The 72089-nt window shown below is 38.1% G+C and overlaps 1 long non-coding RNA gene across 3 annotated transcripts; it reads right to left on the reverse strand.

Moving 5' to 3' along the window:
- Window positions 1-482: 482 nt before the first annotated feature.
- LOC103349818 (uncharacterized) lies at window positions 483-45413 on the reverse strand. Of its 3 annotated transcripts, none has more exons than XR_007922885.2 (6): window positions 45201-45413; window positions 41894-42056; window positions 11007-11178; window positions 8785-8933; window positions 6219-6308; window positions 483-3639 (listed from the first exon to the last, which is right to left on the reverse strand). It is a non-coding gene; the product is annotated as an uncharacterized lncRNA (long non-coding RNA). The 3 variants fall into 3 exon arrangements; XR_007922884.2 differs by lacking the exon at window positions 483-3639 and adding an exon at window positions 3646-5336; XR_011388967.1 differs by lacking the exons at window positions 483-3639; window positions 11007-11178 and adding an exon at window positions 3646-5336.
- Between the last annotated feature and the right edge of the window lie 26676 nt (window positions 45414-72089).

The following is a 72089-nucleotide window of genomic DNA, read 5'->3' on the forward strand; positions in this document are numbered from 1 at the left end:
TGTTTAATTGCTACTCATCTAAACCTTAATTCTATATTTATTGTTCTTTATTTATGTAGCCTTAGAATCTGTTAAAAAGCCTAGAATTTGATTGGTGAGGGGACTCTTCTCATTGCGTGATATTCTTCTGAAAATGACTCAATAATACTTTCATCACTTCCTTATTTGGATATTTTTGTAGCAATATGAGTGTATCAAAAAGTTTATGGGGAAATGGAATTACAGTTCATTTTGGTGCAAAAAATGACATCCATGTTTAGTTTCTTCATAATGTGCATTTTCCATGAATTTTTGAAAACTCATGTCTGCATAAATACATAAATGTATACATTTAAATTTGCATTAAACCTTATACTTAATTTTAAATATATTTTAATATTCTATTATATACCATATTAGTAGCTTACATATAGTTAGACACCATGGACTCATATTAGTTTTTTTTTAAAGATTTATTTATTTATTTGAAAGTCAGAGTTACACAGAGAGGAGAAGCAGAGAGAGAGAGAGACATCTTCCATCCGATGGTTCACTCCCCAAATGACCGCAGCAGCCAGAGCTGAGCTGCGCTGATCTGAAGCCAGGAGCTTCTTCTGGGTCTCCCACGTGGGTGCAGGGGCCCAAGGACTTGGGCCATCTTCTACTGCTTTCCTGGGCCATAGCAGAGAGCTGGACAGGAAGTGGAGCAGCCGGGTCTCAAACTGGCGCCCATATGGGATGCCAGTACTTCAGGCCTGGTCATTAACCCACTTTGCCACAGCTCCGGCCCCCATATTAGTTTTATGTATGAATACTGATCAGGCACATTCTCTGTTGCAGATGCCAGCATGACAGAGAATATTAACGTTTTCCAGAAAAACAAAATCAGTAGAATAAAAACACCTACACACACGTATCTCCAATAGGATGTGAATATAATTTGTATAAAATCAATAGTGTATAAAATATTATCTACTATCAAAAATTAGCTCACATGGCTAAACAGACTGGGAAGTCCTATTATCTGCTGTCTATAAGTAGAAGACCTAGAAAAACTGATGGTATATTTTGCAGACTTGAAAACTAGAGATCCGGGAGAGAAGATGTGAGCCTGGTCTTTATTTTGTTCACCAACTCATCCAGTAATCTGTTCAAATGTCCTCACAGACATCTAGAAATAATGTTAGTTCAGATATTTGGGTTTTCCATGGCCTAGTCAAGCAGGCACACAAAATGAACCATCACACAGGATAGCCATTGTTCTTTCCCTACCTATCTCTCAGGTCCAAGAATGAACACAACCATTTGAATAGATGTCCTGGTGCTGTGGGGTGCCAACTTGTCACAGAGACGCTGGCCAAAAGAATAAAAAAGTATGTAAGAATGTGATCATTCAGGCCTCAGACAAGAAGGAACAACAGCATTTATAGGTTCAGTCAATTAATTTTATCAAGCACCTCCTATCTGACAAACAAATTTTGATGTTGGCATTAGGTATTGCAATCTTTCAGATCAGTGAAGGTTACTGTGGCTTTCAACAGGAAAAGTCATGGGGTAATAAAAAAAAATAGAGTATTTTCAAAGTATATGAGTAGAACATCATTCTCAGAGTATTGAGTAAATGCATGCAAAAAACCCAGGAGTGTAGAAAATTTGGTATAGGTTGGTTAAGCTATGAGGTACTTGCATACTGGATTAAGGCATTTTGGCCTTAATCCTGAAGTAATTGGAAGATTTCAACGATTTTAGCAGACAATATTTTTGCCCATCTCTGGTCATTTGAAAAAGGTGCTCTTCTTCATAGCTTGGGCAGAGGTCCCAGAACAATCAACTATGAGGAATACTGGGGCCCCTGGCATTTGTTGGCTTCCTTGATTGCTAAACCCATGCTTTTTCGCCATATTCCTTGGCTCCACGCCATGGTGCTGTACATATTGAGAGCACTGTGTGGCCCTCCTCTGTGCTGAAGATCCTCATCCTGGCTCACTGCCTGTGGCATGCTTGTTCAGCTCCACTTGGTGTATTCCTGTGCTGCCAGTGGCTTCAGCAAAGCAACCAAAGTATCACTTTCTCTATGTCTGAGATCTGTGAAGTCCTAACAAATGGCTGGATTTCCCACCAGCTTTTAAAGAAAAAATGTATGTCTTAAAGGTAGAGCTCCCTGTTCTCAGGGTCTCTTGCCTATTCCTTGTGCTAGGGAAATGGTTGAAATAGGATTCATTTCCTGGGCTCTTTGCTAGGCAAGATGATTGAAGCATTGGATAAGAACACACAACCATACATCCAGTTGGATATTAAGCTCCATAGGGATAAGGACAGAATTGATGAGCTTGTATTTGCACCTGTCCTGGGAAGAATACATAAATTCAAACAGTGCCGCTTTGACCTTTTTGAAGAGTCAACAGATTTTAGACTAGAGGGAAGAGGTTAGGCAGTGGCGATAATCACTCCTTCTTCTCTGGGTTAGGGTCTCTCTAGGCTAAAATAATAGAAGAGGGATTTTGAAATGTGGCCCAGGTTCAGAAAAGGAGACTTAATTTAAGTAATGCCCAAAGGTAAGCTAGCAGGGAATAAAACCTGGCAATTTAAGAAGACTGTTCTTAGCATCTTCTTTTCATTCTTCTTTTAGATGTTTCACCTCAGATCTGACCACCTCTCTTTCCAGCAATAAAAATGCATGTGTCGGAGGAGCTTTGATTGAAGAGAAGGTAATTTTAGTTTCAGATAAAGGTTAAAGGAGGTATTTAGGGTCTAGAACTTGACACCATTTTCAATCACGGCAAACCATGGCAGGTAAAACAAAAACCCAAAAGCATTTGGTCTGATGAGGGATTGAGGTGGTGGGTCTCTCATAGATGCATATAAGAGCTATTATCTGGATTCTATATTTATCTTGAAATGAGACTCAATTTTATATGATTCATAGCTGTGTGTGTGTCGGGGTAGAGGTCTCAGTACATGAGTTCTAGTAAGGACAGAAACTAAAGTCCCCCACTTTCTGATGACTACTGTTTCAATTCCTTCATGATTAGTGTCAGATAGAGCTATCCTAAACCCTTGGCTGTGTAAGAAAGCCCTACTTATGCGTATTGTTCTGGAATGTCTAACAGCATGTCATCCTTTCTCAAAGGTATCACAATTGGCTGTTAAATTGTAAGGTCAGCTTAGTATTAAGGAATAAGTAATTCCACATGGAATCAAAGGCTGGCTGCAATTGTAGGTTGATCCTAGCTTAATATTCAGTTATTCTTCCCATCTAAGTAAGTGACATGGAGTCAGTTTCTCAGTTTGCCACTGTCTTCTGCTTATCAGGAAATCTGTGTAGTTCGTCACCTCTCTGTTACAGCTAACCTGCCTGAAGGCGGCACTCTGGAATGAAGTATTTTTCTCCACTGCCTCAGGGGAAGGGACCACCAATTTCTTTGTGTCACCAGAACATGGTATCAGATGCCAGAAAATCATGTGATATGTATGAGAAATGCCTTTCTCTTTTTATTCCACAACAAGCCTTTGGACTTGCCTCCTTGTTCAGTAGCTGTGGTAGAAATTGGAGTAACCCGGTCTGAAGTCCAGGAACAACTTGACAAGCAGGTTTTTGAAGATTGGGTGCAAGCCACAGGTTTGTTCGATAAGTCAGGGAGGGTCATGCTCATATCTGTCCTGTAATAATTGCACATATTTATGGAATGCAGTGTAATATTTTAATAGATGTATACAACATCTATTAAATGGTCACTAAGGTATTCCCATCACCTCAAAAAGGATTTATGATTTCTTCGTGTTGGGAGCATCCCAAATCCTTTCAACTAGTTACTTTAAAATACACAATATTTTCGTGTGTATGCAACTACTGCCACCCTTACCACGCTATAGATCATTGGAAGTGATTCTTCCTATCCAAGTGTGCCCCACACCTCCTCACCGCACCCTCTTCATTCCCCACCTGCATCCTTCCCTTTTCTAGTTTCTGGTAACCACTATCTAGTGCTCCCATCTATGTCTCATTGGGCAGGTAGGAATCTAACTGTGCTAAGTACTATGCTGAAGTGAGCTGATGGAAAGTGTCCCTGGAGGATATTAGGGGGGTTCGGGATCAACATGATTAGACCATTCTCTTTGCTAATTTGTGTTTATCAAAGTTAGGCTCCTTTACAATACAGATGTTGCAGGAGGCATTATTTTTTGAAATGATTGCATTTCAAACAGATAGTTCCCAGGCCTGGATTTTAACATGTAATTTTATGATTTTAACATGTAATGTAAATTTACATGTTAAAAGCATTGAGAAAAGTAAATAAAAGCTCTAAGAATAGGGAGTGCAATGCAGGCCCTGGGGTGAGGCTGCCGCCTGCAGTGCCGGCATCCCACATGGGTGCTGGTTCATGTCTCAGTTGCGCCAATTCCGATTCCACAGCTCTCTGCTGTGGCCTGGGAAAGCAGTAGAGAATAATCCATGTCCTGGGGTCCCTGCACCCACATGGAAGACCCAGAAGAAGCTCCTGGCTCCTGGCTTCTGGCCTTGGATTGGCGCAGCTTCGGCTGTTACAGCCCTCTGGGGAGTGAACCAGTGGTTGGAAGACCTCTCTCTATCTCTGCTTCTCCTTCTCTCTCTGTCTAACTCTGATTTCAGATAAATAAATACATCTGAAAAAAACAGAATAGAGAGTGGGGGCTCGTGCTGTGGTGAAACAAGTTAAACCTCTACTTGCTGCACCAGCATCCCTTATGGCTGCTGGTGTGAGTCCTGGCTGCTCTACTTCCAATCCAGCTTTGTGTTTAATGTGCCTGGGAAAGCAGTTGGAAATGGCCCAAGTGCTTGGGCCCCTGCACCCATGTGAGAGATCCGAAAGAAGCTCCTGGTTTCTGGTTTCGACTGGGCCAGCTCTGGCTGTTGTGGCCATTTGTGGAATGAACTAACGACTAGAAGATCTCTCTCTCTCTCTTGGCGTGTGAGTGTGTGTGTGTGTGTGTGTGTGTGTCTCCCAACCCATCCTGTAACTCTGCCTTTCAAGTAAATAAATAATTTTTTAAAAAAAGAAAGAATAAGGAGGTCAGTGATCTGTAGGCAGAAAGAAATACTTCAATAAATTTAGTTAAATTGAGAGGAACATAAAGGAAGTCTTGAATATTGTCCTATTCTCTGATCAAATGCATCAGTGTTCAAGGTTGAGGAACTTGAGGGGATAGATTTGCAAAGAACACCAAGATTCAAGTTCAGTTGAAGGTAGAGGTGCTCTGGAACACTGATATTGAGTAGTCCTTGGAAGAAAACAGTTTCCATGGATTTATTTCTACCTTAGTGATGATTTTGAATTCCTGTTCTTCATATTCTTCGATGGAAAAAGAAAGATCCTCATCTGTGTTGTGCAAAGGAAGAGTTACAATGACTGTACACAAGAATGGGCTATGTGGGTAGGAATGCATCAGTCTCAGCAAAACTTTGGCAAGAACAGAAGTGTTATCAAGGATCTAGTCAAGGTAGATCCCTCAGAAGCGATTTGCTTACCAGCATTGTTTGCTTACAAGTGTCTCTGACCCTTTTCCAGAGCCAGCAGCATCAGCAGCAACTGGGAATTTGTCTGCCTTGGCCAAATCTCACATAAGCTGAATCAGACATTTTGGAGTTGAGACCAGCAAATCTGTGTTTTAACACTGCAGGTGATTACAATGCATTTTCATGTTTGAAAAACTGTACCTAGACAGCCAGTTTAATGACAGGAGGTCCAGGTTAAGGGTTTGATATATTTTTGATCATTGATTATGCAGAAAAGATAAGACTTCATATATATTAGGAGCTGTTGTTGAAACCAATTATTATGTATGAGAAACTCCAACAGAGCAACCTTTGAGAGAGTGATTGATAACAATTAACTTTAAGCACCAGTGATTAATCTTAAGTAGACTAGGTTGCTCCCCGAGGAGCCACAGATTTCTTAGAGCCCAAGAAGAGATTGTAGCGATTTAGCATGTAGATTACTCCAAGCACAAACATTTTTCTATTTCTAAGATTCTGTTGCAACTCCCTGTTGCTTTTTCCTTTTCAGAGGAAGTACAGAGTAAGTACATAGGAAAATACTCCAGGCTGTATCCTTACCTAAGTGTTTGGCACTTTACATATATCCAGGTTGACTCTCATGTTGAGAAATAAGACCCAGACAGAAGTACAGGTGTAAAATTTTGTCTTGCTTCCATCTTACGCCAACTGTTGGGGGATATAATAAGATGAAAAGCCTACCCACCTCACAGCAAAATAATTATTCCAGATGATTCTGTGGGAAAGAAGCCTTTGTTGAATCAATGAACCTGTAGTATCTCACAACTCCATTCCCCTAGTAAAATAAAATAACACAATAAAACAAAAAAATTCCTTATACTGAATCATCCCTATATGTCAAGTATTGTACTAAATATTTAACACATAAAATGTCAGTGAAGGAGGCAGGCATTTGACCTATTGGTTAAGAGGCCACTTGGGATAACTGTGTCCCAAATCAGAGTGCCTGGGGTTGGGTCCCTGTCGCACATCCAATTTCAGTTCCCTGCTAATGTACACCCTGAGAGACAGAAGCTATGGCTTGAGTGGTTGGGTCCCTGCTCCTGTGTGGAAGACACAGATTGGGTCTTCTGGCTTCTGCCTGGCATAGCCTAGATATTCTTGGAATTTAGGGAATGAAACACCAGATAAGAACACACTCTCTTTCTCAAATAAATACATTATGCATAAAAATTATAAAATGTCAATTGATCTTCATAACACACATACTGAACTTCTAATGCCTCATTCCTGTAGCTACAGTCTTACTGCAGAGAACAGAAAGCAATGGCATCAACCAGGGCTGCTCATAATCCTGAAAAACACAATCATGAATGTGAAATCCCAAAGGACCAAAATGCCCAAACTCACAATCTCAAAAAAGTGAAAATTCTGAAAATCTAAACGCCCTAAACGGCAGTTCCAGGACTTTGGGAAAAAGGGAAGGTCACATGGGAGGCACAGGCAGTTGTATTCTGGGGAAGAAATTGGTTTGATTTCTTTTTTGTGCTCAGGACGGTTGCATCCTGCAAGAAGGTGCATTCTGTTGGATGTGTCTGTGCAGGGGGTGCCCGAGATTAATACGTGAACCTGAGCAGATTGAGTGGGGAAGACCACCAGGTAGACAACAAATGTGGCTTAATTCTCTGAGGAGAGCCATATCAGCCCTTCACTCCATCAAAGCAGCCCCTCTTAAGCACCACCTCTGGGTACAATTGATCATAATCTATCCCTAAGATGTGCTGTTTAAACACAATTTTTGCATTTTACTTTTTTCTATTATTGGTTTTCCCCTACAAGTATACGTTGTCAGCATTTTTTGAGAAACAGAGAATGAGCTCTTACCTACTAGCTACCCCTTAAATGCCTGTAGTGCCCCTGCTGGGGTCAGAAGCTGGGAGCTCAATCCTGATCTCCCAAGTGGGAGGCAGGAATCCAATTACGGGAGCCATCACTTCTGCCTCCCAGGATCTGCATTAGCAGGAGGCTGGAATTAGTAGTGGAGTTGGCTTCACATCCAGACCTTCTGTTATGGAATGCAGGCATCTTAATTGCTACACTAAACTCCTGCCTGTCAGCATTATGTTTTATAATTTGCTATGCTCTCCATTTCATCTTTGCATTCTTTTTAATACTTAAAATATAAATTCTGTAAAGATCTTTAGAGAGTTCTAATTCACTTTATGTATTTTTTACATATTTGACACCAGGAAAGTGCATTGTCATAATGTCAACTTCTTATGTAAGCATATGCATATATGTAAAAGCATTGACATTTCTTCAATAAATGAAGAGATATTATTTTTGTTATATTTTCTTCTTGTGTAAAATAAAATTTCTCAAGACCTCAGCTATTTGGGCAATTGCACATGCAATCATGACCCATTGCAGTTTTTTATCAATCATGTTAAAAAGTTAAGGTTGTCTGTCACAGTATTTCAGATGATGGCAGCTATGAAGCTGGCTGCACATAACAACTACAGTGATATGTGTTTGTGCATTTCACTTTTTAACCTATTTCTTTCAAGGTATGGTTCATCTGCTCATAACCATTAGTAGACCCAAGTGTTTATGCTTGCAAAAAAGTTATTATTGCCTATTTTGTTGTATACTATGGGCTTTGAAGTGTTTTGCTATTCCTAAACATTTCTTGTTCTCTCTTAAATATGCAAATAATGTATGTTAAGAATTTCTAACATTATTTTTCCAGATAATAATTTTGAGATTTTCATCTTTCCGGATTATCTAGACTTAGAGATTTTGATGTTATGAGATTTCAAAATTTCAATCTTAACAGTGTTTAAGTCTGTGTCTTCTGGTATTATGGCCCAAACCTTTATCCTTTGTCTTGTAACATACTATTTTGGGAGCTGGGATGCAATCTGCATATCCTGACTCATGAATCATGTGCTTAACATTGGTAGTACCTTGTTCCTGAGATTTTTTTTTGCAGCTCTCATGACCCTTCATAGCTGCAGTTTTGCAGAATTGACCATGCCAAAGGCTGCCTGGAGAACTAACTCTTTAGGGTTTGTTTCTTAGAAATTCCAGTGCTGCGTTCAAGAAATGCTTCTCTTTTGTGGTGCTTCATATCACCTAGAAGCTTTTTCCTTTCATAAAGTGGTGCTGCTTGTGACCACTGGATACAAAACAGAAATTCCTCTTTACTCCAGGTTCTACTCTGTAACATTGGTATCATCACGTTTGGTAGCAACTAGTGGATTCACACTTTGGATTAGCATCATCCATACATAAATTTTCTACACACTTACCTTTCTCTCCCTTTAGGTGCATTCCTTTTTTCCTAGAAAGGGATCAATGAGTGGTCCTCATAATTGGATGGCTGAGAGATATTTAGTTAGTCCAGAAACAGCAATCACATCTCACACATCTGATTAGTTCCCAATTCATGTATTAATGCCTAAAGAGAAAATGCCCATGAGTATTCTAATGAGAAAAGGCACTTGAATATTTTGCCTTCTAGTGTCTATAGGGGATGATCCCACATCAGAAGCTCAGGCTCTAGGGAAAAGATACATGGATTTCCTCTCATGATTTCAAGGAAGCTTAGTTTCATTTTTCTTCAGCAAAAAATGTCCTTTTGTCATTATTAGAGGAGGCAGGAGTACTTGGCTGAGTAGATGAGAAAAGATAGGATTGGATGGGTTTGCCCATAGCTGTTAGAGATAATGGAAATATTGGCTGTCAGAACAAAACCTCATTGAATCCATGGAGGTGTGGAGAGAAGATACCCAGAGCCATGATTTAGTATTAGCCATTTCAGGGAAAATGCCATTTTGATACTGGTATTAATGGAAAAGAATGTAGAATTAAGGTATTATTGCAACTAGTTTGTTTTGAAATCACCCACAATTACTTAGTTCTATAATGTTTCAAATAAATGTGTACTATGCTTTCTCATAACCATCTCTCTTTACAACATAATTATACATGAAAAGTATGTTATTTGAAATTTGGTGGACTATTTAAAGGTGGTGGGATCAGGACTGGTTATTATGGAGGTATTATAACCAGAGGCAAAGCAATAGGTAAGTAAGATCAGTTGGCATAATGGTCAAAGGTATGCATGTATATAATTTTGATTTCAGTCTTAATATGTGTGTCAGTAAGCACATATCCATATGAATAAATTGTTCTTTCAATGACAAAGAACCTTAGCTTCAAATGCTGTCATATTGAACAGATACTACTCAAAAATAATTTATTTTTGTTAGCTTTTTAATTATATCTAAGAAGATACATGAAAACTATGACTACAGGATCTAAGGATACTATGCTCACTAAAAGTTTAAGAACACTATGATAGCCTAGTGGCTAAGATGCTGGAGTAAGATGCCTTCATCCCATAATAGAGTATCTATGTTCAACTCCTGGCTCCAGTTTGTGATTTTGTATTCTTGTTTATGCATATGATGAGAGGCAGCAGTGATAGCTCAGGGGATTGGGTCCTAGCCATCCGTGTTGAAGGCATGGAGTGAGGTTCTGGCTCTGGGCTTTGGCTGGCCCAATCCTGACCTTTGTAGATATTTGCAGAATGAGTAGAGATCTCACTACCTACTTTTCTTTCTGTCTCTGTCTCTAGGTTTCTCTAATAGATTACCAAAGAAAAAAAATAAAGCCCTAGCTTAGTTACTAACTGAAAAGGTAATCTTTGACTTAAAATAACTGAAAATTTAGCATAATACAAATTAATTAATTTATTTTAATATTGTATTTCAAAATTTGAAAATGATACGTCCAAATATGAAAGACTGCCAACAGGTAAAATGGGGATATAGCTTATGATTACTGCCTGCTACACTGTGGCCTGCAGATCCTAAGACTTGCCTGTACTGTCAAGTGTACCTCCTCAACAAACTTAGGAAACCTGAGCTGGAGGTTGCCCAGGGCTCTGCCATAGCTTAGGTGTATACATAGAGTATCATACATTGCCAAGTTTAAAGGTCTCAAGGCTTGTGAGGTGTCTTCTTATCAAAGGTACTCCCAAATGGAGAGTTTTTCCATCTAGAAAGGATTCGGATTGAATTTGAAATCTAATTTCTGGCGATGTTTGTATTGAGCTGATTATACAATTGCATCTTTGTTCTACTGTGGTTCCCACTGCTGTAAACAAATGGGACCTCCGGGACACCCACTGTCACCTAAACATTAATTCACATTAAATGGAATTTTAAGGTATTGTTATGCACGTTATAATAAACATAAGCGCTCCTTATCCAATAATCCAACCACCAGTGATCAGTCTATCTTCAAACAGATGGTGTAGTGACAAATTAGACAAAATGTAGGAGTCATGGCAAGATCCTGGGAAATGCAAACAGATGTTTACAGTACAATGATCGTGATCATGTTCCACTTACACATTCATAGAGAGCTGATGCCTTCTGCTGCAAAGGGATATTTATTTTGTGAAAGGAGTTTTAATGTCTACATGGGTGTAATCAACAGTTCCCTCAACATTAGAAGCACTCACTTGTTGCCAATTGGAGCATCTCACATACCATAAACGTGTGTGTCTACAGAGACAGATATAGCACATATTCACTGCTCAGTCCTTATTCATACATGTCATATAATTTAGGCTTCACATTTCCTCAAATGAATTTCCTATTAGCCAAATCAAAGGGTAGAAATTGTCATAGAACCTGAAGAAACCAAAAGTAAAATTGTGTCAATGTTTTTTTTGTTAGATTTCTGAGAGTTGTATAAGAAATTGCCACTAAGTGGAAAGATTAGAATGAAGGAAATCTGATGTCTCATGAAGGTCAGTCTGAAATAAAGGTGTTAGCAGAGCCAGGCTCATTCTGCAAACTCAAGCAGAGAATCTCTTTCTTGTCTTTCCAGCTTCTGGTGGCAAAAGGCATTCCTTGGCTTGTGGCCACATCACTTCTCTCTTGTCCTCTGTGGTCACGATGACCTCTCTTTCCCAGCCTCCTCAGTATGTCTGTTTCAAGCTCCCTGCCCCCCTTTAATGGGATGAAATGTGTTTGCATTAAGAGCCCACTTAGATAATCTGGGATAAACTCTTTGTTTAATTTAATCACATTTTTTGCCATGTAAACTCCAGGGATTAGGACATGGATATATCTTTGTGGGGTCCACTCTTCACCCCACTATGTCTTGTTAATTCAGCTGTCCTGATGGAAAGGGCACACATTCCGTCAGACTATATATTGGCAGTCCTGATTATACTAAAGTAATTTCCACACAGTCATTTTTAAATCTATCATTTATTTCACATTCAGCATGCTGCTTATTAAACTTATATCATGGATGTTACTTTTTAAGTTTTTCCTCTTTCTCTCTGATTCTAGAAGGACCATTTTGACCTCTAAGTTGGCAAATCGGAACCATCTGAGAGTGATAGCCACATGAGTTCTGAATGGTCAGGCAGGACTGACCTTAAAGAGAATTAAGGCAGCAGCAAAGTCACATACAAATAGAGGAGCTGACAGTTCAAAATCAGAGATTAAAAGAGAGCAAGAAATTCAGATAAAGAATACCTTAGGGGAAACCAAATGTTTAAATGTACAGGTTTATTCTAGTGAGTGAATGGCATTGCACCACTTGAAACTGCTCACCCAGATTGCTTCCTTCTCAGCTTTGCACATACTCACTTGGCAGCATTTGAGTCTCTTACTGTGTTCCATTCCTCATTGGTGTTTTCTGGGGCTGTGGTATCAGTAATTGCTATCTCTTCCCCATTGCAAGCTGGAGGAAAGAAACTTTCTTTCATTTATGACTATATCTCAACATGATGGTTGATATGTCAACTTGTCCAACTGGTATATCTTTTCTTTGTAGCCATGATACACAGGGAGCCAGAAGCACATTCTGTGCTTTGAGGACCTCCCAAAGGCAATCAGACATACAAAATGCTTTAATCCACATTTCATGACCACATAACAGAGGTGTGGAAGGGAAAGCATCTGGAAGAGGAAAAATCAAGGGACCCTAAACCCATCATACATTTATCATGACACATGAAACAAAAGGAATTTGTTTAGAGCATGTGCAAGAATCACATATTTGCACACAACACTATGGGTATGCAAATTAAATAGGCCAGGGCAAATTTATCCATCTTGAAACAATCTCTTGGTCCTGCCCTCCTTAGCATCCTTCCTGTTTATCTCATTACATTTGCTGAAAAACCTCCGGAATCAGTTATTTACTCATTCTCTTGACATTTCCTATTTATTCACTCTTTATCTTATTCTCAGTAATCTGGTTCCCATTCTAAAGCCCACTGAAACAGTTTTAATAACCATGCATTTATTCATTCAACAACTATCTCATGCCAGACACTACGCTAAGTACTGAGCAAAATAGTTGATCTCCAGACTCATAGAACTTAGAGTGTAGGGCAGATATTCAAAAGTTGATGACCCGAAAGGACTTTTATGTGAATGACATCTAACAGTAGTTATTGAACTCAAGATTAAAACATATTTAAATATTCACCTAGAACTATATCTAAGAAATAAAGTAATATCCCTGTTACAAATTAACATATGATTCTTAAAACAAATAACTATATTTTCAAATGATTCACTCAATAGTTGAAGTTAGGGAAATCCCTTCAATGGCTGATAGAACAAAAATGCTGAATTCTAACATCTGCTTCTGTACTCAGTATGATGTCATATGCCAAGATAGCTTTGGAAAATAGATAAATATGCTGATAGTTAAAAATCACAGGAGATATCTATCACCTATATAGTGTGGTTCACTATAAAGTCATGAGAAAGTGAGAGTGAAAAAGTATAAGATTTTAGGACAAAATATTTTTAACCTCATGGAATACGAAGAGTAACTAAGGATCCCTAAGAAGCTACAGATTGTGATAATTGTTATTTTGTTGGAAAATAAGGAGTTAAATAGATTACTACATAGCTTTGGAAAATAGATAAATATGCTGATAGTTAAAAATCACAGGAGATATCTATCACCTATATAGTGTGGTTCACTATAAAGTCATTGTGGGGAGCAACTCGGACTAGCCTAAGTTACTGGAATTAAGACTTATTCTATGCATCTGCTCTCCCACAATATGGCGCTGGGAGAGGAGGAAACAGCTTCTACGCAGCTGCCTCTTGCCAACTTGAGTGATGACCTCCAGGAGCTGATCCTGCTCCTGATTGGAGGAGAGCAGCGTACTCGGCGTGTGGGCAGCCGAGTTGGGATTGGCGGAAGAGGACTATAAAGGAGGAGAGAGACAACATGCACCAGGAACATCTAAGGGGAACATCTATCTGAAGGAACACCTGTGCAGCCCCCGAGAGAGCCGGCCGGCGGTGTGCCGCTCCCCCGCGGAAGTGGGGAAAGTGGCCAGGGGGAACCGCCCTTCCATGGAGGTGGAAGGGACAGTAGCCAACCCGGGAAGAACCAGCAGCAAACCCGGGGAGGGCCGAGCAGACAAAAGAACAGCGCAGGGTCCTGTGTCGTTCCTCCACGAAGACGGGGAGCGACAGTCATGAGAAAGTGAGAGTGAAAAAGTATATAAGATTTTAGGACAAAATATTTTTAACCTCATGGAATACGAAGAGTAACTAAGGATCCCTAAGAAGCTACAGATTGTGATAATCGTTATTTTGTTGGAAAATAAGGAGTTAAATAGATTACTACATAAGTTACCCTCCAGATACAAATTGGATGCATCACCATGACTAAGACAGTGAGAAAATTTCAAGGTGAGGCTAGGGAAGAGAATAAGGCTCTGAAGTCAAAGGATGGGGAGATTTTCTTCTAAATGTGATGGGAAAACATTGATGGGCTTCATTTCAGATAGATAAAAAGATTCTTTTGACAGTTTTGGGGACAATGAACTGGAGGGTTATGAGTGCAGACAGAAGAACCACTTAAGAAGTAATTTTGTGAAAAATATGATAGTTGCTTAGATTAAGGTAATAGCAGAAATGGAAAGAAGAGTTTTAAAATACATCTAGAACATAGAGTCTTTATGATGGTTTATTAATGCCCCCCAGCTGGCATTAATAACTGAATAAGTAGATGTACTTTATGCTGAGATATAAATATAGGGGTAGTAACAAGTTTGGGAGGAAATTAGTCTTATTTTGGATATGCTAAGTTTGAGACAGGGCCTGAAGTTGCAGAGAAGCAAATGGAATAGAGGAATCCAAATCTCTTGCCTAGAAAATTCACAGAGCTGGAGGGAAGCTTACGGGTCAAGTGATATGTGTCTATATGTAAATCAAGCTGACACTGCTAAAGATAACACATTCTCTCATACTACCTTGACAAATATGCCTTCATAATGACAAAATATAAGTGCATAAGCATAACTTTTAAATTAATGAGAGTTAGTAGAGATATCAAAGATAGCTGAAAGTTGGAACAACATACCAAATGACTGAATTTCATTATTGTGGTGTATATCTTAGTATACTACTGAAGATCCAACAACTTTTAAATTCACAGTATAATAAAAGTATATAAAGTTACTAAATTAATATAAATATATCCCATTAAATATTTTTGGCAATAATAGTAATTATGTTGTTCTAATGTCTTACAAGTTTGTATTTTTTTAAGATTTTATTTCTTTGAGAGGTAGAGTTACAGAAGAGAGAGAAGGAGAGACAGAGAGAAAGATTTTCCATCCACTGGTTTACTCCCCAAATGGCTGCAATGGCCAGAACTGAGCTGATCTGAAGCCAGGAGCCAGGAGCTTCTTTGGGGTATCCCACACAGTTGCAGGGGCTCAAGCGCTTCGGCCATCTTCTACTGTTTTCCCAGGCCATATCAGAGAACTGGATTGGAAAAGGAACAGGTAGGACACACACTGGCACCCATGTGGGATGCCGGTGCCATTGGCAGAGGCTTAGACTACTATGCCACAGCGCTGGCCCCCATATAACATACTTTAAACTCAAAGGAACAGTCTTCTTCTTAAACAATTGTTCTAATTTTAGGAGCTTTTTCTGGGTATCCCACATAGGTGAAGGGGCCAAAGCCTTTGGGCCATCTTCCGCTGCTTTCTCAGGCCATAGCACAGAGATGGATAGAAAGAAGAGCAGCTGGGACTTGAACAGGCACCCACAGGGGTTGTCAGCACAACAGGCAACAGCTTTACCTGCTACACCAAGTGCCAGCCCCACAAGTTTTATTCTAATGCTCAATTAGACTGTTTTTTTTTGTCGTAGTAGTTTGTAATTTTTTCCTTAAAATCACAGTTAAGAACTAATCAGTTTTTATTCTGGAAATTGTTACAACTGGAATTCAGAAATAAACCATTAATTTTGTGTATTCTAACAAAATTAATAGCACAGAAATTATGCAAATGTATTGATTGTTGTTAGGACAGGTGTTTGGCCTAGAGGTTAGGCTGGAACTCATATCAGAGTCCCTGGATTTGTGTCAGACCAAGTATGGAGTCTTGGCTCTGCATACAATCCAGTTTCCTTCTAGTATGCATGCTGAGGGGGGAGCAGGTGGTGGTTCTTACAGTTTTGTCCTTGCCACCCTTGTGGGAGACTGGGATTGAATTCCGAAATCCTGGATGCAGCCTGATCCAGCCTCAGCTCCTGGAGGCATTTCGGGAATAAACTCTATGGAGATCTTTGTCTCTGTGTTTCTCTCTCTGCCTTTCAAGTAAATAAATAAATAAATACAAATGAAAATACATCATTGTTATGTATGGTGTCACCACTTTTTAATATAGCATCTAGTTCCTTATACTTTTCTTAAAACATTATATTAATTATTAATATCATTTTCAGCCTTCTAATACTTGCATTTTTTTTTATTTGACAGGTAGAGTTATAGACAGTGTGAGACAGAGAGAGACAGAGAGAAAGGTTTTCCTTCTGTTGGTTCACTCCCCAAATGGCCACTAAGGCCGGTGGTGCGCCGATCCAAGCCAGGAGCCAGGTTCTTCCTCCTGGTCTCCCATGCAGGTGCAGGGCCCAAGCATTTGGGCCATCCTCCACTGCACTCCTGGGCCACACCAGAGAGCTGGTCTGGAAGAGGAGCAACAGGGACTAGAACACAGCATCTGTCGCTCCCCGTCTTCGTGGGGGAACGACACAAGAGCCTGCGCTGTTCTTTCATCTGCTCGGCCCTCCCCGGGTTTGCTGCTGGTTCTTCCCGGGTTGGCTGCTGGTCCTTCCCGGGTTGGCTGCTGGTCCTTCCCGGGTTGGCTACCGTCCCTTCCACCTCCGTGGAAGGGCGGTTCCCCCTGCCATATTCCCCACTTCTGCGGGGGAGCGGCACACCGCCGGCCGGCTCTCTCGGGGGCTGCACAGGTGTTCCCTCAGATGTTCCCCTTAGATGTTCCTGGTGCATGCCGTCTCTCTCCTCCTTTATAGTCCTCTTCCACCAATCCCAACTCTGCTACCCACATGCCGAGTACGCTGCTCTCCTCCAATCAGGAGCAGGTCCCAAAGTTTATTGGTTGAACTGGAGGCAGCTGTGTAGAAGCTGTTTCCCTTCTCAGCGCCATATTGTGGGAAAGCAGATGCATAGAATAAGTCTTAATTCCAGTAACTTAGTCTAGTCCGAGTTGCTCCCAGTTGCTCCCCACAAGCATCCATATGGGATGCCAACACAGCAGGCAGAAGATTAACCTAATGAGCCATAGCATCGGCCCAACTGACTGAACACCAAAAAGGAAACCTGTTGAAGTGAAATGGACACTATGAGAAACGGTGACTTGATCAGCATAGCCCTGACTGTTAATGAACAACTTAATACATTATCCCTCTTAGTATTTCTTTTTGTCTGTTCTACTTAATATGACTGGTTTAATTCTGTAATTAATACACAGTTATGCTTAAGTGTTGAAATTTAACTGAAATGTGATCCCTGTTAAACATAAGAGTGGGAATAAGAGAGGGAAGAGATGTACAATTTGGGACATGCTCAAGCTGACTTGCCCCAAATGGTAGACTTAGAAACATACCAGGGGACTCCAATTCAATCCCATCAAGGTGGCATGTACCAATGCCATCTCACTAGTCCAAGTGATCAATTTCTGTTCACAATTGATCATAATGAAAGGACTAAGGGTCAAAGGGATCACAAAAACAAGTCTAGTACCTGCTAATACTAACCGATAGAATAAATAAAGGGGAGAGTAATCCAACATGGAAAGCGAGATACACAGCAGTCTCATGGAATGGCAGATGTCCTAAACAGCACTCTGGCCTCAGAATCAGCCCTAAAGGCATTCGGATCTGGCTGAAAAGCCCATGAGAGAATTTCAGGCATGGAAAGCCAAGACACTCTGGCAAAAGATCTCTGTGAGTGAGATCCCAGTGGAAAGAACAGGTCTTCAAAGAAGGAGGTACCTTTCTCTGAAGGGAGGAGAGAACCTCCACTTTGACTATGGCCTTGTCTAAATATGATCAGAGTCAGTGAACTCAGGGGGCTTCCATAGCCTTGGCAGCTCATGACAAGAGCCTAGGGTGATTACTGATGCCATAAACAAGAGTGTCAGTTTGTAAAGTCAACAACAGGAGTCACTGTGCACTTACTCCTCATGTAGGATCTTTGTCTTTAATGTGTTGTACATTGAGATTTAATGCTATAACGAGTACTCAAACAGTATATTTCACTTTGTGTTTCTATGGGGGTGCAAACTGTTGAAATCTTTACTTAATGTATACTAAACTGATCTTCTGTTAAAAAAAAAAAAAGAAGAAATTATCAATTCCCAACTTGACTCTCACTGGGATTAAACATGACAATAGGTATGATTTCATCATCATTTAAAAAATCATCTATTATTTTTCATTTTATGTTTCTGTGTGGGAGCAAACTGTTGAAATCTTTACTTAATGTATGCTAAACTGATCATCTGTATATAAAGAGAATCGAAAATGAATCTTGATGTGAATGGAAGGGGAGAGAGAATGGGAAAGGGGAGGGTTGCGGGTGGGAGGGACGGTATGGGGGGGGAAGCCATTGTAATCCATAAGCTGTACTTTGGAAATTTATATTCATTAAATAAAAGTTAAAAAAAAAGAAAGCAAAAATTTTATTGGTTTATTGGGCTTACATAATGGCTCATTGAGTTCAAATATTTATTCAATCATTTTTAAGTGTTATCAGAAAGGGGTAGAAAATATTCCTATGGAAATAGTTGCAGACTTATTTGTGAACCCTTCTTCATAGTTATGCAAAAGTTTTTAGTCTCTGGTTATAGCTCCCATATATTTTATTTCCACTTATATTATCTATTTTACACCTACTTTGTCTCAATTTTGAGAAGAAATCAAAAATCTTAATTCTTTTCAAAGTGAAGTAATCACTGTTCCTAACATCACTTTTCCAAATCTTTGTTAGTACTGTCAATGGCAAGCATCAGTTCACAGCCCAAACTCTAGCTTGTTGACATAAATTCAAAATTACTTTTGTGAATCCTCACAAAGACTCTTGAGTTGCCAGTTATGGCAGGAACCTCTCTGTCTTCTCCTAATGCATCAAATGGCTTGGCTGTACTATACCTAACAGCTTCAGTGCATTGGATCAACACGCCTAATCAGATGACCATGAGTAGTTGTTAGATTAAATTTAGTGTGTGTTTTAGCAACACTCTCCATCCTTTGTTAGATCCTGACCATTCTTTTTTTTTTTTTTTTTTTTTTTGACAGGCAGAGTGGACAGTGAGAGAGACAGAGAGAAAGGTCTTCCTTTGCCGTTGGTTCACCCTCCAATGGCTGCCGCGGTGGGCGCACCGCGCTGATCCGATGGCAGGAGCCAGGTGCTTATCCTGGTCTCCCATGGGGTGCAGGGCCCAAGTACCTGGGCCATCCTCCACTGCACTCCCTGGCCACAGCAGAGAGCTGGCCTGGAAGAGGGGCAACCGGGACAGAATCCGGCGCCCCAACCGGGACTAGAACCCGTTGTGCTGGCGCCGCTAGGCGGAGGATTAGCCTAGTGAGCCGCGGCGCCGGCCTAGAGCCTGACAATTCTTCCAAAGTAATTATCTCTTTGGCACAGCTGAAGCCTGTTCTTTTAGTAAAAAATACAAGCTATGCTCCATACTTGGCATAAAGAATCCTTAAAGAATTTCACCAAAACACAGCTTCTTTCACTTAATCAATTATGTGTTTTCAACATAAGCTTGTCCTTGACAAAAGCTTAAATTATATAAATAAAGCTATTTCTTAAAATGAATTGAAGAATATTAAATATTTTATAAATTGTTAATCCTCTGTATATATAAATTCCACATCCATGGATTCAATTGACTATGCATGAAATATATTTCAAAGAAAATTGTATCTATATTGAACAGGTACAGATTTTCTGTATTGGTGATTATTTCCTAAATAATGAAGAACAATTATTTGCATAGCATTTTATTGAATTAGGTATTATAAGTAATGTAGAGATGGTTTAAACTATTTAGGAAGGGACATCCATTTTGTCCTTTTTTTATGCTTATTATCTCAGTATCCTCAACAGTGAAACTGAAGATAGAGGAGTGATGTATTAGAAGTTCAGTCTGAGTCCTGGCTGTTCCAATTCCTCGTTCCAGCTTCTTGCTAATGCACCTAGGAAAGCAGTGAATGGTGGCCCAAATACTTGGGCCCCTATTACCCATGAGGGAGAACTAGCCTGGCCTAGCCCTGGCTATTGAAAATGTTTGGGAAGTGAATCAGTGGATGGAAGATACCTTTCTCCCTCCCTACTCCCTTTCTATTTCTTGCTCTCTTGCTCTGCCTCGCTTTGTCTCTAACACTCTTTCAAATACATAAATATATGTTCTTTTGAAAAGAATTCCCCTTTTGAGATGGTGGCTGTTTGGTACAGTGGTTAAGATGTCACTAATGACAACCACATGTCATCATAGTGGGATCAAGTTCTGGCTCAACTTCCCATTCTAGCCTCCTGCTAATGTGTACCCTGGTAAGCAGCAGGTGATTATGCAAGAAGCTGGGTCCCTGATGCCCATAAGCAAGACCCAGACTGAGTTCTGGGCTCCTTGGCTTTAGCATAACCCTGTTGATGAAAGAATTTGGGGTATGAACTAGCAGGTAGTACATTTCTCTCTCTCTCTCTCTCTCTTCAAGTAGATGAAAATAAATAATTTTCTTATTGCTTTTTAACTTAAAATTTCAGAATAGTTTTGAATTTACAAAGAAAAAAATCTAGAGTTGTGCAGAGATCACACATATTGCGTACTCAGATTTCCTTTTTATGAATATCTTATAATAGTATATTTGTCATAATCCATAAACTGACTACAGCTTTACCTTTTCTTAAAATCCAGTCCTGCATTATCCATTTCATTACTTGCAGCCTCTAGTAATCAACATCCTATGTTATTACTCAGTTTCATTTTTTAGCTTCCATATGTGAAGGAGAACATGTAGTATTTGTCTTTCTGTGTCTGATCTATTTCATTTAAATAATCTCCCACAGTTCCATCCATTTTGCTGCAAATGACAGATGTTATTCTTTTTCTGGCTGAATGATAGCAAATAAAAATAGAAAAACAGAAATTTAAAAATTTTAAATAAAAACAGCATCAGAGACTAATAAATTCTATGGACACTGCCTAAATCAAGGATTCTGCTAGATTTAAACACAGGTCCAAAGTGTCCCATCTCTAAAAATAAATAAATAAAATACAGGAATATATATAGGTTAAATGTGAATATTATGCTATTTTATGTAGAAGACTTGAGCATCTGTGGATTATAATATGTACATGGGTCCTGGAACCAATATTCCATGGATACCAATGGAGAACTAAATCATTCTTTGTTGAACATGTTTTCAAAGATCATAGTTTCTAATAATTTTATTCTTAACATTTCTATCCTCTGTTACTTAAATACTGATGTCAGAACCACATCTTAACTTTCACAAGTCTTCATAATTTTATAGGTCTTGCTTCCTACTTTTTATCTTTGATATTGGGCATACCACTAGACTAAATGACTACAATTGTTCTTTCTAATTCCAAAATGATATAATTACATCTCTACACAATGAAATTGAGAATAAGGATGTATGGCAAGAGAATTATTGAAGCTTTAGCTACTGTTTATAGCTTAGTATTACTGTGTGTGAAAGGTTTCATCTTAGGTACTAAGATGCTTATACTAACAATATCAAGCTGCAACCTCACCCTCTGAGGGACACTGGAAACCTGTAAGGTTTGGGTTATCCGAGTATTGAAAAGTTGCAAATGGGGCAGTTGCTCAAAATTGCAAAAAAAAAAAAAAAAAAAAAAAAAAGAGAGAGAAGAGTTTGTATTTATTCTTTTTAAATACTCAGAAAAAGTAATTTACCAATGTTTTGGGAACATTTGATAAAATAGAAATACTGCCAGAAATCATTAAAGATTCAATATGGACAAGTATGTCAGACTAGGATTCATTATGTTTTTATATTTGTTAAAATTATTCATTTGATAGATTTCCCTAGTTTTTCTGAGAACAATCACATATTCCCATATTTATTACAAAACAAAACACCTTTTCTAAAATTTAATCTGGATGAGGTCACTTTGTTATTTAACAACAAAGTTGTAGTTAGAAGCTGCCTTGAGTCTACTGATGTCCTTAGTGTGTTTATCATTGTACTTGGATACTGTGGTTGTTTTATGGATGTTCAAAACATCTTTGAGATTCTTCTCATTAAAAGATGAGAAATAGGAAACACACTTAAGGAATAGGATGATCCAGCTAAGAGTATTTCCAGGTATAGTATGCCAAATGAAGCCCAGTTTCTTCTATTTGTTTAATAGTAACATATGAGAGGGTACAGAAAATCTAAAGAGAAAAGGGTTAAAAATAAGGGGACTTGGGCTTTCTGGGTTAAAAATAAAATGGTTTCTTATTGTTATCCTCTCCAGATTGCAAAGATGCTATAATTAAGTAACAGCTTCCAGGCAAGGATCAAATCTAGGGCACGCTCAGAAAAACAAGGTCTAAAGATAAAACCAAGGATGTAACTGTAAAACCTTTGTTGGGACCTCAGAAATCTTTAAAGGGGTGTCTGACAGACCTTTTTAACAGACAAAAGGCTGTCTAAGAATCTTGAGAGAATTGTCCCCACCGTAGTATTTTGGGGAACACAGTTGTATTCCTGGAGTAGGACTTGAGTTGTTTTTTTTTTTTTTTTGAGGGGATAACATTTGTTAAAGGATGTCATTTTTTTAAAAAAAATTATTAACTTTAATTAAAAATGGCATAGACTTTGCAAAATTAAAAGAGTCCTCTGAACTCCCAAACGATTAGGAGAAGTAAAAAGTCTAAGAAAAAATAGATACAAACATGGCCGGCATTTCACATGAAAGGAAGCCAAGATGCTAGAAAATGTAGCCAAGATCCTAGAGAACAGAATCGATAGCTCTGGAGAACTACTCCCAGAAATTAAGACTGGCAACATATGTCTTACTGAAGTCCCATTATCATGGAACAGTGATAGTTGAATGTCTCCTATTCTTCTACTATATTTGATTGGGCCTATCCGTAGTGGTTATCCTACCCTATTGTATCTTGCAGGTATGGATGATTGGATGACTTTTTAATTTAGTTAAGTTTCCATATCTTCAGATTGAGAGAAACTGCTGAAGGAGCTACATTCAAGTGACTGTACCCCAAGAGTCTTTTGGCACCTGGACCTGATATAGATAATAAAATCTTGGACCTCAAAATTGAGCACCATGCACTATGGCATTTTGGGAGGCCTTATGAGGAATGAAGTATATTACACATTGAAGAAATTGAAGTCATTTGTCGCATACAAAGGAAGAATTACAGTCTTTTAAAACACACTCACTGGCTTCACATATAAATAGTATTTTTGCTTCTTTTGAACATAAACCAACTTTAGTGACTTGCTCCTGATGAACTGGAGGTGGCACAAGTGACAGTGCGTGACTATTAGATTAAGATAGAAGCATATAAGATCACATGGAGAGGCCACATTTAGACATTCTGCACAAGAGCCTCAGCTGAGGCTCCAGTCAACAGCTTCAGTCCCCTGAAAGGGGAGTGAAGATGCTTTCATTCAGATCCGCCAACCTGCCCAAGCTGATACAAAAAGGAACAGATGTAGAGGCTTGCCAGAACACAAAAGCAGTTTCAATCAAATCTTAGGGTATCTGTAACACAGTAAGTTAATGCTGTAATAGACATGTAGAATTTTATTTATTAATAAACAATTGAGAGGTGCTGGTGCCGTGGCACAGGGGGTTAATCCTCCGCCTACGGCACTGGCATCCCATATGGGCGCTGATTCTAGTCTCAGCTTCCCCTCTTCCGATCCAGCTCTCTTCCGTGGCCTGGGAGGGCAGTGGAAGATGGCCCAAGTGCTTGGGCCCCTGCATCCTCATGGTGTCTGGCTCCTGGCTTCAGATTGGCGCAGCTCCGGCCGTTGCGGCCATTTGGGGAGTGAATCAACGGAAGGAAGACATTTCTCTCTATCTCTTCCTCTCACTGTCTGTAACTCTACCTCTCAAATAAATAAATAAAATCTTTAAAATAAAAATAAGCAGTGGAGAAGCTATTATAAAGTAGTTGATGCAAAAATATGGACATTACATTGGTGCCAAGAACATTAGCAATAAATATTATAATTTTATTCATTTTTTTCTTGATTCTCCAATAAAAGGTAAGACTTTGTGGGCAAAGCCTCGGTCTTATTCAAAACTGATTCTATCATGCTAAATACACTGTCCAGTACAGTGAAACTACTAAATCACAGAAGTCTCTGTTCACATGAGGGACTTATATATTAATAAACAAAGGGCCAGCACTGTGACACACAGAGGGTTAACCCACTGTTTGCAGTGCCGGCATCCCATATGGGCACCAGTTCCTGCCCTAGCTGCTCCATTTCTGATCCAGCTTTCTACGAATGCTCCTGGGAAAGCAGCAGAAGATGAGCCAAATCCTTGGGCACCCGAACCCCGATGGGAGCTCTTTGCTCATAGATTTGGCCTGGACCAGCCCTGCTGTTGCAGCTATTTGGGGGGTGAATCAGCAGATTAAAGATCTCTCTCTCCCTGTCTCATCTTCTTTCTATCTCTAAGTCTATCTTTCAAATAAATAAGAAACTCTTTTTAAAAAAGAATATGCATTAATAAAGACATATAAAAGACTTCACTAGATGATAACACATCATGAAGTTAATTGCAGTTGTAAAGGCTGACTTGATAAATGGTGACTGATTGTAATGCAGTTCCTGGGATGGTCTTCACGAAAGCACAAGTTAAAACAATAAAGCATGTGAAAATAAGGATCATTGGCAATTATTAATTTAATCTTTGACCAATGGCCACAGTCCAGATACTAAGACAAATACTGCAGAGCAGAGTAGCCAGGGAAATCATGATCTCTAAGGGATGTGAATGGTGCTCTTCCTGTCTCAGCAAATGCTGTCTTCAGCTCTGGCCTTGAATGCTGGCTACAATGACCATTTCTCCACAAATGCTTTCCAGTTCACGACACAATGAGGACATCAGCAGAAGCATGAATCCAGGATATAAAACAGAGAAGAGACTGCCTGGACTAGGCTTTGGAGAATAAATAAGGAGCCAATTCAGCTGGCACTGAGTATTTGCATCTGCTTTTCTAGAACTCCAAACACTCAGAAGATTTCAGTAATCTTGTCCCTACATTGCACCATTAGCAAAGGTTAAAGTCACATAGAGCCAGTTAGCAGCCCCAAAAGTACTCTGCCCCCTCAAAGAGCAGAGAAAGGTTTTATACTGATCAGTGAGTGAGCAGAGTAATGTGGCTATTCACTCTTGGAATTGCTTTTAGTTTATTTATTTATTTATTTGTTTATTTATCTGAGAGGTGGAGAGACTAAAAAATAGAGTGAGATAGGCTCAGAGAGAGGGATAGAAAAGAGAGAGAGTGAGCAAACTCTCATTACCTGATTTTTTCTCCAAATGCCTACAATGATGAGGATTGAGCTGAACCAAACCAGGAACTAGCAACTCAGTCCACATCTCTCCCACATGAGTGGCGGGAATCAACATACTTGAGCCATCATAAATGCCTCCCAAGGTCTGTATTAGCAGGAAGCTTGGAATCAGGAGAGGAACTGGCACTCAGATGTTGCTACTTTGATATGGGATGCTGGTATTTAACCATCCTCTTAACTGCTAGGTCAAATGCTTAACCTCAGTCTTCAGATTTGTTAGCAGACTACAAAGTCCAAAGTTCTAGCAGAATCCAAAGAATGGTACCTATAACTCCTCTCTATGAGTGAACAGTTTAAAGAATACATAGACACGTTACTGAAAAGTATGACTCAAAATCATGTCTTATCAGAAACAGTTGAAGGACCAAGCCATATATATATTTGTATGAAAGCCAGATATATACATATATATATGCCATATATATGTAGGCTGGAGATATGTTGTTGAAAGTTTGGAGGACAAAGTATGTTTTAAAATCTGTTGAACACAGTAATGAGCTGGAGCAGGGGTCAGCAAGCTATCACCATTGGACAAAACTGGTCTCCCATCTGTTTTTGTAAACAAAGTTGCATTGGAACACAGCCACACTCATTGGTGCAATGTACCATTTATGAGTGCTTCCATGCTGAGGCAACAGAGTTGAGTAATTGTGACAATGACCATAAGGCCTGCAAGGCCTAAAATATTCACCATCTGGTCCTATAGAGGGAAAAAAAAATTCAGTCTATAAGATAGAGTGGTGTAAGAACAAACCTAGAACCAATGGATTAAAGTTACATTAGGGTGAAATCTTTGGTTAACAAATCATATCTCCTAGTAAGTACAGCTGTTGTAATAATAAATGGGCTGCTACTGAGTCTGATAACAAACGTTAAAGAGAATTTTATATCACAAAATGTATTCAAGACCCAGGGAGATGATATGTAGAATATTGATATGCTGACAGATCTATATCACCTTCAAATTATTTTCTATCTCTTCTTATGTTCAATTATTCACCAAGTCTTTTGGCATTTCTTTTCAAAGATCTTGCTCATTTCCATATTTCTCTTCCTGCATTTGCTGCTATTGACCAAGCCCTTTTCATCTCTAATTATTACTTGGCCTCTCCCTTCTCTCTTTGGAATCTTTTCTGCAAATTTTTTGAGATAGTCTTTCTTTTCTTTCTCTCTCTTTTTTTTTTTTTAAAGACAGAGACAGTTGGATAGAAAGGGATCTCCCATCTTCTGGTTCACTCCCCAGATGCCCACAACAGCCAGGGCTGGGACAGTTTGAAGCCAAAAGCCCATGGCCAAATTATGTTTCTATAGTACTTTGTCTTTGAAACCTCACTACTTACAAATTATCAGTGCTCTTCCCTTTTGCCTTAGAGGATATGCCCTCGCCATAATTCCAAACTATCACCCATACTTCCCTGCATGGTCACCGAGAACAAAAGAAATGAAGCAGGGGTGGGCATTTGGCGCAGGATGTCAGACATGGCTACAGAAGCTTGCCCTGCATATTGGAGTGCCTGGTGTGAGTCCTAGCTCTACTTCTGATTTCAACTTCTTGCTAATGTTCACTCTGGGAGCCAGCAGATAATGGCTCAAGTATTGTGGTCCCTCCCACCCATGTGGGAGACCCAGATTGAGTTCTGGGCTCTTGGCTCCCACCTGGTTCAGCCCTGACTGTTGTGGGTATGATAGAAGATCTTTTTGCCTCCCTGTCTCATGTCTCTGCCTTTGGAATAAAATTTAAATTAAATGAAGTAATTGTTTTTGAACTTTTATAAATTTTCTGCATCATATTTTTTTTCATATCCTTTCCCAAGTTCGATTTCACACTTTTTAGTCATTTTAATTTTTTCACTAAAAATTTTATTAACTGACACACAGAAAACTGTACATATTTATCATTTCTAAATATTTATACATTGTATAATGCTCTATCAGAGTAGATATATTTTAACATTTCTTTATTTTTTTCTTTAAAGGATTTCTTTATTTGAAAGAGTTACAGAGAGGTAGAGGGAGAGAAAGAGAGAGAGAAAAGAGATCGGTCTTCCATTCACTGGTTCACGCCCCAGATGGCTGCAATGTCCAGAGCTGGGCTGATCTGAAATCAGGAGCCAAGTGCCTCCTCCAGGTCTCCCACGTGGGTGCAGGGACCCAGGTACTTGTGCCACCTTCTACTACTTTCCCAGACACATTAGCAGGGAGTTGGATTGGAAGTGGAGCAGCCAGGACTGGAACCAGCGCCCATATGGGATGCTGGCACTGCAGGTGGCAGCTTTATCTGCTACGCCACAGAGCTAGCCCTTAACATTTATTTATTTATGTTGAAAACATTCAAAATTTCTATTTTTTAGAGAACATTTGGTACACTAGTAGTCACCCTACTCTTATTTAGCTATAACTTAATATCATTTAGTCAGTCTTTCCCTATCCCTCAAAATCATCTTGGAATTTTTATTACTTCCTTACCACAAATTTGATTCATTTCTTTCCTCAACCCAAATTTGGATGCTAACATATGTATGGGTATCTACTTTGCATGTGCTCTTCTCAGACCAAAATTCTTGGTCTTTATTTAGAATAAAGGTTCTTGGTTTAGTGCATGAAATGGAGATTTTTGATCCTATACTGTCATGTACCCTGTGTATAGAAGTTATATAACAGATGTTTGTAGATGATGACAGAATACTCTCTTAAAATGAAAGCATTAAATGAAAAATAAATTTTAAAGGGTTTTGTCCCTTCTCCATTCCTACAGAAAACCTTAATAATAAGGAAATCAAAAATTAGAATCTTCCCCCTTGTTTTCCCAGCTCTAACATTCATTAGTTGCATGACTGTGGGCAATCAGTTTAGCTTCTTCATGCTTATGCTTTCACATTTGCAAACGGGAATAATAATACGTAGCTTATAGGGATATTATGAAGCACAATTAATGTTTGTAAAGTACTTTCTAACAACTTCAATGTCATAGAAATGTAAAATAGCCTTAATTTAAAATTTAAAATATGTATGCGGAATGATTCATTTAATAAACAAGGAAAGATTGTTTATATAAATTTACATGTGATTCTGACTTGCAATATTAAAAATGTGTTTCAAGCTGGAAATAGATATTGTCCGTTTTTGATGTTTTGCATTTTCAGTTTGGCATTTCCTCCTAATGGGTGGCAACTTGCATGATCTATGTGGTTCAGTGGTCTTTAGCTCTAGGTGCACACCAGTATGCACTTTAGAAATATACTGTTGGTTAAATTTTAGAATTCGCTGATAACCAGGCTTCATTCAGAAAAATTCAATAAATTTTCTTTGGGTAGGGTGGGTATTTAAAAAAAAATCTTCTCAGATGATTCTAATATGCCTCCAAGATTGAGAATGACTAATGTCTATCTGAATGTGTATGGACTTCATCATAAGAACTGCTTAATTTTGTGCCGTTAACAAGCTTCAGTTTGATGAAAATATTCATCCATAATGTATTTAAATATATTTTGATTGACATTTTGAACTGCATGATAAGTTTTAACTAATATATCTCAAAATTCCCTTTTGGCCAGAATATTCAATGAACTTATGATGTCTTTTATAAGTTTTGTCAGATGAAATAGGACAGAGTTGTATCAGCAATACTCAGCTATTACTTGCTGAAGAAATAGAGGTGCTTACCCTTGGATCCATATACTGATATTTGTTTATTTGTATACAGAAATATGATAGAACAGAATATGCATGGAAACTCCTATCTCATAGATATGTAACAACCTCATAAATATATTGGCTTTATGTGGGTTATATCATTATATAAATTACTCTTTCTACTCCTACTGTCTTTTAATGATTCATTTATTTATTTGATAAGTAGAGATACAGACAGAGGGGAAAGACAGACAGAAAGGTCTTCCATCCACTGATTCACTCTCCGAATGGTCACAACGGCTGGAGTTGGGCCACCCGAAGCCAGGACCCAGGAGCTTCTTCTTGGTCACCCAGGTGGGTGCAGGGACCAAGCACTCTGGCCATCCTCTATTGCTTTCCCAAAGCATAAGCAGAGAGTTGGTTGGAAGAAGAATAGTAGGGACATGAACCAGCACCCACATGGGATGCTGGTGCTACAGGCAGAGGCTTAGCCTACTATGCCACAGCACCAGCCCCCTCATTCTACTTTTACATACAAGTTTGTTTTCACTTGTCATTAAACTAATTGCTATATTCCCATTCTCTACTATCAATATAGGTGGACGAAATGCATTTGGTTTTATAATTAGTCTTATCATAAACAATACCTGTATGTTTGAGATTTTTTTTTCTGGATCCAACATTCTATTTTTAAGTTAAATTTAGGAAGTTGACTTTAACCTTTGTGTTTACATGAACATGAGGTGAGAAATGCAGGCGTATATTTGTGTGGGTGTGTATTTGTATATAAATAAAATAAATCTTTGAAAGTCTGTGGCTTAACTAATGAATTTTAAGAATTCTTTTCACAATTGTTTGATATAAAAAGAGGTCAAAAATCCAACTAGAGAACGACCATGTTCAGATCAGTTACTAGCTTTGCAAATTACATTTCAAAGTGGATCAAATTTGAATTTTGATTACGAAAAATGTGGCTTTTGTTCATCCTAGAGTAAGTACATTCATTTTGAGTAATTCAGATGAAAAATGCCCTTTTGCTTCTAAGGCACAAAAACTTAACTTCTTTGGGTGGCAGAGTATTATCTCTTTCCTTTAGTATTTTTCCTTAATAGGTGATTTAAAAATTCAAAGTTCCCAGCCAGAAGTGTACAGTATCTTATTAGAATACTTTCTGCATGATCACAGATCATGCTCACAGTTCGTAATTATTCATCATGACATTTAAAACCAATCCACTTGCCTTGATAGGGATAGCATTATAATGTGATGTTCAGATTTGCTAGAGAGGACATTTTTCTCCCTTTGTTACATTTTGTTAACAACCTGTCCAGTACAGCATAATTTTTGCTTTGATACCAATTAAGCAAATTGCAATACAGCAATAATCCAATTGCTGATGAATGATGTGAAACCATAGTTTATCATAATAGAGTGATATAAAACTCAACAAAAAGAACAAATGGGCTACAATGGTACAAATAATATTTGCTGAACTATTTATATGATTAATGCTCTTATGTTTGCATTCTTATTTTCCTACTTTATCTGTAAGCTTTAAGCTTTTAAAAAAATGAACAAAAGAACATTTATGTTGTAAAATGAGAAGAACTTTCCAAAGAAAAATTACATTAGAACAGTAAAGCAGTCCTCAATTATAGCTTACATAGCAAGTAGATTACCCTAATATATTTATTTCTAAGGTAACTTATATTTAAAGACTTTGAATTGATGGATTTTCACTCACTTCACTCTTTCTTTCACTAAGTAACTGGTTTTAATTCAAATACAAACTGTAATAAGATGTTTTCTTATAAAACAAGTTAAAAAGTCTGTTAAGTATTAATAACACCATATCCTTATAAATAGCCAACTATATATTTTAAACTGAATTTTATCATTAAGAATTAAAAATGAAAAGTTTGAAATAATAGCAAATAGATTTATTCATTGTCATGGTTGTCAGCTGACTTTTTCTTAGTTTTACCGCAGATCAGCCAAAAACAGAAAGCAGTCAACTATGTATTTTTTTTTTTTTTATTTGACAGCTAGAGTTACAGACAGTGAGAGAGAGAAAAGTCTTCCTTCTGTTGGCTCACTCCCCAAGTGGCCGCAATGGCCGGAGCTGCACTGATCAGAAGCCAGGAGCCAGGTGCTTCCTCCCAGTCTCCCATGCTGGTGCAGGGGCCCAAGCACTTGGGCCATCCTCCACTGCTTTCCGGGGCCACAGCATAAAGCTGGACTGGAAGGGGGGCAGCCGGGACTAGAACCAGTGCCCACATGGGATGCCGGCGCCGCAGGCAGAGGATTAACCAAGTGAGCCACGAAGCCGGCCCCTCAACTATGTATTTTAATCTTAGAATTTTTTTTAAAGATTTATTTATTTACTTGAAAGTCAGAGTTACACAATGAGAGGAGAGGCAGAGAGAGAGGTCTTCCATCCGCTGGTTCACTCCCCAATTGGCCACAATGGCCGGATCTGTGACGATTCGAATCCAGGAGCCAGGAGCTTCTTCTGGGTCTCCCACGTGGATGCAAGGGTCCAAGGAGTTGGGCCATCCTCCACTGCTTTCCCAGGCCATAGCAGAGAGCTGGATAAGAAGTGGAGCAGCCAGGATTCGAACTGGCACCCATGTGGGATGCCGGTGCTTTAGGCCAGGGCATTAACCCACTGCGCCACAGTGCCAGCCCCTTTAATCTTAGAATTGTTCATCACTTTGATTGTTTCAGCATCCTTGGAATATTATGATGTAGATTTCTCCATGGCATTCAACTTAGAACTTAATGTTAGAAATTACAATAGGTGAAGGCTTATGATCTCTAGCACTCCTGCTCTAGGCTGCTGAATTTAGATCTGTTTTGATTGTATTTATTACAGTGTTGTACAGTTCTTCTATCACATCCAAGAAATTTTTGAATTCTGTGTTGTGAAAACTGTACCTGCATCTGAATATAACATGTTGCACAAATGAAATTGATAGTATATTTATGCACAGAAATAGGTATTACTATTTTTAATTGATTTAACATACTGCAATTCACATGTATTAGCCATAGTGTAGAGGGTTTCAATTCAATGAATTTGGAAAGACACAAAAATGTTTCAGGATTTTTTGGCTTTTTTTATTCTTGCTGATTTTTGATACTTTTGGAAGAAATCTGGTTAGTGTGAGAATGTAAATCCTTATCCAACACCACTCTGAAAGAAGGCTAGCTTTGCTCCCTGGAAAGTAAGCATTGCTCACTTCAAGCCAAAGAAATGACAGTTACAGAAAAGGCAGGCTGGAAATGATGACATGGACTTGGCTATATTTCATCTCCATAAATGCAATGTTTGATAAGTGTGGAGACTTACAATGTCGATAAACCCCTTGGTGTTAAATGAGGCTACATGCCTTGGGCCTACTCACTGCCATTGAACAACCGGAAATGGAATGGTCCTTTATCAGCAAAGGCATTGACATGATACAAAAAGACAAAGATGCAAAATGTGCCAGGTTCTGCAGAGCGTAGTTATAGATTGAGCTTTAAGGATAATATTTCCCTATGTGCTACATGGAAATACTACCTGTGCTACACAACCAGTTAGTCAAGCTCAAGCACACATATAATCAATCCCTTTAACAGATTGTTAGCTGTTACTACTGGAGACATTACCTAGAATTACGAAGTCTTTGGCATGTTTGAGATTTGACCCTGACAAAGCAGGATTGGAATCTGGACAAACTTCACTCAGAAATACTTTTTATTTCCTACTAATCATGCAATATTAATTAAAAAACAATTATTTTTAAATGTGATATATACTTGTGATTTTTTTAAAACACGGAATAAATACAACACTCTCTTAAAGCAAGTCAACAAATATTTTCTGAGTATATACTGTGTCAAGCAATTGCATAGCTCCTGGATATGAGGAATGAATATCAAAAGATTGAATTTTTACATACTATTAAGTTGCAATTTCCGAAATTGACTTAAAATCTACTTTTTTTTGAGATTATGGTTTTCCCAATAAGCAATGGGTTAAATAATTAGATGATTTCTAAGGTAATCTTCTAGGTAAAAATTCTGCTTGGGACTATCCAGTGTCCAATCATGCCCTTACTTAGATTGTGTATGTTTGATTTTTCAGATGTTAATTTTGCTCAAAATATATAAATCCCCTTCTATAAGAATTGATTTAAGCATTATTTGTTGAGACTGTGGACGGTAACACATAAATATTTAGTGGGCATTTGGAGGAACATCAGATGCTTGCATTAATTTATCTCAACATGTATGTTCTACTTTCAAGGTTAGGTGTTCAAATTCAACAAGAAGAACTCCAAACAGCAAGTCAAATCTAAATTGAACTTGTCTACAATCACTACAAAAGGAAAGCAAATAAAAGGAAATTTTTGGTGAGGTAATATGTAGTAATAACACTAGGTATGTACAAAATGAAAATACTCAGCAGTGTTACAGGTTTCATGAAATAGATAACAATATACAGATATATAGGACTATATCAAAATTTAGTGGTAAATTAGCAAAAGAAATAAAAGATGCAAACCACTTGGCAAACAAGTATCAGAGTTTTTACAAGCTCCTAGAATTAGTATTTACACAATTTGGTTAGGTTTATTTTTATTGTATACAACTTTGTTTATATACTATGTTTAAAATTTCTATATTTAGAAAATGATCATTCCAATACATTTTTATATATAAATGGCAAAATTAGAAGTTAAGATATTCTATATACCAACTTATTATGCTTATGGAGAAAGGATGGAAAAAATGAATTTCAAAGGATGTAACTAAGAGATTATCTTGAAGACTACAAATAATCTCAATGCAATGGGATAAATATTAGAGGGAAAAGTTCATTATCCACTTGTTCAATAAATAGTCATAAATTTGAGTGTAAGATAACACCACTTAATCTCATATCAGAGTTTCTGGTTCAAGTCTTGGCTCTTCCACTTCCAATCCAGCTTCCTAACAACGTGCACTTTTGGAGGCAGCAGATAATGACTCGTGTACTTGTGTCCCTGCCCCCCACATGGAAGATGTGGGAGACATAAATGGAGTTCCTGGCTCCTGGCTTCAGCTTGGCCTATCCTTGGCTGCTGTTAGCATTTGAGGAATGAACTAGAGGATGGAAGAAATCTCTCTCTCTCTTTATCTCTCTATTCCTCTCTCTCTCTCTGACTCTCTCTGTCTAGTCCTTTCACATACTTAAAAATAAATTAATAAAAATTTAAAAAGCATCAATGAGCACTTTTTATACTAGACATTATTCTAGATCAAGAGGTAAAGGAGTGTACAAGACAGGCAAGGCACTCGCTGTTGTGCAATATACAATTCAGTCAGTGAATTAGGAAGGCAGTTGAAAATTAAAGAGCAGGAAAGAAAATATATTTTAATGATGAGTGAAATAAAATAGGTACTTATGCTATATCTTGTCAGAAGTCTACATAAGATAAAGGAGTCAGAAAATTTCCTTCTAAAGAATTGAAGGGTAAGCTGAGATCTGTGAAGAAGCTGAAGGTACCTCCTTGGGGAGCAGGGATCAGAAAATCAGGATGAAGAGTGTCTACCTTAGGGAGGAAACAGCCAGTGAAAAGACCACAGAGAAGAAATAAGCTTTTCAAATTCCAAGAATAGAAGATAGCTCATATGGGTAAAGTTGAAGAGACAAGGGTAAGGGGTATGAGATGCAGACAGGGGAATATGGAAACAGACAATATTGAGATTGAAATGTTGATAAAGAAATAAGATTTTAACTAGTAGTCATGAAAAGATTTTAAGCTCTGAGAACGAGAAGATCCAGTTAAAATAACTGGCACTTGTGTAGAACATGTACGTGGGGATGATGCTGGATGCAGGCCACATTTGGAAGCCACTGCCTAGGAAAGACAACTAATAAGGAGGAGCTGATGATTATTTAAGCACCAGTGATTTGGGGTAGGGTTTGGACTTGAGTATCAGTCTTGGCTTCCTAACAGAGGTCAGGAAGACCCAAGGAAAGCTGAAGTTTATATTGAGTCACGCAGCATCTTCTGTGGCCTTCCCAGGCATATTAGCAAGAAGCTGCATTGGAAGTGGGGAAGCTGGGACTTGAACCAGCACTCCAATATAGGATGCTTGCAACTTTGCAAGCCATGTCTTCACTTCCTGCACCACAGTGCCAACTCCTCTCATTTTCTTTGTTCACTTAATCCTTAAGGCTTCCGCTGGCATTTCCACAAAGAGCTATACATTGAAGCAAAGTGTTGCTGTCATATTTTTGCTAGAATTGCATAGGGAATTAGCTCATTTATTTCTTTAACGAAGGTTTCTGCTTTGGAGGAGAAACACTGATTTTTGCTGGCTGAGTTAAAATATGGTGACCATTATTTAGGAATATTTTAACCCATATTTCTTGGATTTTTCTATTTTTGTCATCTCTATGGAAAAATCCAAGAAAGAACTGAAACCTAGGACAAAAAAAGTAGCAGGAAAGTTATTCATTTTTGGTCCCTATAGAGATTAAAAAAATCAACTATGGACACAAAAGGAAAAGAATGAAAATATAATTGTAGAATACAATTTATAAAACATTTGATATCATGAATAAATTATTTATATTAAACTGTAGACTCGGGAAGGGAAATAAAGAATGAGTTTATAGGCAAACTTTCTGAATATCAGGGCTTCATACTGATAGAAATCATTTTTCAGTCATTATCTTTCAACCACTGAAGCTAATGAGCTAATTTTCGTGATTCCTGCTCCTGAGTGGAATATTGAATGTATGGAGCAAGAACTGCTATCTTCTAGCTCATGAAATTTAAGTCATCTTGTTAAAGGAGACCTTCTGCCTCCAGATATTACACGTATTAACTTAGTCAATTAAGACTGTCTTTGAATATTAGAAGTGACTCAAGAAATTTCATTACCAGTATCTATATAAAAAAAGATTGTGGTAAATATGCCATGTAAAGTGCTTATGAGGGTATATCAAAAACTTAATGGAAAGGGAAGTTAGAAGATAAGATTATTTTTGTGCAAAAATTCTTGAAATTCATGCAACTTTTTTATAATATGTATTTTTCTTTGAATTTGTTGCAAAACCTCTTTTTTTTTTATATTTATTACAATGGCCTCCCCCCCATAACTTCCGTCCCACCCACAACCCTCCCCTTTCCCACTCCCTCTCCCCTTCCATTTACATAAAGATTCATTTTCGATTATCTTAATATACAGAAGATCAGCTTAGTATACCTTAAGTAAGGATTTCAACAGTTTGCTCCCACACAGAAACATAAAGTGAAAAATAATAGATGATATTTTTAAAATGATGATGAAATCAGATCAGACCTATTGTCATGTTTAATCCCAGTGAGAGTCAAGTTGGGAATTGGGAATTGATAATTTCTTTTTTTTTTTTTTTTTTTTTTTTACAGAAGATCAGTTTAGTGTACATTAAGTAAAGATTTCAATCGTTTGCACCCCCATAGAAACACAAAGTGAAATATACTGTTTGAGTATTCGTTATAGCATTAAGCCTCAGTGTACAGCACATTAAGGACAGAGATCCTACATGAGGAGTAAGTGCACAGTGACTCCTGTTGTTGACTTTACAAATTGACACTCCTGTTTATGGCATCAGTAATCTCCCCATGCACCAGTCATGAGTTTCCAAGGCTATGGAAGCCCCTTGAGTTCTCCGACTCTTATCTTGTTTAGACATGGTCATAGTCAAAGTGGAGGTTCTCTCCTCCCTTCAGAGAAAGGCACCTCCCTCTTTGAAGACCTGTTCTTTCCACTGGGATCTCACTCACAGAGATCTTTTGCCAGAGTGTCTTGGCTTTCCATGCCTGAAATACTCTCATGGGCTTTTCAGCCAGATCCGAATGCCTTTAGGGCTGATTCTGAGGCCAGAGTGCTATTTAGGACATCCGCCATTCTATGAGTCTGCTGAGTATCTCACTTCCCATGTTGGATCACTCTCCCCTTTATTTATTCTATCGGTTAGTGTTAGCAGATACTAGACTTGTTTATGTTGGTTTCAGATTTTTACTTCCACTTTCCACAATTTTAAAAAGCACCTTCATACTTGTGTAAAAATTAGAACCCAGGCAGCAGAGAAGCTAAGCTAAGGTGATGGAAAATAACTTGTTATCTTTAGAAAAAGATACAAAAAACTATATATCTGATATTATAAGGAGAGTTAATGGAGAATTTCTGTCTTTTAAAAAGTCTTTCACAAGTCAAGTTTCAGAAACACTTAAAAGGAATACATTATGCAAGCTTTATGAAAATTATTTAAAATTGTTATTACGGTAATTTAAACATTCTCAGTCCTCTTTGATTTACATTTTAGTGAAAACAGTGCCATGGTTTATGTAACCTATAACTTTATTATGCTATACTACAATTTTTACTACTCTACAGAGTAAAATGTACTATTTAATTTGCTCAACCTTCGAAGTTCTTAATCCTTAAAGGATGTGATAACAGTTTAGATGAAGTACCTGTTTATAAGTCTTAGGCCGGAAGAAATTTGGCAATGATACAGTAATTCTGAAAATCTGTTTCTAACAGAAAGATTAGTTACATTATTACGATATTCTGTTGTGCTTGTTCTCTTTTTTCTCTTATCAAATCTGGACAACATGCTCCATCAGTGATGTCTTTATTGAGATCATTTTTTAAATTAAATAACTAATTTTTTTCTTTCTAAATTATATATGAAGCAAACTTTCATGTAGCAGAAGACTTTCGTTATTGAGTATGTTCCAAAATTATAACTTTCTATGATGCACAACTTTTTATCTCTAATATTGATTGCATGTTAAAAAATGAAAAGCTTTTTTTTTTTTTCAGAATTGCCACATTGTGGTTGAGAAAGCTATCTGGTTTGTTAATCAATAGTGTTTTGAAATTATGAGTGTTTTGGTTTTTCTTAATTATATATTTATTATTTTAACATTCATTTCATGATCCCAAGAATGCATTAGTTGAAAGATATACTATCTAGATTACACCATTTTTCAGGGTAAAAAGAAAAAGAAACTTGATTCCATAAATTGCACTTATCAATTATGAAAAGGTTTCTAATTTCAAACACTTTAAAGTCTGATTTCTCCTTTAAAAGAAGAAAGATTTTAGAGTTAAATATCTAAAATAACTTAATTCCATGGTCACTTTCACTCATGAATAACACCAACTTCATGTGTGAGAACAAATAACAGAAAAAGAAGAATTTATTTATGCTTACTAATTAATGCTAATTATGTCAGAATCTTTAATATGCTGTGTAGGTGCTTAATAATGACATTGAGCAATGTATCACCTAAAACATATTTCCTGAAAACTTAGATAATTCTGGAAATTTGGTTTTAGTTGAGATATGTTTCCTGTTACTTGGGAAAGCAAGTATCTCAAAAATGTAGTCAGACGTAAGGGAGTAATGGTGCCCTTGGTAGTCAATGGTGGCCTAAGAAGAACACCATGGAGGAAACATCAGGCACTTTGGACTAATTATGGTAACTGCTAGCATTCATTAAGCAGTGACTTGCGCCAGCCCAGTAGACAATTTGCTTCGACGTTCCACCAAAACTCATTTTATCTAGACTGCAGTGACTTCCTTACTGATCTTCCTGTATCTGCTCTCCATGTTGTCACCACAACATTAATCTTTAAAAAGAAAAATGATATCATGCTACTTCTGAAAACTCTTCAATAGCTTCCCAAAGCCCTGGAAAAAAAAAAAGTTATTTTTTTATTTTTTATTTTTTTTATTTTTTATTTTTTTGACAGGCAGAGTGGACAGTGAGAGAGAGAGACAGAGAGAAAGGTCTTCCTTTGCCGTTGGTTCACCCTCCAATGGCCGCTGCGGCCAGCGCTCTGCGGTGGGTGCACCACGCTGATCCGATGGCAGGAGCCAGGTACTTATCCTGGTCTCCCATGGGGTGCAGGGCCCAAGGACTTGGGCCATCCTCCACTGCACTCCCTGGCCACAGCAGAGAGCTGGCCTGGAAGAGGGGCAACCGGGAAAGAATCTGGCACCCCGACCGGGACTAGAACCCGGTGTGTCGGCGCCTCAAGGTGGAGGATTAGCCTAGTAAGCCGCGGCACAGGCAAAAGAGTTATCTTTTACAATAACCTTCAAGATGCCGGTAATGTGGCCCATGCATGTTGTTTTGATTGCATTCTGAACCACTCCTACTTTTGTGTTTTGTTGTTCATGTTCATCTCTGTGTTGCTACAACTCTTAGCTCTTCTTCTTTCTGTCTGGGAAACCTTTCCTTTGACTGTATGGGTGCCCATCTCCTGCTCATACTTAATTTTGTGACTCATTTTTCTCATAGTGAAGTAGAGCAGATTTAGTCCTCTCTGTAAAATCAGAGATTTTGCCAGTCTCAGGCATCATTGAGTGCTTTCCGCCTGAAAGACGAGCTCAGAGCCACAGGAGTTCAGGCAAGGTTTAAGTTCCAGTGGAAAACCAGATTCAAACTGAATTTGTACAACACACTTAACTGGCTTATTTCTTCTCTTCATCTATAAAACTGGGCTGATGATAATATGTTTTGTCTTTGTCATAGAGTTCTAAGAATTCATGCAAAGGGCTGGTACTGTGGCATAGCGGTTTAAGCTGCCGCCTGCAGTGCCAGCATCCCATATGGGTGCCTGTTCGAGTTCTGGCTGCTCCACTTCCAATCCAGCTCTCTGCTATGGCCTAGGAAAGCAGGAGAAGATGGCACAAGTACTTGGGCCCCCGCATTCATATGGGAGACCAGGAAGAAGCTCTTTGCTCCTGGCTTCAGATTGGCCCAGCACCAGCCATTGCAGTCATTTGGAGAGTGAACCAGCTGATAGATGATCTCTCTCTGACTCTCCTCCTATCCTCTGTAATTCTGCCTTTCAAATAAATAAATAAATCTTTAAAAATAAAAGAATTCATGCAATACATTCACACGAAACATTTAATAAGTGTTAAAGTACTGCCTTGTAGAAAACTAATGGTTAGCCAAAAATGTTATCTAATCCAGTAATTCTAAGGATGTGGTTCTGAGGCTAGTATCATTAACAACTTTTTTAGTGGATGAAAATTTTGAAATTGTACTTCAGACATTCTGAATCAGACACTCTGAATGAGGGTCAGCAAGCATTATAGAGAGAGTGAGAGAGAGAGAGGGAGGTCCTCCATTTGCTGGTTCACTCCCTAGATGGCTGCAAGGGCTGGAGCTGCACTGAAACGCAGCCGGGAGCCAGGAGATTCTTCCGGGCATCCCACGTGGGTCCAGGGGCCCAAGAACTGAGCCATCTTCTACTGCTTTCCTAGACCATGGCAGAGAGCTGGATCAGAAGTGGAGCAGCCAGGACTCGAACCAGTTCCTGTATGGGATGCCAGCACTGCAGGGGCAGCTTACCTCTATGCCACAGGGCCAACTCCTATATCTAACAAATATTTAAAACAGGTGTGGCTAAAGGCAGATAAAGGTACATGTGGTTAAAGGTATGTGTGATGTCTGATCTCGGTAACTTGAAGCTTTCATAGCAGGGCCAGAGCACGTGCAGGGGCCGTAGGCTGGTGACACGCAGGCTATTCCCATGTGTAAACTGCAACCCCTGCTGAGCACACAGAACTTCTCATTTGCTGCCAGTGTGGGTTAACAGTTCTTTCCTTTGGCTGTTTCAATCAGTTTTGTCTTTCCTTGAATAAATGTCATGAGCACAAGTATGTCTAAGCAGGGGAAGACCCCACTTAGTATTGTTGCCAGTGTCAAGCTCAACCAATTCACAGCAAAAGTTTAACCATGCAGAACTGCATTTGAAGTTGCCTGCAATTTTTTCAATTTTCTACTTGAAATGTCCTCAGGTTCAATTTCTGGGAATGATCACATTCTAAAGACCCAGCATGGTCTTCCAGGGATAGTACCAGAAACCGGATGTCAAGGACCTGCAGGAACAAGTTTGCCTTGAAAGGTGAATTGGAAAGCAATTGGAGCTGGGGCAACTGGGAATAGGCAAGGCAGTGGGTATCTGGTTAGATGGGGGTTGTGAGCATTTATGGAGAATAGAATCAGAATCTGCAGTTTAAAAGCAATATCCTTAGTGCTTATATATACATTAGTATTTGAGAAGATCACTCTAGGTCAGCATTTCTTATTCTTGGTACATATCGAAATCACCTGGGGAGCTTTCCAAATTCCTATCCCCAGGCCCACTCTAAATTAATTAAGTCAAAATCTTCAGATGAGGTCCAGGCATCTTTTTTAAACCAGACCAGGTGATTTCAATATGTGACCAATCATTGAAAACAATTTTTTCTCAATTGTAAAAAAAAATTTCATTTTTATGACTTATGAAGATAGCTATTTTTATGATTTGTCTTATCTGTAACAAGAGAAACACTATCCATTATTTCAGGTCTTTGTTTACATATAATATATAAAGTCTACTTACATACTGTAGATAGTATATAAAGTAAAACTTAATAGAAAATTTATTTCATTATGTCACATGTACATGTAAATGTTCTCAAAATCTACATTCCTGAGTGCTGGTTGTACAGATATATTTATAATGGCTGTTGATCATTTCTGCTTTTCAGCCAACCCCACTGGGTTCTTTCCACCTGGACTTGGCAGTTATGGACCATTTTTTTCCCTTGTTCATTCTAACTGCACTACAAAATAGATACCCAGCTATAAAACATTTAATAAAAATGTACTTACAACTATTGTAGCTTAGTTGAAGGGATGTAGCTTAGTTGCTAAAGTGTCAGATTCCACCCCATAAGTGGGTTGCTTTTAAAAATCTCCCCTGCAGGCTTACCTTTCCTTCTACCCAGCAATTGCATTAATAGGTGCTTTTAAAAGGTGGTGGGTCCTCTCAAGATGTTGGCTTCTTTTAAAATTCTTTTAATCAAGATCTGCCTCTAATGCTCTTCATTTACTTTCTTAAGTGAAAGTGTAACATGAAAGCCAATTCCAAGCCACTAGGGGGGAAAAATAACTGTTATAGGGGCTGGACCGAAACAGAGACCTGGTGCTTCCCCTTTGAAGTGTGGCCACCTGTGAGCTCCTATTGATCTTGGGCAGCCAAGCTTCAAAGGGATAAGGCTGCACTTCTCCCCCACCTGGCCACTGCGTGTTATAACACTTTTGAGTCAGCAGGGGCTACTTTCAAGTTAAAATTTGGATTAAAAAGCTAAATTGTGAGTGGTAGATGGCTCATAAGGTAGCTTTTAAAACATCAATATGATTTGAGATCTGCTCAGCAGTGTCTTCCCCACCTCCTTCCTTTGCCCTCTTGTCACCCTCAGTATTTCAAAGGTCAGGCTTCTTTCAAATTAGCTTCTAAATCAGAATTTAATGAAGTCACTAACATGAAGGTGAATAGTTGATATATCTAGAGCAATCAGGATACTGAAAAGCCAAAATAGCTTCCCACCTACATCTATTGACCTTGTAATGTAAAAGGAAAGTCAGTGGAGAAACTAAACTTTTTCTTCTGTTGGCTGTAATAGGAATGGTGATTTATTTGTAGATTTAAAATAAATTTTAAGAGGTAGTTGCATTTTGTGAGTCTATGTATTTGTTAAAGTCTATATATTCAGACAGTTTCTAAAGATGCATTTTAATACTAAAAGATTCTCAACTCTTTATTGGGTCTGTTTTGCATGTAGGCAAGTCAAAGAGAGGAAAGACAGCTTAATATGAAAAGATTGCAATAGTTGAACACACTTTGTATTCACAGAGATTAATATATAGTTAAGCATAAATGAGTACTCTGTTACATCTATAATGATAGCATTTTCCTTTAAATTGGACTATTATGTTAAACATATTTTTAAATGTATCCTCTAAGAAACTACCAACCTTGTAAGTTTCTATTTTCATTTTAATCCTTAGAAAATGGCTGTCCTCATATGACTATGACTTGAAAGGACTTTTTTCGCTGGATGAATGCCTTAGCCACAGAGGATGTGTATTGGGGGTAACACCTAGGTTCCCACTGACTCAGAGGAGCTCAGCTTTGAACATAAGAATGACTCTGAAGACTTAGATCAAATCAGTTGGTAAAAACACCTCAAAATATTTTTCAAACCTATAATCTTGTTGCAGGATAAAACAATTTCTTTCTACTTCTCTGTTACAAAAGCAGACAGAATTACCTGAAAAGTTCTGTGGTCCACATTATGGTATCTGCCAGTTTAGGATAGGGAAGGATAATAATTTTAGGTGAGAACATGGTAGAAAAATGAACAGTTAGACATTGTTTATGTGTTTAAATTGTTTGTTCATGTTAAGGAAGCTACATCGTAGAACTAAACAACAAAGTCTAACAGAAACTATATTGCCTACTTTGCAATCTGTATTTATATAGTTATCCCATGATAGACATAAAATTTTCAAAGGATTTTAAAATTTTGCATGTTTTATATATAAAATGTTAATTAGAGTCTACACTTTCGAACGTGAAGAAACTGTCTGTTTTATGCTGTGGAAGTAACATTTCATTTTTGCCAACACTAGCAACTATGAAAGCAAACCTTTCTCTGCTCCCACCCTTTTTTTTTTTTTTTTAACATTTTAAAGTTATATGGCAATCACAGGGTTTTGCTTAGTCTCTGATAATAGAAGTAATGTCAGCTACATACTTGATATGCACAAGTAGCATTTCCATAAAAGTTTTGCATTTTGCCACAACTAACTTGATCAGGGTCTCCCACATCTTTTTCTGTTTAATGAACATTTTGGCAGAGAAAAACTTAAAAATGCCAACCTTGTGTAAGTATTCTGTTTCCTTTAATCAGCGACACTCTGTTGGCTTTTATTTATTTGAAGCAATTTGTCGCAAGAATTACAGTGGTGATGTGTACTGTTGTCTGAAACATGTAATTTCTTTATGACTAATTATTGGATGACTGCTTTTTTCCTAGGTATAAAGATTTTGGATATTTTTTAAAGAGTAATCCTTGTCTTAACCACTAGGTACATTGTCAGAAAGTGAGTTATAAATTCATGAAATGACTGGGGATACTGAATTTTTTGTGCTGATTTTATTTTCAAAGGTTGACATTTTATTTCAAGTGTTTAAAATATCTATATTCAGATAAAGACTATTTAGAAAAAAAATCTAATAAAAATCAAGAAAGTTATAGATTTTTTTTTTTTGCTTACTAATTGTACCTTGTAATAAGGGATGTTAAAAAATATTTCAGTTGCAAATGATGGTTGATCACAGAAATCCCCTTTGGTAGCTGAAAATTTAAGCAGCTTTTAGGCAAAGTAATGAAATTTTTCATCAAAGGTGAACATATGAGAATATTTCAAAAACTTAATGGAGAATAGAACTAAAAATACATATGATGGTGCAAAGATTTTCAAATCCTTATATATTGTTTTTATATTGATTTCCATGAATTTTTAAAAGGCCCTTTGTGCATCACCCAAATGTCTTCATTTGCTTAAGCTGAAACTGTCATTAGAAGTGGTTGAAAAATATGTTAGGAAGCTGTCTCCCATCCAAGTGCTAACCAGGCCTGGCCCTGCTTAGCTTATGAGATCATTTGAAATTGGCAAGTTCAGTGTATATGGCTATAGACTTGGAAGCTATCTTAAGATTTTATTTAAAATTAGATGAAGATTAATTAAGACTTAATTTAAAAATTAGGTGCATTAACACGTAGATAAACTATAATTCTAGAACATTTTGATTATTTTCATTATGTTTCATAACAAAACTAATATTTTTGAATTTATAGTCAAATCTAGGGAAATATTTCTTTACCTCTGTTTAATACAGAAAAACTATTCAAAATTAAAAATTATGTTTTCTTTCAAAATTGCTTACATATTACATGTAGCTTAATGTTTGAGTTGAAAGTGAAATCAGTTTTAAAATACTGTGGCTTCAAAAATAGCCCATGCTTAATGTCACTGTACATGATTAGTTCATATTTTTCATTTCACTTGCAGAAAGGATGAAAATTTAATTTCATATTACATTATTGTTACTAATTATAGTAATTATATAGTAATTATATATTATCATTACCAGTTTTTTTTAAATCTTTTGTCCCAGAAGATAAAACAAGAGCAAAAAAAGCTATAAGTTAACATTTTACTCCATTTACCTGTCATAGACAGAAAGAGAGAGATACTTCATCTGCTGGTCCACTCCCCTCTTGGTTGCAATGGCCAAGGCTGGGTCGAGCCAAAGCCAGGAGCCAGGAGCTTCATTTATTCTCTCCCATGGCTGGCAGAGACCCAAACATGTGGGCCATCTTCTGCTGCTTTTCCCAGGCCATTAACAAGGAGCTGGATGGGAAGTGGAGCAGTGGGGCAGTAGCCCCTGTGTCTGTATGGGATGCCTACATCACAAATGGTAGCTTTACCAGCTACGTCACAATGCTGACCCCATTAGTAATCAGTAATCATTCTGGACAAAAGAAAGTGTGGATGTTTGTCTTTTTGCTTCATTCTGCTTAAAAACATGACTAAAGAGGAAAATGTCCCTAGAAATAGTCTATAAATTCTTTTTTTTTTTTTTTTTTTTTTTTTTTTGACAGGCAGAGTGGACAGTGAGAGAGAGAGACAGAGAGAGAAAGGTCTTCCTTTTGCCGTTGGTTCACCCTCCAATGGCCGCCGCTGCAGCCGGCGCACCGCGCTGATCCGATGGCAGGAGCCAGGATCCAGGTGCTTTTCCTGGTCTCCCATGGGGTGCAGGGCCCAAGCACCTGGGCCATCCTCCACTGCACTCCCTGGCCATAGCAGAGAGCTGGCCTGGAAGAGGGGCAACCGGGACAGAATCCGGCGCCCCGACCGGGACTAGAACCCGGTGTGCCGGCGCCGCAAGGTGGAGGATTAACCTATTGAGCCACGGCGCCGGCTATAAATTCTTTAAATCTGGAACGGACAGAAAAATTGATTCCAAAGTTTGGCATTGTGGTGTAGCATGTAAAGGCATCACCTGTGATGACAGCATCGCCAGTTCATGTCCTGGCTGCTCCACTTTCAATCCTGCTAATGGCTTGGGAAAACAGTGGAAGATGGCCCAAGTGCCTCACCACCCACATGAGAAACCTGGAAGAAGCTCTTGGCTCCTGGCTTTGAACTGGTTCAGCCCTGTCTGTTGGAGCCATCTGGGGAGTGAACCACAGATGGAAGATTTCTCTCTCTCTCTCTGTAACTCTGATTTAAAATAAAAAAATAAACAAATAAATCTTAAAATATCAATTCCAAGCAGTGTGCGCATAACACTGTTTCTGGAGAGTAATTAGAAATCACTTGAGCCGGCACCACAGCTCACTTGACTAATCCTCCTCCTGCAGTGGGGTTCTAGTCCCCGTGGGGGCGCCAGATTCTGTCCCGTATGGGAGATCAGGAGAAAACATCTGGCTCTTGAGTTCGTATAGGCACAGCGCACCGGCCACAGCGTGCCAGCCGTGGCGGCAATTTGGGGCGTGAACCAACAGAAAATGGAAGACCTTTCTCTCTGTCTCTCTCTCTCTGTCTAACTCTGCCTGTCAAAAAAACAAAAACAAAAACAAACAAAACAAAACAAAACAAAACAAAACAAAACAAAAAACACAAAATTTTCACTGTAGGAGCATAATAACATTGTATCTTCTGAACATAGAATCCACCTTTCTTGCTCAAGGTGCTGATCTTCAGCCTGGCCTTTTGGCTCAGCTGAATGAGTTGATACTGGGTGATCAGGGGATACCAAAATGGTTACCTGGGTTACATATAGAGCTTGGTGCTCATTATACTTGTGGAGCATTGTAACAATATAACCCTCAGGATAGTGCATGATAGAAACAGGAAGGTTCAAATTTAGAAATATGCTACTTGTTCAATTAGGCAACTAAAATCAATGCATAACTTTTTCAACCTTGTTACTCACAGGATTTTTAAGCTTAGCTATTAACATATTTTTACGTATTTGTTCAAGTAAAAGGGGAAAATACTTCAATGTATTTCCATTTTTTAAAAATTTCTCCTATTTGGTTAACCATCTAATGAACCAAAAATTGAGCCCTTGAGGGAGAGATTTGAGATCTGCTCAGTGTCTTCTCTACCTCCTTCCTTTGCTCTCTTGTCTCTCAGTATTTCCAGTCAAATTAGTTTTTCATCAGCATTTAACTCTATTATATTTGTCAGATCTTGATCTCCTTTATACATGTTTTCTATTATTAGCTCTAAACTAGGTGCATATCTTTCTTTTAAATAAGAAAATAAAACAAGAATGAACAATAATATAACCTCTACTACTCACATTTTTCAATTAATGTTTCCTGAATTCCATTAAAACAGCAAACACTCATGTATATTGGGCACCATTGCCTGAAGTAGAATGTACTAAAAATTCAGCTCTTAATACAACAAAATTGTTACAGATAAGGTTGTAAGGGAGCAAATAGCAACAGAATCTAATGCTCTGGAGGCTTTCTTGTCTTCTTGCAGGAAATGATGTTTTTGCTGAGACTTGAAGCACTAATAAATCTTAACCAGACAAAACTGAGAAAGACAATTGGACAAATTTGAGTGGAAATCAAAGAAGTACATGAGCAGTGTGACTCTTAATTGTGCACCTAATAGAGCACATATTGTGTTATAAGGTACATGTGCCTGTGCCTTATTGTATTGTTTTCCTCTGAACTGAGGGCCAGTTACATCATAGTCATTCAACCCAAGTTGTAAGAAAGATGAATCAATGCAGGTCGGAGGCAAGTAAATAAATCATTCATTGCCAAGACAAAAATACCAGATATCCACTACAGATCAGGTATTTGTGGGAAACTACAAAGATAAGGATGACTGAAACAATAGGGAATAAGAATGTGCAGGCAAGAGTGGCGATGGGAAAGACTTACAGAGAAAGAACAAATATCATTGACAGATAATCAAAATATTTTCTACTTCATCAACTATGAATATTCTATTCTCTTTGCTCCCCTGAAGCATACCTCAGCTTTTTCTGTTTCCTCTGATTACTTAACCAGGGCTCATTATGTTATACAACTCAGTGTCCAAAAGCCCCTATGCTGTCCTCATTCATAGGTAAATGATGCAATAGAGGAATTTGGGGGTATTTAAATTAAGATTACCTATTAGCGGATTTTATTTTTATTTTAGAGAATGGGGATTGTGGTTAGCAATGATCATTTGCCATAGTGATCTAAAGAAGAAAAGAAGTTTGAAATTGCAAAATGTAAGGACTGATAAATCCACCTGAAACATTTTCTGGAAAAATGATAATAATCCCTCATACTAACACATTTTTATGCGTCTGCCCTTTTTATTATTGTATCTAAGCAAAGAGATAAGATGTCATGAACTTGAGAGAAGAAAGCATTCTATGACAGGGAGGTAACTTGAAGACTCCACTTATATGTGTGTTTATTTGAGATTTTTCATAATACTGTGGCCTCAGAAGTGCTTTTGTTATCAAATTCTCTCTCCTCTTCATCAGCTTCAGAGTCCATGCACTTTGTCATCCACATCATCATCCATTATCCATTTTTCTGCTAGGCCGAGAAAACACTGGAGGATGAAAACAGTTCCGACTGACATTGAGAGAACTAAATAACACACTGAACAAGCAGTTGTTCGGGGACTTTATTTCTTCCTGGTGTGTAGATGACTGCTGCCACGCTGTTCAGGAGATTGATAGCAAGATGAAGGGACAGAGAGCCTGCATTGCACCAATCTATTTCAAAGGGGACAAGACCTCCACAACCCAGAGAGGACATTTCTAGTTCTTCTTCCTTTCCCTTTTTTATATCAAACTGTTTAAGTAGTAGTGAAAAAAAAAGTTGGAAACATTTAGTGGCATACAAAAGTAACAGACTTAAAACTCTCAGGTTTAGTTCAGTGTAGATAAACTGAACTATTCAGCCTTTGGAAAGTAGAAAATGAAGTGTGGTATTTCTATGAGGCATGCCAAAGTCCAGGGGCTTTGGACTAAATGAAGAAGAACATATAGTTACTATTTCTATTCTCAGCAAGAAGAATCACATGTGTTCAAGTTTTCAAAACATTTACAGTCTTATTTACCAAATACTGAAAAATGCAAAAGAAGTGATAAAGAGGAACACAGTACTTGAGTTGTCATGAAATATTTTATGAACACTGTTTAAGTTGGAAAGTGAAGATCTCTTTACTTTAAGGTTTCCTAGTATTTGATATTTTGTTTGTAACTTCTTAAGATGTCTAGAAAAACAGGTCAGTTGCAAAACTAATAGAATTGACCAGGAAGGAATGGATGACTTATAATTGATTCATAATGATATTAAAGCATTTCCTTCTTCATGAAAATTGGAATGAAGTGACTGCTGAATATTTTTAAGTTCAATAATAGACTTCCTCCTGGAAACATGCCAAACAAGACAAGTCTACACTAAAATGATGTAATAATTTTTCTTTGAATAGTAGGCAAAACACAAAATGTCTTAATTCTGACAGACCCTCAAGTTATTAAAGGACTTTATTTCAGTTTGTGTTCTCTATCAATTGCATAGAATTACAAATTCAAGGTGTAGTCTGGAAAGAAATATTAAATGCAATAGAATCTAACATTTAGCTAGTGCTCTCTCTTTTTATTTTTTTTAAGATTTTTGTAAATTTGTTTTGTGTGGCAGAGTTACAGAGAGAGGGAGAGACAGAAAGAAAGGTCTTCCATATGCTGGTTCACTCCCCAAATGGCTGCAATGTGCCAATCCAAAGCCAGGAGCCAGGAGCTTCCTCTGGGTCTCCCACATGGGTTCAGGGACCCCAGGACTTGGACCATCTTCTACTGCTTTCCCATGCCATATCAGAGAGTTGGATCTGAAGTGTAGCAGCTGGGATATGAATTAGTACCATATGGGATGCTGGTGCCACAGGCAGAAGCTTAACCTACTACATGCCAGTGCTGGCCCCTAGTTAGTGTTCTCATATTAAAAATATCCCAGGTTTTCTGAGAGAGCATCGTTTGCTTTTATAAAATAAAGGGAGGGGAATTATTTAAATAATCTTTCATTTTATAAATAAATATTTTAGTGCTCCAAAATCATTGATGGAAAAACATTTTTTAACATTATGTTTATGGAAACAACTGTTATGCAGTATATTTTTTTACAAAATGCCCCCTAAAAGAGAATACAACAATAGCAATTTAATTTTAAATTATTGCACTAAAATTGCACAGATATTTGAGAAAATATGAAGATAGTTTGGAAACTATCAGTGTAACTCTGTAAATTCATTTGATTCCAACTTTTAAATCATTGATTGTCAAGATGTCTAAAACCTGGATTTAGTACAAATGTTGACAACTCATTTCTTTTCTGTGCTAATCTGAGAATGTGTTGAGGTTGGAAAGAAGGGAGTTGGGAGTAAGTGGACTTAAGCATTAACTCTAGGAATCTCTGTCTCTATTTTGTGTTCCTGATGTGCCATTTCAGGCTGCTTTTATTTTTAACAGTAATGGAGCCCAAAGAAATAAATTAATTTTTAAATATTTAAAAGTCGACTTTTCCTTTTTGTTGTTTAACTTAACTAATTGTAATGAGTACAACTTATTCGTAATGAAGTCTCTCTGTGTCTGATTTCCTTCACGCTTCTCTTATTATTTATTGTGTCTCCCTTTCCCACCTTTTCTATGACTCCCCCTTCCACTCCTCTGCTTCATGTTTCCATTATTTTCTCCTTTATCTCCCTCTTTTCTTATCCCTCCACCTCCATCTGTTCTTTTATTTCTTTCTTTTTCGATTCACATAATTCAGAATTCAGATGATAGCCCTTTTAATTTTCTGAAACTGAATTTGGCAGGTTAATCTAGCTTTATGCAAATTTTAGGTATACAAATTCCTTGATAGAGTTGATTTGACACACAAAATGAGTTACTTTTTTAATAAAATTTCCAAGTGGTAAGGAGAAAATTTTTTCTCTATTTTTTTTAATGTAGCTATTCTTTTCCCCCAAAAACCAGAAGCATATTCATTTGTTATTCTTTTGTGCTATTTTAATAGTGTGTCTCTTACATCCTAAACTTAAAATGGAACTCTACTTTTTAAAAATTTGTTTTTACTTCATTTCATGCAGTGCTATAAAATCATATTCAATATTTATTTTCAAAACAGAGAGATAATTCTGAATAAGAAACATAATTGTGCCAAATTTTACTGTAACTATAAAACAAAAACATTCTCTTTCTCCAAATATTTCTGGTTTTTATCCCATTGTGTTGATCTGAGTGCTCATTTTCTGCCACCATTCTGTATATGTATCCTTTCAGTTTTACTTGCAATCATTTCATTACACTCTTCTTGTACTTCCCTCTTTCTTACCTTTTTACTATTTGGTTTGGATAACAAGTAGTATTTATCCAACTCTGAAGAACTGTAGTTCCAAAAATGGTTTTTTCAGGTTTATTTTTAAAACAAAATGAAAAAATGTGTTTGCATATTGCACGTTGTGTATCTGTGCATGTAATTTAGCGTGCCATGAAATAATCCTAACAAAAGAAACATGATGCAATAGCTCTCTGGCGGCACAAATTCACTGGTTAAATATTACAGAAACTTTGTCATTTTTAAAAAAGATTTATTTGTTTATTTGAAAGTACAGAGAGAGGGTACAGAGAGAGGGATGGAGGAAGAGAGAGAGATCAGAGAGTGAGATATATTTTCCATCTGCTAGTTCACTCTTCAGATGGCCACATGGCCAGGGCTATGCTGGGCTGAAGTCAGGATCCAGGAGCTGCACCTAGGTCTCCCACATGGGTGGCAGGGGCCTGAACATTTGGGCCATCTTCTGCTGTTTTTTTCCAGGCCATGAGCAGGGAGTTGGATCAGAAGTGGAGCATCCAGAATATGAACAGCTGCTTGAATGGGATGCTGCCATCACAGGTGGCAGCTTTGCTCACTATGCCACAGTGCCTGCCCTGAAATTCTTTCCTTTAACTTACATATGTTGGGAGATAATTCTCTATGGATCTGTTTATTTCAGTACTTCTAATACACAGGGACTCTAACTAGCCTTTGATCCAGACTATCTTTTTGGAGAACAACCACAGAATATAGAATTAGTGTCTAAAGGCAGGCAAATGTTTGCTGATAGCCTTAGAAAATCAAATGGGTGTTTCCTTTGAGAAGAAAATACAGGTGTATTTATTGTACATTATCAAATATTTAAGTCTCCTAACTTTGGATTTTTTTCTCCCATAATACAATGCAGACACACTATGGGCAAGATCATGTCATAATTTGAGAATTGGGGATAAGAGAAATGGTGCAACAGCTACTTGGGCACTGCTAGTACATGAAGCTTTCTTGCTGTGCCAGGAGGTTTTTGTGTTTGTTTGCTTTGTCATCTGACATCATTCATGATGCTTGACAGGCCATCTCTAGTCTTTCAGAGATTCTTATTTTTACATTTTTTTTTTTTTTGGCAACATAAGTTACATGCTTACAGACATATGGCTTTTTGGAAGAGTTTTCCCAAAGGAAAATCATGGGTTAATTAGAAAGCTTTGAGTAAAGTCCATGGGGAAAATGATGACATGTTGATAAAAGCATATGGTCAACAAGGAAATAAATTACTCCCTACTTTGTTACTTCTTAGTGAGGAGAAGTTGGGTAGATTGTGGCAAGTTGAGCACCAAGAACCAGGTGCAAAGACAGATACTGATCACTGTCTGAATGTTGTTAAGTTTCCTCCAGACTAGGATATCTGGGGAGGAATTCTTTACGAATGTAATAGATTGTGGGGAGCAACTCGGACTAGACTGTTACTGGAATTAAGACTTATTCTATACATCTGCTCTCCCACAATATGGCGCTGGGAGAGGAGCTTCTACGCAGCTGCCTCTCACCAACTTGACAAGCTTCAGGACCTGCTCCTGATGGGAGGAGAGCAGCATACTCTGTGTGTGGGTAGCAGAGTTGGGATTGGTGGAAGATGAGTATAAAGGAGGAGAGAGACAACATGCACCAGGAACATCTATCTGAAGGAACACCTGTGCAGCCCCCGAGAGAGCCGGCCGGCGGTGTGCCGCTCCCCCGTGGAAGTGGGGAAAGTGGCAGGGGGAACCGCCCTTCCACGGAGGTGGAAGGGTCGGTAGCCAACCCGGGAAGAACCAGCAGCAAACCCGGGGAGGGCCGAGCAAACAAAAGAACAGCGCAGGGTCCTGTGTCGTTCCTCCACGAAGAGGGGGAGCGACATAATGGTGCCGTGACTCAGATAGGAAGCCTAGGAGGCATAATGGTGCCGTGACTCGGATAGGAAACCTAGGCAGGGTTTAGTGTCGTTCCTCCGTGAAGAGGGGGAGCGACAATAGACAACTTCAAGTCTACCCCCTTGTAACAAGTAGTACTAAGGCTTGTCTTGAGGAGAGAGAGTGCAGATGTCTTTTACTCTTTTCAGAATAGAAATGCCCCCATATAAGTGAAACAAGTGATATTTGTGACCTCTGTTACAAGATCCTAGAAAATCATGAGAATTCTTGCTGGTTGCTTGGAAAATGAGTGTGGACCTATATTACTTATTAACCAGAACAGCAACAGCACAGTCACCTTTCAGTTCAGCACCTTCTAGGATTTATCACACCAATCTTAAACTCATTTGGTCTTGGGTTTGTTTTGCAATGGGTCCTGGTTGTTATAAGAGAATTTTAGGGTTCTCAAGAAGAATTTTATGAAAGAAATAAATTGTCATGGGAAATCAAAGATGAGATATTGGCTACTTTTGAGGCTACTATTGTCCAGATTGGGTTTAAAAGGCTTTACAAATGATCCATGAATAAATAGGGAACTGATTTTTAAAATATTGATAAATAAGTTAGTAAGCCTGAAAAGCTTCTCATAGATGGCTTAAATTTAAGGTTAGCAGGTAAAAGTGTCAGAAAATAGGGTATTTAAATGGAAAAAAAAGCAATCCTGTGAGCTTCACAACACTAGATTCCTTGGAATAAAAAAAAAAGATCTTATATGAAGGAAAAGATAGCAAATGTTATTCTTCCCACTAGTGAAAATTTAAGATCCTCTTTCTTGTACTAGACAAAAGAGTATATGAATTAAGAGGGACTTCTATTGAAAGGGTTGCAACTAAGCAAGTCAATCATGAATCAGTTAAAGAAAATCTTCCTGGACTCAGTCATAAGACAGTATGACTGTGACTTCTGAGAAAGAAAACTTCAAAATTGATGATGTCAGTAATATTAACCTTGACTCATATACATGGTTTTGGATAAGGAAGAGACATTAAGAATTTGTCTGGAGTCACAATTCATTGTCATGCTGAATGCAACAGCAGTGAATTTATAGCTTTCATTATTGTCACAGCACCACTCTCTGTCCATGCCCTTGATCTCTCTTTACTTTTTTGTGTCATCTTACTTTCTTTAGTGATAAAGGCATGAAGATCAAGTCTCCTTGTCTGAAGGGCAACTGAAAGCTATATCCACGAATCCAAGGATGCTGAGGAATTACAAAGAGAGACAAATTTCAACAGCTTCTTTGGACAGAACTACTCAGGTCACCATCCTATATGAAGGTGGAGGGAAGGAAAGCCTAAACTCAACTGATGGAGATTGGAAAAGGTTTACAGCGGGAAAGGAAGGGAAGCTAACATAACATTGCGGATGGGACTCTGTATATTTTTTGTCACTTCCACATCCAAATGTCTGATAAGGATGATATATTTATTCTTATAATTCCCTGTCTCATAAATATTAGGATTCTCCTGATTGAGGAGTGTGACACGGTAGTATGTGTGTTTTGTTTCAGGGGACACAGAGTATTCTCAAACACATGTGAATATACACACACACCCAAACACAAAACTCTCCCTTCTTACTGTCCTAAGAAGGAATTGAATACTTCCTGGAATGCTTCGGTTTTAAATGAGAAAGTACATACATTATATGATGATATATTATATTATATTATTATTAACATTGTGAATAAATGAAATTGACTTATAAATAGAAAATAATACATTTTAAAAATATAATTTAACATTTTAAGTTAAACTATATTTTGTTAAATTAATAAAAGCATGTTTTTGTTGATATACTAATAGAAAATGAGGATGAAGACTTATTTAAAAATGTAGAATTCCAGAATATTTAGGTTAAATGGGAGGATTAGGTATCCCTTTGGGTATTCACATAAAAGAGGAGGTAGCTGAATCAAAGATTGGGAAGAGTACAAGAAAAATTATACTGTTTTAAAGTTTCACTTAAAATAAAATCTCAAGTGTTCCAATTCTAACTATCTACTGCTCATAGATGGCTCTAAGTCTTAACTCTGAAGCAGGATGTGTTATCTCTGCATACACCTTATAAAAAGATGTTAGCTGGATTATTTCTACCTCACAAGATCTTGGCAAAATTGTCTTGAACAGTCCAGGAAAAATTATGATTATAGGGGGTAGTAACAAACACTAAGAATCTGTGGAGTAGTGAGTAAAGCCACCAATTGTGGTGCCAGCATCCCATATGAGCCCCTGGTTTGAATCCCAGCTACTCCTCTTCCAATCTAGCTCTTTATTATGGACTGGGAAAGCAGTAAAAGATAGGCCAAGTCCTTGGGCCCCTGCTCATGCATGAGAGACTTAGAAAAAGCCCCTGGCTCCTGGCTTCGGATTGGCGTAGCTCTGGCCATTGCACCCAACTGGGGAGTGAACCACCTGATGAAAGACCTTTATCTCTCTCTCTCTCTCTCTTTATCTCTCTACCTCTCCTTCTCTCTGTGTGTATCTCTGACTTTCAAATAAATAAATAAATTTTTTTTAAAAAAAGAATCTATTTTCCCACCTAGGCAATAGTTGTACTTATGAATCTGAATCAGATTTTGGAAATCTGGGATCTACACAAGGCTTACAACTCTCAGACAAGGTCTTAGTAGGTAAATTTTAGCTCTCAGCACAACAGTAGTTACCCATTCCTTCCTCTTAGTTGGTTGCATCAAACTCTGTGTGCATTCTATGAGTAGCACAGATACAACTAGTGTGCAAGGGTGAGCAAAAAAGACCCTGTCTTCCAAATACCATGACTTGTGCTCTGATTGCTAACTGCTGCTTCTGATTGTGTAAGTGCAGATGGGGAAGTGATGCCTATTTTTTTTTGTGTCTCTCCTAATGTTACAAGTCCCTTTCCTCTGGCTGAAATGTCTTCCAGCAGATTAAAAAGGCTGGCATATATTCTTTTGGGAGCGAGAAATTAAAGATGAAAATATTGACCAGCATTTGCATGAATGGAGAAAATTATAAGTTCTCAGAAGAAGAGAACAAGGGCCAGAGGGACTGCTTTGAGAATAATTTCAAATATGATTAAAAGGACATAATATTATCTAAATGTTTCCAAATTTGATATAATTTATGAATATAAACATTCAGTGAACTCTAGGATGAACTCGAAGATGTCCACTGCAATCAACTTTTAAAAGGCAGAAAGAATCTTGAAAACAGCATAAGAAAACTGACTCATCATATATCAGTGTATTTCTCATTAGAAATTTTCAAAATCATTTAGGTTTTTTTTTTTTTTTTAACCTAAATGAAAGATCTCTGTGAGTGAGATCCCAGTGGAAAGAACGGGTCATCAAAGAAGGAGGTACCTTTCTCTGAAGGGAGGAGAGAACTTCCACTTTGACCATGGCCTTGTCTAAATATGATCAGAGTCAGTGAACTCAGGGGGCTTCCATAGCCTTGGCAGCTCATGACAAGAGCCTAGGTTGATTTCTGAGGCCATAAACAAGAGTGTCAATTTGTTAAGTCAACAACAGGAGTCACTGTGCACTTACTCCTCATGTAGGATCTTTGTCCTTAGTGTGCTGTACATTGAGATTTAGTGCTATAACTAGTACTCAAACAGTATTTTTCATTTTATGTTTCTGTGTGGGAGCAAACTGTTGAAATCTTTACTTAATGTATGCTAAACTGATCTTCTGTATATAAAGAGACTCGAAAATGAATCTTGATGTGAATGGAAGGGGAGAGGGAGTGGGAAAGGGGAGGGTTGCGGGTGGGAGGGACGTTACGAGGGGGGGGGGGGAGCCATTGTAATCCATAAGCTGTACTTTGGAAATTTGTATTCATTAAATAAAAGTTAAAAAAAAAGAAATACTATAGGACTGCCCACAGAAAATATACTAAGAATTAAATTTATAGTGTGCTCATAATAACTATGCATGTATCTAATAAAAACCTGTATATTCTTAATAAAATAAAGATAACTTGAACTGAAAAAAAAAAGTTTCCAACACATGAATTCTGGGGGACACATTCAGACTGCAGCAGATGTAAAAACACCACAGAATGCCCCCCAAAGTGGAAAAAAAATCAGCAATCACTGCCTCTATTATACTCAAAATTTTAAGAAAGAAAACTGTCAACCAAGAATTCTATATGCATCAGAATTGTGCTTCAGATGAAACACCACAGGATTACTATGGGAAAAAAGGATAGAATATTTTTCACACATTCATGGTGGAGGTAGAAGTCCTAACTCCAACCTGCAAATTTTCTTGCTATGTTGATAGTCAACATGACTGTAGATAACCCTTTTCTTTTGTCTTTGAAAGTAATTATAGTTGATAAGAAAAGTTGAGAGTCTTTCTGTATTGGTAATGTATTTAGGGAATAAAAACTCCCCCACAGAGAAAAGCACGAAAAGAACTAAAAATGAAGTGGTATAGCTCTGCCTCACAAGTTCTTGTTGCTTTTTTTTTTTTAAGACTTAGTATTGTTATGCTCTCTTTTCTACTAATTAGGAGTGGGCTTTCCTCTGTCTTTCTCTTTCTGTGCCTTTAGATTTAGAGAAAAATTGAAAAGATAGTGCAGACATCTTCCATACACCCCACAGCCAGTTTCTCCTATGCTGTGGTTTCAATATGATTAATTCCTACAAAGTCCATGTTGAAATTTGGTTTGCGGTGCAGTAATGTTGGGAGGTGAACCTTTAAAAAGTGATTTTAGATCTCTGTGAGTGAGATCCCAGTGGAAAGAACAGGTCTTCAAAGAGGGAGGTGCCTTTCTCTGAAGGGAGGAGAGAACCTCCACTTTGACTATGACCTTGTCTAAACAAGATAAGAGTCGGAGAACTCAAGGGGCTTCCATAGCCTTGGAAACTCATGACTGGTGCATAGGGAGATTACTGATACCATAAACAGGAGTGTCAATTTGTAAAGTCAACAACAGGAGTCACTGTGCACTTACTCCTCATGTAGGATCTCTGTCCTTAATGTGCTGTACACTGAGGCTTAATGCTATAACGAGTACTCAAACAGTATATTTCACTTTGTGTTTCTATGGGGGTGCAAACTGTTGAAATCTTTACTTAATGTACACTAAACTGATCTTCTGTTAAAAAAAAAAAAAAAAAAAAGAAAGAAAAGAAACTATCAATTCCCAACTTGACTCTCACTGGGATTAAACATGACAATAGGTCTGATCTGATTTCATCATCATTTAAAAAAAAATCATCTATTATTTTTCACTTTATGTTTCTGTGTGGGAACAAACTGTTGAAATCCTTACTTAAGGTATACTAAGCTGATCTTCTGTATACTAAGATAATCGAAAATGAATCTTGATGTGAATGGAAGGGGAGAGGGAGTGGGAAAGGGGAGGGTGGTGGGTGGGAGGGACGGTATGGGGGGGAAAGCCATTGTAACCCATGAGACGTACTTTGGAAATTTATATTCATTAAATAAAAGATAAAAAAAAAAAAAAAAAGTGATTTTATTGTTAAAGGGATTCATGCCTTTCTGAAGGGAGTAGCTATTACAAAGGAAATCTGTCCCTTAGGTTTTGCTCTCCCTCATGCATCCACTTGGCATTCCTCTTTTCTGACATGTTATTATGCAACACGAAACCCTCATCAGAAGTCAAGCACATGTTAGTACTTTCGCACATCCCAGCCTCCATAACCATGAACTTCCTTGTCTCCTTTTACTGCTTTCAGTTTAAAATCGACTATATCTGATTGAGATATGATTATTTCTGCTTTTTTTTTACTTGTTTGTTTTGATTTGCTAGAATATCTTGTTCTGTCCTCTCACTTTCAGTCAGTGTGTTTCCTCAGAGATGAAGTGAGTTTCTTGTAAGCGACATAATTGAGTATTATTTCTTTGTCCATTCAGCTTGTATTCCTTAAATTGGAAAATTCAACCCAGTGACATTTCTGGTAATTATTTATAGGTAGATATTATCTTCCTCGTTTTCTTTTTTTATAAAGATTTATTTTTTATTTATTTGAAAGACAGAGTTACAGAGAGAGGTAGAGACACAGAGAAAGGTCTTACGTCTGTTGGTTCACTCCCCAGATGGCCGCAACAGCTGGAGCTGTGCCAATCCAAAGCCAGGAGCCAGGAGCTTCTTCTGGGTCTCCCATGTGGGTGTAGGGGCCCAAGAACTTGGGCCATCTTCTATTGCTTTCCCGGGCCATAGCAGAAAGCTGGATCGGAAGAGGAGCAGCTGGAACTAGAACCAGTGCCCATATGGGATTCCGGCGCTTCAGGCCACAGCTTTACCATGCTGGGCCACAGTGCCGGCCCCACCTTCCTCATTTTCATACCTGGCATATATTTTTATTATAGTTGCCTTCATTCTTTGCCCTTACATTACAGTTTTCATTGGTGGTTAATTTATTTTCTCTAGTGTTACACTTTGACTTCTTGCTGATTATCATGGCAAGTCTACTGTTGAGTTTTGCTTTGTAGTTACTTTGAAGCATACAAAAATATTCCTTTGGTCATAACAAACTGTCTTAAAATGATGTCAACAACATTGTTTATAATGTTCAAAAAAGAGACAAAAAATAAGGAAGGAAGAAATCCAAGTAAAATACTCCATATTTTTGCCCCATTCATTCCTATTTTGAATTTTTCAGTATTTTTAATTTTTGATGTTACATTTAACCTCTTTAACTGTTGCTTGTCTATTATCATTTTGGTGTTTATATTTATTTATTTATTTGTTTATTTGTCTTGGAAGTAAAGATATGATGATTTACAAACCATGTTTACAATTTTAGATTATTATGACTGCTGTGGTTACTCTTACCAGTGAGTTTATACTTTCTGATATTTTGTTCTTACTTGTTAGCATCTCTTTCTGTTTTTCAGTTTGAAAAACTCCTTTTAACACTTTTGGTGACACAGGTCTGGAGGTGCTAAATTCTCTCAGGTTCTCCCCCGCCCCCCACGCCCCTCCCCGGTCTGGAAATGTCTTTCTCTCTCATCCCAGAAGGACAGCTCTTGCTGGTTCTTGGCTGATTTTTTTTTTTTTCAGTCTTTTGTGTCCTATAAAAGTTTTATCCCAGTCCTTCCTGGCCTCTGAAGCTACTGTTGCAAAGCCTGGACAGGCAAATTAGGACCCCTTTATGTATGATTTGTTCCCTTTCTTTTGCAACTTTGAGAACTTTCTCTTTAACTTTGGAGGCTTGAATATAATATGTCTTGGGGCAGGTAGACTTGGTTGGGTTGTACCTGTTTGATTCCATTTGACCTTCTTCTATATAGATAGTTGTATCTTTCTCTAGGTTTGGGTATGTTTCCTGTCATTACCACTTAATATATTTTCTGCCTCTTGTGCATTTTAAAGTAATTCTGTTATTCCACTAACTCAAATATTTGCTCTTTTTATGCTGCTTATTTTCCAAAAAAATTCTTCATTCCTCTTGATTCATTTTTTCTTTTTTCTCCTTCAACTGTGTAGTTTCCAATAGCTATCTTTGAGCTCAGTCATTCTTTCTTCTGTTTGAACTATTCTGCTGTTGATACCTTCTGTTGCATTCTTAATCTCAATTTGTGTATTTTTTGTTGAAAGATTTCTACTTTGTCTATTTTAGTTACTCCATCTATATCCAATCTCTGTTAGAATATTGAATTGTTTTTATATGTTATCTTGAATTTCATTGAGTTTCCTTAAAAAAGCTATTTTGATACTTTCACTCAAGCATGGTCAAATTTCTGACACCTTATTTTTCTCTTTTAGATGAGGTCATGATTTCCTGGAAGTTCCTGATGTTTGTTGGAATACAATAACATCTATGTTTGAAGGATCAATTTTTTTATTATATGACTTCATTTGGGTCCATCCTTCCAGAAATTCTAAGCAGTCTATTTTGCTGCTGAAGTGTGTTATGGTCTATCTGCTGCTGAGGTGAGCTCACCGCCCTATGCTGCACTTGTCAGTCACTAGTGATAATAACTGGGGTATAAAATTGCTATACCAAGGCCATGGTCCAGAGACTGCAGGCACTAGCCTGGGGACAGGGACCATTAGAATCTGCTCAATGCTGGGTTTCATCAATTTGATACTGAGTTCCAAAATAGTCCTGTGATTCTTTGCTATCTTTCCAAAGTTGGAGGAGGGGTGGAAGAGGCAGTTCCTCACCTACTGAGGCTGGATATATGTGGGTCATATATGAGTCTCACAATGGCCTGGCCCTGTTAAATACTGGGGATACATACCAGGCCCATGAGAGAGATGCCAAAACAGTTCTGTCTCACAAGGGTACAGGTATCTGCTATTTGTTATTGGAGTACTCCCAGAGACACTGTCCATAGGCAATTGCCTAGAGAGGGAAATGGTTAGAATCTGCTCAAATCTGAATTTTATCAGCTGGCACTTGCTGTCTGCCCTGGATTTTAAGTGGGGTGAAGGATACAGCTCTCATGCAGGTCCAAAGAGGGTCACACCTGGCTCTCACCTTTCCCAGACCTTCTGCAATCTAGAGGGGAGCACACCAGGCACCCGTGAGGTTGGTGTGGTGCACACCTAAACAAATCTATTTTTACCGAGTGAAGATTTCTGCCTGATAACGGGACAAGTCCAGGCAGTCCACTCACAGAGACTCCTCTAGGGATGGATATCATTATGATCTGCCCAGCACATGGCTTTCCAGCATAGCACTAATTTCCACAATGCAATCTTTTGATCCCTTGCTGCCTGCTCAAACTTAAAAGGAGAGTGATAAAGACAGCCCTCTGCCACCAAAATTGACCCAGATTGGTCACACAAGATCCCTGCGGCACACCAAGTCCTGGGGTGCCTTCTAGGCCCACCAAGTCTGTCAGTGTGACACTTCAGCTGCGGCCGGCGCACCGCGCTGATCCGATGGCAGGAGCCAGGTGCTTCTCCTGGTCTCCCATGGGGTGCAGGGCCCAAGGACTTGGGCCATCCTCCACTGCACTCCCTGGCCACAGCAGAGAGCTGGCCTGGAAGAGGGGCAACCGGGACAGAATCCGGTGCCCCGACCGGGACTAGAACCCGGTGTGCCGGCGCCGCAAGGCGGAGGATTAGCCTAGTGAGCTGCGGCGCTGGCCTCGGTAGATGCCTTTTGACTTTCATCAGATGCTAAGCCATCTCTGTACAGTCGGTCTGACCTTGAGCTCCAAGATAGGCTTCTAAGCTCTCTCTCAGGGCAACTCTGTAAGGCTGGGGTTTCACTTTCTGCATTTGCTTGGAGGATGGGTGGTGAAGCAATCTGGCTGTGGAAGCTTCATATATTCTCTCCATGGGTAAGTGCTGGGACACGGGCCAATGGGTTCAGTCGGACTGATTTTTTTCACAGTGGATCTGGCCCTGGAATCCAGTTGCAACTCCCTATCCCAAGCAGGAGGTATCTCTTCACACCAGGCTGTTTGGAGCTAAGTGAGAGGTAACACCAACTCTTTCCTTCTTGCTTCTTTCAATGTGACTTTTCATGTGAGGATAACAAGATAACATGTCACTTGGCTTCTCTTAAGATGGTAAGTTGCTGAGTTTATGGCTATTCGGATGGGTGTTTCTGCATGGTGGTGGTAGAAAGAGCTTCTTACTCAGCTGGCATTTTGGCTCACTCTCCATTTAGTTTAACTAACACATCTTTATATTTCAGGTGAGTTTTTGCAGACAATTATCGTTGAGTTTTTTTTAGTCCACTCTGACAGTCTCTGTCATTTTGTTGGTGTATTTTGAGCATTCATATTTAAAGTAATTATTGATATAGTTAGGTTAATATCTAACATGTTTGCAGTGGTTTACTGTGTACTGTACTTATCCTTTGCCTCATTTTTCTTTTGTCTTTTTCTGCTTTCTCTTGTTTTACTTGAATATTTTGTAGTATTTTATTTCCCCTCCACATTAGCATATGATCATACATCTAAGTCATTTTTTTCATTGCTGTAGTGTGTGAAAAGTACATTTAAAACTAATTTATGTCCATGTTCAAAAAACACTGCATTACTTTCCAGTGTGTTTATCTTACAATATACCAAATCCCTCCTCTGAGATGATATAGTTTTTTTTTTTAATTTTTATTTTATTTTTATTTTTTTGACAGGCAGAGTGGACAGTGAGAGAGAGAGACAGAGAGAAAGGTCTTCCTTTGCCATTGGTTCACCCTCCAATGGCCACTGCGGCCGGCGCGCTGCAGCCAGCGCACTGCGCTAATCTGATGGCAGGAGCCAGGTGTTTATCCTGGTCTCCCATGGGGTACAGGGCCCAAGTACTTGGGCCATCCTCCACTGCACTTCCTGGCCACAGCAGAGAGCTGGCCTGGAAGAGGGGCAACCGGGACAGAATCCAGCGCCCCGACCGGGACTAGAACCCGGTGTGCCGGCGCTGCTAGGAGGAAGATTAGCCTAGTGAGCCGCGGCGCCGGCCATGAGATGATATAGTTTTAAATAGCTACCACTGATTTCATTCATGTGCATGCTATGATCACCCAACACGTTGTTGCTTTAAACAAATGGTTATCATTCAGATCAAGTAAGAAGAAAAGTTTAAAAGATATTTCTCTTTTATTGATGTTTCTTTCAGGTAGGTCAAACTTTATATCACTTTTCTTTTCCCTAAGCAACTTTTTTAAATATGTCTTATAGGGCAGATCTGCTGGTGATTAACTCCCTGCTTTTGCATTAGACACAGAGTTCTAAGACAGTTTTACTTCTTTAAACACATTAAATATTTCACCCCAGTCTCTTTCTCTTGCATATTTTTTGCCAGGACGTCTGCTCTAATTTTTATCCATATTCCTCCATAGGTTAGATGTTTCCCTCTAGCCTCTATTAAGGTTTGCTGATTGTATTTGCACAGTTTGTATGTGATTTACCTAGATATCGATTTTTGGGTGATATTTGTTCTAATTAGTGTTTTTGTTTTTTGAACTCCCTGCATGTGTGGCTTAATGTTTTATTAATTTTGGAAAATTTTCAGCCATTATGACTTCAAATATTTCCACAGTTTTTTCTCTCTTTTTGGATTCCTATACATGTATCCTGTTAGTGTCTCATTGCTCTTGGATATTCCATTTTTTAATTTTTTTCCTACAGTACATTTCAGTTTGAGGAGTTTCCCTTGACATAAATCCAAACTCACTTTTCTTTCCTTACCTTTTGCAGCCTTTGGATGAGCTCATCAAAAACTTCATTTATGTACTGTTTTCATCATCCACCATTTCCTTTTGATTCTTTATTGGTTTACATCTCTCTGCTGAAATATTAATTTGTTCTTACATAACATCTACTTTTTTCATTAGAGTCCTTAACATTGTCATAGTTATTTTCAACTCTGATAATCCAGATCTGTATCATATCAGTCTGGTTGTGATGCTTGCTTTGTTTCTTCAGATGGTGTTTTCTTTCTTGCCTTGGGGCATGAAATCCAGACATGACTCACAAATTAATATGTATTGAGGTAAATTAGCGATTACTGTAGGGTTTATGTTAATCTTGCTAAAAGGTGGGCTGTGTTTAGTACCAGAAGCTTCAGTTAGCTCCATTGTCTTTGCTTTCACCTCCAATGTTGTCTTTGGGCTTTCCTAATAAGTATTTTAATAGTGTCTGTATCTTGGACTTCTATTTGTAAATGCTGTTACTCTAATGGCGCCCTATTAATGTGGAGCCATGGTGAGAGGCAGGGGAAGCACTCTGTTATCTTGTTTAAATCTTATCTTTTAGTTACCCTGACTCTGGGCTGTGATGGTCTCAGCAGTTTCTTATCCACTGGTCCCACTCACATCAGTGTTTAGGAAAGTCTGCAGGATTGAAGTTAGGTGGCTGGAGACAGGAAAATACCTTTAGCCCTCAGGAGGATAAAGTCTCTGTAAGATCTCTTATCTTGGAAAGTAGGCTTTTTTGGGGAAGGAAACATTGTCAATAGCTACTCTTCCCACTCCCAGATCCAGAGTGGGGTTTTTCTTGGCTCCTCACCATGAGAATCTGGTTTGAGTCCAAGAGGTAAAACTCACAAAACACATATGGTGGCCCTCAGTGAATGTGACATACACTTCCCCCTACACTTCCATGTACTTTCTCTCTCTAAATAAGGGTGTACTTATGTTCCAGCAATTTGTCAAAATTACCATTTAAATATTTGTACTACTTTATAATTTTTGTTCCAGATAAGCAGATGTTGTCTATTACACCCTTGCCTTTCCAACTTGTGATGTGCGTGGGGGTTTGTCTTACAACCTGAGTCCTTTGACATGTCCAAGAGGAGATGTTAACAGAATATCTGTTGATGAAATAAACCAACTGAGTTATCAATGAATTCTTGATGAATAATCAGCATGAAATGGAAGACTGGTTTAAGTAATGCAAATTTCTAATTGCTTCTTGGCCTTTTGGCTAAGATCAAGTGTAAGTAATGTGAACTTCTCTGTAATTACTTTTTTTTGGTAGGCAGAGTTAGACAGTGAGAGAGAGACAGAGAGAAAGGTCTTCCTTTTCACCCCCCAAATGGCCGCTACGGCCGGCAGGCTGTGGCCAGCGTGCTGCGCCCATTCGAAGCCAGGAGCCAGGTGCCTCCTCCTGGTGTCCCGCGCAGGTGCAGGGCCCAAGTATTTGGGCCATCCTCCACTGCCCTCCCGGGCCACAGCAGAGAGCTGGACTGGAAGAGTAGCAGCCGGGCAGACTCTGGAGCCCCAACCAGGACTAGAACCTGGAATGCTGGTGCCACAGGCGGAGGATTAGCCAAGTTAGCCAATTACTTTTTCAGAAAAAAAATATTTTAATATTTTATTTCTGTGCAATGACCCAGGATGAATTGTTGATCTAGGAGAAATTACTGTGACCATGGTTTAAACGCAGAACTCAAAAGCAGCAATCTGCTCCTCCAGCATACCTTTTCTAACTGTATCATATTCATCTATACACTGTATTTGACATTTTTAAATTCTCCATCCCATAATAGCTAGTTTCAAAGAGTCCTACACAAGCCAATTGCTTGAATACTGCTGATATACTACTGTAATTTTATCATATCTTTCTCATCATCCTAAGGTTTCATATTTAGTAAGATGGCACACTTGACACCAGGTACAGTCAGGGGTTGGGAACATTTTTTCTGCGAAGGGTCATTTGGATATTTATAAAATCATTCACCGGCCATAAAAAGTTATCAGCTTAAAGTCAGCCTGCTATAGATGTATTGTATTTTCAGTCCTCCCTATGGTGTTCTTGAAAGAGCCAGACCAAACAATTTTGTGAGCTTTATACGGCCTGGTCTGTTGGCAGGACATTCTCCACCATGATTCCTCTACACTGCTTCACTTTCCTCCTCTTTATGAGATCTACAGAAATCTATGTTGTTGTCTTTATGGCCTATAGCACCACTTCTGTGATTTTTTCAATGCTGACAGATCCACACTTCCCCAGAATTTTCTTCATTTTGGCAGGTTGGCCTTTTCCTCTACATAAAACTTGATAAAAGAGACCATTAATTTATACCATTATGAGACATGATGCAAGATGGCAGGTGATTGGCCAGAAACTGCTTCAAATGTGATGGCACACACCCATCGATGTGGCTCTTGTAAGTCATATAAGTTGTAAGCACCTAGAGGCCAGTGGGACCTTTCAGGCCTTGGAAACCATGGCATTGGCTGTATGCAGATGCTAGGTAACAGCAGATAGAAAAAGAACCAAGGGTCAGTTTGCAATGCCAGTTGAGTAAAAAAGGTAAAATTTACTTTTTAATTAAAAAAAAATTCTGAGAAGTTTATTCATTCAAAAGGCCACAACTAATATTGACTTAATTGAATCTGAGAATTTATAGATACATCACTAAGTAGTTCCTGCTATATTTGTTGTTTAAAATGATGTTACTGGAAAGCTGAATGAGCAATTCTTGTCTCCCTCAAGCAGTTATTAGCTAGCAATCTTTCTGGGATCTAATAGGACTTTGTTTATACCTTTATTATAGCCCTCAAATCAATCTACCGTAATTATCTGCTTGTGTCTGTCTCCCTTATGAGAATAAGTTCTTTGAAGTCATGGATCATATGTCCTATTTATTTTAGTATTTCCAGCACTCAGTGTATTTCCCAGCCCATCATAAGCAGTACAAAAGAAATCTTTTCAATGACTGAACAAGCAAACTACTGGAAACATTTTTTATATGATCATAGAAAGAATGTGATTATTTGGGGGACATTTTATTATAAATTTTAATATTAGCATGTTTTATCTAATGTTAAAGTTGTCTACTGAACTGTTGGTATGATTATGTTTCCTACTTTTATTATCTCATTATATCCTCAGCTGGTAAAAACTTAATGACATGTAGATTTTTTAGAAAAAGAAATCTGTGTTTTCAAACATCTGATCAAATTCATGAATTTAAGAATATTTGTTGGTGTTATATTATTGTGCTTTCTTTGTTACTTAGCAGTCTTTTCAATACTTTATTGGAAATTAAATTGGAGCTGGCATTCTTGCATAACAGGATAAGCCTCCAGCTCAGATGCCAGCATTCCATATTCTACTTCCAATCCAGCTACCTGCTAATGTGCCTGGAAAAGCAGCATAAGATGGCTCAAATCTTTGGGCACCTGCACTCATGGGAGACCCAGATGAAGCTCCTTGCTCCTGACTTTGGATCAGCCCAGATCTGGCCATTGCAGCCACTTGGGGAGTGAACCAGTGGATGGAGGATCTCTCTCTCTCTCCCTCTCCCTCCTCTCTCCTTTCTCTCTGTAACTCTGCATTTCAAATAAATAAATAAATATTATAAAAAAGAAATTAAAGCTATGGGTTTTATGTGAGAAAGTACAATCATGTTACTGAAGCATTATATAATATATTGAAAAATTCTGTGCTAGCTACTCTGTCAACAAAGATACCATGGACAGCACAATGGTAGAGAGCAGGGGACTGTGACCATCAAGAGAGAGACCATAAAATCTTGACGTCTAAAGGACTAATGGACTAAAGGACTAAAGCCCATAAAATATTTAGGGGCTCCTCTCAATCTCGCTTGCCACAGGACAGTAAATTAGGAGACCTGACCTTTTTCAATTAAGTGGACTTAACTTTCAGAGGTTTGACTATGCTTAGAAAATTCATAAGGTTGATGGATAAAGGCTATAATGCCAACATGGTTGATATACAAATGCATCATAAACTCAGGAATTCTGAAATTTACGTAAATGTAATTGTTCTTGTCTGTTTGTAAGGGTGTTCCAAAAAGTTTGGGAAAATGTAGTTAAAAGATAAGTCTATTTTGACAGAATTTTTAAAAATCTGTGCATGGTTTGTACATGGTTTGAAATTTCCATTAATTTTTGATTATACTTCATGTAGGATTGCCTAATTTGGAAAATAAATGAGAATATTTTCATATTCAGTGAGTTGCCTATTCACTTTGTTGATTATTTCTTTAACTGTGCAGAAGTTTCTTATATTTATAAAATACTATAGTCTGTTTTTGCTGTTATTTCCTGAGGGTTTGTATTCTTATCCAAAATATTTTTACTATACAATTTTCCTATACTTCACACCCTAAATTTTCTTTTAGTAGTTTCGTAGTTTCAAGACTTACATTAAGGGGATAGCACCGTGGCATAGCGGTAAAGCTGCTGCCTGCAGTGCCGTCATATTATGTTGGTGCCAGTTCGAGTCCCAGCTACTCCACTTCCCATGCAGATCTCTGCTATGGCCTGGGAAAGCAATGGAGGATGGCCCAGGTTCTTGGGAAATCCAGAAGAAGCTCCTGGATCCTGGCTTGGGATCAGCGCAGCTCCAGCTGTTGCGGCCATCTAGGGAGTAAGCCAGAGGATGAAAGACCTCTCCCTGTCTCTGCCTCTCTGTAATTCTGCCTTTCAAATAAATAAATAAGCCTTTTCTAAAAACTTATAAAAATTGATGTCTTTGATTCATTGTGAGTTAATTTTTTTTAACTTTTATTTAATGAATATAAATTTCCAAAGTACAGAATATGGATTACAATGGCTTCCCCCACCCCATAACGTCCCTCCCACCCGCAACCCTCCCCTTGCCCACTCACTCTCCCCTTCCATTCACATCAAGATTCATTTTCGATTCTCTTTATATACAGAAGATCAGTTTAGCATACATTAAGTAAAGATTTCAACAGTTTGCTCCCACACAGAAACACAAAATGAAAAATACTGTTTGAGTACTAGTTATAGCACTAAATCTCAATGTACAGCACACTAAGGACAAAGATCCTACATGAAGAGTAAGTGCACAGTGACTCCTGTTGTTGACTTAACAAATTGACACTCTTGTTTATGGCCTCAGAAATCAACCTAGGCTCTTGTCATGAGCTGCCAAGGCTATGGAAGCCCCCTGAGTTCACTGACTCTGATCATATTTAGACAAGGCCATGGTCAAAGTGGAAGTTCTCTCCTCCCTTCAGAGAAAGGTACCTCCTTCTTTGATGACCCATTCTTTCCACTGGGATCTCACTTGTGGAGATCTTTCATTTAGGTTTTTTTTTTCCCCAGAGTGTCTTGGCTTTCCATGCCTGAAATACTCTCATGGGCTCTTCAGCCATATCTGAATGCCTTAAGGGCTGATTCTGAGGCCAGAGTGCTGTTTAGGACATCTGCCATTCTATGGGTCTGCTGTGTATCTCACTTCTCATGTTGGATCATTCTCTTCCTTTTTTATTCTATCAGCTAGTATTTGCAGACCCTATTCTTGTTTATGTGATCCCTTTGGTTCTTAGTCCTATCATTACGATCAATTGTGAACAGAAATTGATCACTGGGACTAGTGAGATGGCATTGGTACATGCCACCTTGATGGGATTGAATTGGAGTCCCCTGGTATGTTTCTAAGTCTACCATTTGGGGCAAGTCAGCTTGAGCATGTCCCGAATGGCACATCTCTTCCCTCTCTTATTCCCACTCTTATATTTAACAGCGATCACTTTTCAGTTAAGTTTCAGCACTTAAGAAGAATTGTGTATTGATTACGGTATTCAACCAAAAGTATTAAGTAGAACAAACAAAAAAAAAAATACTAAGAGGGATAACATATTAAGCTGCTCATCAACAGTCAGGGTGAGGGCTGATCCAGTCACCATTTCTCCTAGTGTTCATTTCACTTTAACAGGTTTCCTTTTTGGTGCTCAGTTAGTTGTCACCTATCAAGGAGAACAAGTGGTATTTGTCCCTTTGGGATTGGCTTATTTCACTCAACATAATGTTTTCCAAATTCCTAACAGGGATCACTTCTCAGTTAAAATTTAAACACCTAAGAATAATTGTGTGTTATTTACAGAGTTCAGCCAATGGTACTAGAACAAAAACAAAATACTAAAATGGATAAAGCATTACATTGTACATTTGTGTAGGATGAGTTATAGCAGTCTTTTCTTGGAGTCTTTATATACAATCATGCCACCAGAAAACAGGAATAATTTGATTTCCTCCATTTTCATTTCTATGCTTTTTATTTCTGCTCTTGTGTAATTGCTGTAGCTACAACTTCTAGCACTATGTTGAGTAAGATGGTAACACTGGGCATTCTTATTTTGATCCGGATCTTAGAGAAAATTCAGTCAGTTTTTCTTTTCTTCATTCAGACTGTGAGTTTGTCATATTTAGCCTTTGTTTCATTGAGATACATTTCTTTTATTCTGAACTTGTTGAGAATTTTTATCGAGTAAATGTTAAATTTTACAAAATGCTTTCTTTGCTTCTATTGATATGATCATGTGATTTTAGAGATTTATTTGTTCATGTGATGTTTCATGCTTATTGATTATTATATGTCTATTATTATATTGTCTATTTTTTAAAAAAATAATTATTTGTTTCATTGATATTTAATATTTTTAGCTTATGCTTCATTCCTTTCATCTCTGAGCTTTATTTTATACCTATTAATTTTTATTTGTTTTATTGCTGCTATTCTAGTCTTGGAAACTTTCAAAACTTTGTGGGTGTTTTTCTTTTTTTTTTTTTTTGAATCTATTCTTTTTTTAAGTAGGCACTGAAGGCTATTACCGATTTAGCATTTTTTGGCTCTATTCCCCAGGTTTTAGTTTATGTTTCTATTTTCATAGAAATTTCCTTTTGATTTCCACAATGATTCATTGTTCATTCAAATATTTTTTTGTTCTCATGTATTTGAACAATTTTAAAGTACCTCCTTTTGTTCATTTTGTTTTATTCTGGTCAGAGATGATTTATATTATTGTTTTGTTTTTTTTGGTGTTTTGTTTGCTGAGATAATTTTGGTGGCTCACCATATTGTTTATCCTGGAAAATATTCCATGTATTGACGAGACTGTTCTTTGGATAAGTGAACTTTATGGGTGATGGAAGAAATGCTTTGTAAAGGTATGTTAAATTCATTTCTTCTATAGTATGCATTAACATCAATGTTTTTCTGATGCTTTTTTTTTGTTTATTTGTTTGCTTGGATGCTGTGCTCATTGATAAAAGTGGGATGTTGAAGTACCAAACTATTATTTTATTGGAACATATCTCTCCCTGTAGATCTAAAAATGTTTGCTTTACAAAATTAAATACTATGCAACATGTATAGTAAATGCAAAGAACTTCAGTCCCTTCTTTACAAGGCGATTTGGAGTCTCCAATTTCCACAGTTTCTCTATTTGAAATGTACTATATTCCTGCACTCTTTTTATATTTTTATTTTATTTTTTTTACAGGCAGAGTGGACAGTGAGAGAGAGAGAGACAGAGACAAAGGTCTTCCTTTGCCATTGGTTCACCCTCCAATGGCTGGTGCACTGCACTGATCCGAAGCCAGGAGCCAGGTGCTTCTCTTG

Source organism: Oryctolagus cuniculus, chromosome 5 (genome assembly GCF_964237555.1).
Source record: "Oryctolagus cuniculus chromosome 5, mOryCun1.1, whole genome shotgun sequence".
NCBI classification, from domain to species: Eukaryota; Metazoa; Chordata; class Mammalia; order Lagomorpha; family Leporidae; genus Oryctolagus; species Oryctolagus cuniculus.